At 40.1% G+C, this 72,089-nt stretch overlaps 1 protein-coding gene across 2 annotated transcripts; it reads right to left on the bottom strand.

The window, feature by feature from the left end:
- Window positions 1–504: 504 nt before the first annotated feature.
- On the bottom strand, window positions 505–35,445 carry SEL1L (SEL1L adaptor subunit of ERAD E3 ubiquitin ligase). 2 transcript variants are annotated; one of them, XM_050897124.1, is made up of 21 exons: window positions 35,370–35,445; window positions 27,421–27,458; window positions 26,841–27,063; window positions 23,088–23,255; window positions 22,345–22,450; window positions 20,422–20,584; window positions 17,488–17,541; window positions 17,348–17,407; window positions 16,652–16,733; window positions 16,174–16,328; window positions 15,358–15,414; window positions 14,276–14,344; window positions 13,155–13,232; window positions 12,395–12,457; window positions 11,514–11,601; window positions 11,108–11,256; window positions 10,392–10,557; window positions 8,667–8,738; window positions 7,347–7,519; window positions 3,592–3,720; window positions 505–2,156 (listed from the first exon to the last, which is right to left on the bottom strand). In XM_050897124.1, the coding sequence occupies exons 1-21, from the start codon at window positions 35,443–35,445 to the stop codon at window positions 1,953–1,955; spliced, it is 2,373 nt and encodes a 790-aa protein (XP_050753081.1). In that variant the 3' UTR covers window positions 505–1,952. The 2 variants fall into 2 exon arrangements, with proteins under 2 accessions (XP_050753081.1, XP_050753080.1); XM_050897123.1 differs by having other exon boundaries at window positions 8,667–8,741.
- Between the last annotated feature and the right edge of the window lie 36,644 nt (window positions 35,446–72,089).

Genomic DNA, 72,089 nt, shown 5'->3' on the forward strand with positions numbered 1-72,089 from the left:
TACATTTTAGACACTACATTTAAGTTCAATACTGTTCCATCTGCTAATGATGATTAAGACTGAAAAAGACATTCCTCTATCACATGCTGCAACCCTCCAAACTAAAATGAAAGATTTGTCTTCACATAACCAGCATAAGCATTTTGAAGTACTGAGAAGTTCTACCTATATTTTAATACTAGTCATCCATGACGTTTCAGTTTACAAAAGAGTGGATTGCTTATCTTCTTTCCCAAACTACTGATATATTGTGCAACGGTCTCCTTACCAATGTACTAAGTATGAAACCATACCAAAATCTCAATTCTAAATAAAGTATATTGATATGTTGCTGCCAATCCACTGGAAAAAGATTTGCATGAAAGAAAGCCCTTAACCCTTTAAACACAACAGATTTTGTCAGAAAGCAGCTAAATCCTCCTCATTTGTATTTCATTCAGCTTAAGACAGTATATTCAGCATTTCTTGCCTCTAAGCTACTCCCCCACTACTTCCCACCCCAACCCCTGAAATTATAGTTCAATGAAAGTCATTACTATGTAGATTCCTGTTGCAGTCTAAAAACATCAGTCCACAGGTTGCATTCTTTACACTCATTAAAAGCCCTTTGCACTGACCTGGTGGTATCAAGAAGCCATAAACCATTAGTCTTCTTTCTCTTTGGATTTTCTTGTTACAAGGGATCCTCAAGATGGCACAGCCAGAGACGTTGTTTTGACTTTCTCATGTATGCCAGATACAAGAGAGGTTGGCGACAGCCAGAGCACTGCTGTAATCTAACATACGATTTTTATCAGTCAGCCAAACTTTGGAGTAGCATCACTGGCATAAGCCCACGCCCTTTTGCAGAGAGTATGCATCTTTGGGGTCCCTTTTTGTAGATGCATGAAACAGATGCATGCATGAGATACCACACACATTTCCTTCTTGCAGTGCAGATCACTTACAGGATTGTTGAAAATTAAATAGAGAACTTTGACCTCTAAAAACAACAAAGTAAGCTAACTCGCTGAGATTTCTGGCTCTGTCCTTTCTTCAGCGTCCACAATAATACTGGTGCTTTCTGCAATCTAGACTCAACCTCTTTGTAAGAGCAAGTTTAAATAATTTAGGAACACTACCAATTTGTTTTTATGTCATGAAATATTGCAAACTACACAGGCTCCAAAAAAGTTTTAGAAGGATGCAAGATCTGGGCTCTGTGTGGATAGTTTTCAACTGATGAGTTTTACAGACCCAATCTGTCCCAACCCGCCTCCTGGGCTACATACTGTCTGCTGAGAACTGTCTAGTCTAAGGGGAATGGAGGAAAATACTCTAAACAAAAAAGCACAAATGGAGAGTGGCATGTTTGCTGGCTTAGTTTTACAGAGTTTATAAATAATCCACGTTAAATCATCCAAGACAGCATAAAAGACCGAAGTGTGAGAAATACTAAGAAATAATGAAATAAAGATTGTAGAAATACTTGGGATGCAGATCATAATGTAAGTTCATACAGCACTAGTCTTGTAGAGTTTGAATATAGTTCAGCTTCTTGGACTTAAATTGGCCGTAAAATTGTTATTGTTATTACTTTTATATAGGGCAACTGCTATCAAGCAGGCAAAAACCTTCCAATGCTAGCCTTCTGCTCTCTCTAGGAGATGAAAAGGACTCTGAATAAAGAGGAACTAGATACAGCAGGCAACATTTTTGTAGTAGCACTCTTGTGTTTCCATGAAAAAAGCCATAGTGTTATTCCATTGGCACTGAAATAACATTCAAATCAGTTTCAGAAGAATTTTCTTATCCCTGAAAAAAAGGCATCATTCTAAGCAGCTTTCAGACTTTTTTTTTTTAAAACCTCTTTGCGCCTCTTTTGGGGGAGGGATCGATGATCCAAAGTCCTAAATCACAATGAAAATTGTTCCTTTAGGAAAAATCCAGTTCTTGGACTGAGGCTCTTGTTGCTATTGCGGTGGTTGATGCTCTGGTGGTGGTTCTTGTTGAGGCACAGCTGGCCGCAGTCCTGCTGGTCTGGGAATTGCCTGATGCTGCCTTTGTCTGTAAGCTATAATTGTTCCCAGAAGCAAGGCGATGATGGTCATAAGGTAAAGGTCCCACTCAGGCCCCAGCAGCTGGTCCATATCAATATGTGAGAATATCTCCCTGATCTAAGAAACAAGAAGTCCACATAATCATGTCAAAAGGCAAGAATGGGAAGTTACTTTGATTTTAAATTTGCCTTGTAACATTTTTCATGTACAAGTACCAGTTTTAAAACTTCAGTAGCTCTTTTCCTCTCTGAAAAAATAGTATCACATCAGCGACATTCTTAATTTCCAGGAACTAAATGCCAGTAAGACTAAGAGCCATGCTGTATAGGTTGAGCTATTCTATTTTCTGTTCTAGAGATGAAGGTTCTTGATACGTAGCTTTGTGGCTTTCACATACAGAGCATTAAAGTACACAATTTAAATCAGAATGAGGTATGTAACCATAGTAGTTGTCTTAAAGAAAGAGGAGCAAGTACCACATACACAGAGGCAGTGAACTGATCAGTCCAGCCAAATTGGAAGCCATCAGCAGACTACCATGAATGACAGAACATTAAGCCCCAGGATACTTATGTGGTACAATGCTGATATTTGTGCAGATAAGGTACAGGGAAGTTAAAGCTACTTACTGTTAGTTTTGAATGAACTGCCTTATCAGACTTCCATTTGCATAAGCATTAGCCAACACACACTTTAGGCTTCACTACTGTATCTGATGGTACTACAGAGTCATTGTCAATTTAAGTCTGCATCAGCAGACTTAAAACTTGGAATATCCGTGTTCTGCATACTAGCTTCTGTGAGTGCTATATGGGTATTTGCTCAATTGATTTAGAGTATTTTGACTGTCCACTCCTGAAAGTCCCCAGTCTCAAGACTATTAAATTTTGTCAAACTTAGCTGGATTGCCTGAACTTGTGTTTGCTCTAAGTGGTAATAACTTCCGTACCATTTGAATTTATTAAGTAATCCAAAAGGCACTAAGATCTCAGAATACTGAGAAATATTTCAGACACTATGTGGAAAGACTTCAGCTAAATTCCAGGCAAATATTTTTTTCAGTGCCATCACTCAGCAGAAACTGCACAATAGCTAAACTATCTAATACAAACAATATTTTTTTCCCATAGAAATCAAACATAACTCAGGTGGGATTGTTACAGCTGAATATAAAATAGCATGAGAATTAGGGACACAAAAAAGTATTTCTTTTTTCCTGAACAGCGATTATGTCATTGTAATCATCTACTTAACTTTGATAGCAGATGGTCATGGATAAGAACAGTCAAACAGATTACGGAAACTCTCTTCAAGGGAAGAACAGCACAGAGGAGCTCTGGCTGTGCACATTTCAGTTTCACACAATTGTACGAATAAGAAATATGAATCACAGCTTCAGTAACTTTCTTAATACGCAACAACACAAAACACATCTATCCTAAGTTTTCAGGAGGCTCAAGTAAGACTTTACTTAAGTAAGATTACAACTCAAGCTTCTTTTAAAAATGGAAACCGCATTTGTTGTTTTTCCTTTTAATTCTGCATTACTTACATTGATTTCTCGTACATACTGCAAGGAATAAATCACTCCAAGCTTGCAAAGTGCTAGGAAGACTGGAACCTGAGCATCTGGGCTTGCTTCAGCTGCCATGTCATAGAATCGTTTTGCAAGATGAATATCCTAAAGTTAAGAAAATACAAAGCTCAATTTTGAAGAACTTGAAAAATTAACCATAAAATGTAGAGCTTTTCCTATAAGCTATTGTATACTGTCATTTGAATACAAGGTTTTTGGTCAAGTTAAACGAAAACTATTTAGTAAAACTTCCCCTTTTTTTCTGAGGGATGTTCACCTGTGAATAGACAAGTAAAGGGAAGCTTCGATCTGAGGATGAAGCTATCCTAACTGATGCTAGAACTGAAGCTCACAAACAGATTAGCATTAATGTATTCAACCCATGCACAGTAAACTAAGGCACATATTTAGGTAACTCTAGTACACTCTAACATCTCCAACACCACACCAAACATGAAAGACTAAGAAACCAAGTCATGGAGGAGTACACAGCAGCAACTCCTCCCAGTTACACTACAGTATGCCTGCTGCATAGTGCAGCTTCTAACCATTTCTGCACATACTCCCAAATTAGATTCTACTCCTTATCCAAAACAGACATAACTTGCATTAGTGACGGCAGCCTGGCAAAAGCACGAGCACAAACAGCCAGCAACTTTAGGAAGAGCTTAAATTAGTGTTCTCTTCTGTGGTAGTTGGAACAAGAAGGCGACTGTAGCAAGAGCAGAGGATACGTGTACCTGAATAGTTTAACTTACCTTGTTTGTTTGGGCTTTTTGTTGGCTCCACTTTAGATACATACTGTGCAATGTTAGGATACTTGGATACAAACTGCCTATGTTCACTCAGTGATGTGAAGGATAGGCCTGTGCAAGACTTACCTCTGGAAGTGTTCCAAGTTGGACACTTAAAATAAGAGAAATCTCCAGGACTTCATGCCACATGTTCATTTTATAATTTTATCCCGATTGTGAAATACCATAAAGATTTTCTGCTCATTGATACAGCAAAGCTTAGTTCCATAACACAAGCGGAAATAACAGTATGAAAATGAACATGTTATGTGAATGAGATGTACTAGTTCACATTTTAGTATTTTAATTCAATAGAACTCCTTGAGCCTGGAAAGTCTGTCTTGTATATAACTATTTAAAAGAGTTTCCTTGCCTCCTTTGTACTGTGCTAGTATCAGTGTAGAAGCAGATCCTAAGTTATGGCTTATTTTCATTTCTAATTAGCAAGCACTTCATTCTGCTTATACATTCTTCACTCTCACTTGACAGACAAGTGAGAACTGTAGGAATTTGAGCTTTAACACACAAATAGCACTGAAATACCATGCCAAATCTTAAGAGAAGACCATGAAAAAATTAATTTGAGAAAAATTAAGTCGTTCTTATTTTGAGCAGTATATGGACACAGTCTTCATTCTGACTTGCAGGCTCAGGAATTGGACAGCATTAAATCTATGAAAAGTGTGTAAGAGTGTACACGTGTGAGATTTCTGAAGGGGCTTAATATTTGGCATTAACCTAGTATGAGTCTGAAAACGATCTATGTACAGGAGTATAGCATAGAATCCTATATGTAAGAAAGACTATTTATTCAATAAGTAAACAGAGAATAACACAAAAGCTGTTCGGGGGGGCGGGGGGGGGGTAAAACAGTAAGAAATACCGTATTTTTTCAGGATTATCCAGAACGAACAGTGACCTGAACTGAAGTTGTGCAGGCCACCTTATTGGATCATTCTCCCTAACTCTAGAGTGCTTGCAATCTTAATGATGTGGACATAGGTGAGGAGAGAGTAAGAGTACACATCCCTTTCTTCAACAGACTAAATCCCCCAATTTGTTGGATACTATAGTGCTAAAATCTTTATACGTCCCTTCCACAGGCCTCTAGTGGAAGAACAGACTTCAGTGGTAGACATCACCTGCTACATCAGGAAGCATGATTTTAACTGTCAGTCATTTTCAGAGGTGCTCAAAATTCAGCTGTTTCCATTCTGGGAAAGGAAAGCCAAATATTCTTTTGCTTCATTCAAAACTCACTCTTAGCCTTTTTCAGAATATCCTAGCCCAGCACCATTTTAGTCTTATCTAGTCAGTCCTAAATCTCCATCCTCTCATCTTACAGTTGTAAAGTTTTAGGACACAGCAAGCAAAGACATTACATATCCAGAATTCCTAAGACTGGTTTTCTACATGGAATTTCCTTGCTTGGACATTCTCAGTGCTTCTTTCCCATATCTATATTAACTGTCTCCATTTCCCTTGCAGTTCAACTCTTCCTTCCATAGTGGATTTGTATGAGACGAAAGTATTATTCATCTGCATAAAGCAAGGCTGCACATGCTCATCGTGAGCCCCTGTGTACTCATTTCAGCCATCTATGTGTGGCCACCTCTGCTTCAGGTTGGAGAATACTCTGTGCAAATGATAGCATTAGGACTCATTTTCTCAAATTCTTGGCAGTTATGCTGAATGTGACATAATAACAAACTTTTTATTACTTGCTTCAAATTGGGTTGTTTTCAAGGCAGAAGCAAAAGAAATTTTAAAGAGTCCATGTCTGAAAGGATTTTTTTTTTTTTTTTTTAAATAAAACCTCCCAACTTTAGCACTGTTGCTTTTAGCTGCAGGCTCATTTTCAGAAGTTAACTAGTTTTGAGGACTCAGTTAAAAAGAGAAAACAGTCCTAAAATAAAATTTGAAAATAAGCTTTAGAAATAATGCTGTTTGTGTACTGTATTGTCACTTCTACAGCTAGGTCAGTAAGCAATTTTCAAATGTTGATTGCTTGCTGCTGCCAAAATAACAATATTGACCTAAGACTTGCCATTCACTGTTCTGACCTTTTGCCAAGAATTTAGGTGAAAAGAAGCAAAAACTGGTCTTTTAATAGACCAACAGAATAATTAAAAGGTGCATACCTAGACAAAAACCAAACATTGAAGCTCACTGAAAATAAGGAAAATGAAACCATTTCTTACAGTTTCAGGTAACCCAGAAGATATTGCTAAATTCATACATTAATTGCATGAATTAATCATACATTAAGGTAAGGTAGGCTGCTCAAAATTAGGATGCAATTACTAATTACATTATTTTGACCCATACAAGAACATGTTGCTCTGGATTCCATAAGTTTTAGTTAACTCATGAACTGCAATACACCATAGGCTTCCTCAGAGAACCAGATATACTGCCTTCTTTTAGGCAATGTAGTTTGTAAAGCAAATTGTGGCCTAGCCTAATTTGAAAAACCACAGCTAATATTCACATTGTCGTTGGTGCTTATGGTTTGTTATTTGAAGATTCACAGAACTTATTTTCAAAATGTCATGATATAGAAAACAAATTAACCAGTGTTTCAGAGGATGAGAACAATCCCGTGCTAAAATACTCTGAACTTGGAATTGACTTGCATTCATTTCATTACACCTCAAAGTCTTGAAAGTCTTGAAAGCATTACTCAAGCATATGGCACTCTTTTTGCCAATCTTCACAATTTTGGGCAAATAGTTTTTTCCCTGTCTATGCCTGATTTCTTCACATAGGTAAGCGTGAAGTGGATACACTTATCCATTTGCTATTGGAGAGTGTATTGGGAGACATGCTAATTCCTGCTAAGTGGTTATATAGTGTCCAAAGCCCAGTAGTGGTTATGGACTTAATCTAATATTAGTAACTGTAATGAAGCGGACTATCAGCCTACAGCTTACTCACCTGCTTGATGCCCAATCCCTTCTCATGCATGTAGCCCAGATTAAACATTGCTTGGGCACTGTGCTGTTGCTCTGACGCCAGTCGATAGTGAATAAATGCAGTTTCATAATCAACATCAGTACCAAACCCATAAAAATGGTAGTCTCCAAGTTTAATTCTTGCAACAGTATATCCTATAAATCAAGAAACAACAAAAAAAGATAAAATAGCTAGGCAAAGAAAACCTTTTAGTTTCATATGGAGACACAATAAGGGCTTTAGTATTACTTTCCACAGCTTGCACAAATTGTTTCCCTTTTTCCCTCTCTCACATAAACAGCTTTTGTTTGTTGGGTTTTTTTTAAATTAAGTTTAGCTAAAACGCAACTGATCTCTATTTTCAGGAAAGTCCTTTTCCCAGTAATCCTACCAACATTCTTGTTGCCATTTAGTGGCATCGGTTGAAAAGCTAGATCATGTTGTTCATAGTCACTTATTACAGAAAAACTTTTCATTTGTTATATGGTCATTAAGGGCTTCAGCTTTGCTTTTAAAACAGAGACAATGAAAACTTGAAAAATAAAGTCTCTCATCATCATTTGGTAATTGAATACTTAACCATTCCATCCTCTCAATTTCTAACTTTCTACTACAAGTCAAGTAGGTCTGAAGATTTTCAGACAAAACTCTTAGGTTCCATTTGCATGATGCACTTGCTCTTAAGTATAAAGCTAGTAGGCAGACATTAATGTAGATGCACCTGTATGAAAGTTAGAGACCTCACACTGAGATATTTAACGATTAAGTTTAGTTTTGCTTATTTTAGGATAGGCTCACAAGCACCAGAGTTTAAACTTGGGTTGGCTGGACATCAAGACTGCATTCTTCATCACTGAGCTCTACTTGCTTTGAATAGGAAATTGCATTTCTTATAAATGATGACAAGTACCAAAATCCTAAAGGGTACTTTGTATCTATTTTTCCAAGTGGATTTATTTTTAGAAAAGTCAGTGTAAACATTCCTAATGCTGTTTAACACTGCTCCATAATTCCATATGGAATGGCAAAAGCAACACACTGTACATTTGTGTTTTAGTCCTTTTAATCTTCAGGACCTCAGAATGGCTCAGAACTGCAAGCATATTGCAATGGCATTATAGCTAGCAATGGCATTATAGCTAACACTGGAACGAAGAACAGCAACTACCCTATGTGGAATATAACTAATGTTGAACAGAAGGAGGTAAGCTTTCTCTCCTTCCCTCTTTCATAAAAAACATGAAATCAAACATTAATGGCCCTATTAAAAATAAACTAATTGGAATTGAGGTACGAACATACCTTGAGAAGCTGCTCTATTCCAATGAAGCAAAGCTCGAGGATAGGTTTCATTTTCTCCTACTATGCTAGCTTCTTCTAGAGAAGAAAGTAATTCAGTTAAATAGGAGCATGGTATATACACACAAGATCACAAAAAACCCCCATGCTTATATTCAGTCTGCTGAAATGAATTAAAAACTTGAAGTAATCTGTGCTATAGCACAAACAAGATTCAACCCATCTGAAACTTAGAAAAAACCCTTTCATTTATATGGTCTTTCCATGTATCTGCCCACATAAGAGCTAGGAACAAACTGTACCATTTCACCCTGAAATATTGCTTACCAAGTGTCTCTCCCATTCCTGCTCTATGAGATTCTGAAGCATACTTGAAGAATGGCAGAAGATGCAAGTCTTCAGAGCACACAATTCAGGCTCTGACAAAGATGCACTCAAATACAAGTACTCAATACTATTTTAGCTTGACCATCTCAAAAACAAGACTAGTCAAGTAAAACAAAGGATTAAACTCCTTAACCAGCCAGAGACTGCATATTTTACACAGCAGTGCTACAGCTACTTCAGAACAGAAGTTATTTTACTTGTCCATGTCATAAATTGAGGGTTGCTGAAGTACCAGAGTTCAGACAGTTCAAAGGATTTATAACTTTTTTTACTTCTAGTGTAAGTATAGTTTCAACTACACTACCTCACAGTTGACATACAGATTTTCTGTATAAAGCGTATAAAATAATTTTAAATTCATCTCCAGTCGAGATGCAGATATATCTGAGTAATGACAATCAGAATTTTAACCCAGGGAAAGATGCTATTTCTTTGCAATAATGCACTCCCAGCCAAGACAGTCTTGTCTTGCTACATTGCTGTAGCTTATCTAAAGATGAGTCACTAAGGCAGCTTTGAAAAACATTAAGTGGAAATTAAGATGTTAGATTAGCCTATCAGCCACCAAAAGCTGATTTTTATATTAAGATACAAAGCCCTAAAGCTGGTAATGAGAGACCTAGATTTCTGAATTTGAGATCCATAAAGTTTAAAATACTGGGTTTTGCAGTTTCTAGAAAGATTCGTCACTTGTACTTCCATTGTTTCCCTATGACCTCAAACTCTAAGAAATCTAAGTTCTAGCCACCCAGTTGCAATAAGAAACCTTGGACAAGTTTTTTCAAATCTAACAGAACCAACTGCCCAGCTCTTCATCCCTGCTTCAAGAGTAGTGCAAGTAAAGTTACAAAAAAAATTGGGGGGGGGGGGGGGGGGGAGGGCGCGCGGGGCAGAAAAAAGTACTGAGAAAAGGCATTACAAGATAAAGAACAAAGGAAACAGAAGTTTGGATGCATAGTAAAGGCCAAAAGTAAAACTAATGCAATTCCTACTTTATAGATTTAAAAATAAAGTGTTAAGGCTGTGTTTAGGAAGTCTAGGAAAGAGCATATTCAGCACTGTGCAAGTTTCGAAAGCATTCTCTCCCTATCCCATTTTTAAATCCCATAAGTCAGAATTTAAGTGTATGCTAACTTTTAGGCCAGAAAGCTATCCTTAGAGGTGAAAATTAAAACTGACTGCTTTCCAGTGTGAAGAGCAGGAAAGAGGACAAGAGTCTCACTGAAGTTCTAACTGAACAAAAGCTACGTAATTATATCTTCAAGCACTCTAGTGTTCTACTAAATGGGCTACTGCAGGCCAACTCCAAAAAAAACTTTCCGTACAAATTCAGGTCCTTACTCTGATCAAGTATGAAAGCAGCATTGCTTTGTGCAACTTCGTAGCCTTGTTCTGCCAGAAGAAGATATTGAACCACAGCAGAATTTGAATCACCATCTTTATAGCTGTTGTAGGCAGTCATCAATCTTTCAGACCAACGCCCCCGTTCGCATACATTCTTAAACAACTGCAGAGGAAAAAAAAGGGGGAGAAGACTGGTTGTCAGGAACTTCAGAAGTTTAGGTCTTGCAAGAGGTAAACCTTTAACATTCAAATGCCTGTTCAAAATATTTACATTTCACAGGAAAAACTTGATAGACGAACTCACTGCTTTAGACAGGCTTACTTTAAGGTACAGGTTACTAAGTAATACATGCCAAGATTCAGATGCTTACTCAGAATTATTCTTAATATCAGCTTTTTTGTTACACTTAAACCCATGTCTAAATGAAGAATTCACTACTTAAAATACCGATGTTTGCTTTGTGTTACATTCTTTTGATTTTCTTCAAAGTTAATAAAGCAAATACAAACGTGCCATAGCAACATAAAAAATAAAGATTTTTGTCATAAGATATAAAGGAGTTTGATAATATATCACTTTTTCTTTTGATAGCCTTGGCTCTGCAGTCACCAGTGGATTTTAGCTAAGACAAATTTCCTATATAAGCTGATGTGGTTATATCCAACCTTTTGCAAGTCAGTATTATTTGACCTTTATAAATGGATGACCTTACCTCAACAGCAGTATGACAGGATCGCATCACTCCGGTGCCAGTAGCATGCATCTGAGCCAGATTATAAAAAGCCAGAATGTGGCCACCCTGGGAGGCCAGGTTAAAATATTTCAAAGCTTGTTTATAGTCTCTCTTGACTCCAATGCCATCTAAGAAAGAATAAGTCATTGCTATTCATTCCTCTTGAAAAGCAGAGTTGTATGAAATACAGTATGTACTTACTCTTTAAAATTATTAAAGAAAAATGCTGTGAAAGTGTTAGGAAAAACCAGAATAAAATATAAATTCAATGCAGTAAGACCACTCTACATGCACTATATATATACACTTCTAATGCCACCTAGCGAACAGTTACTGAAAGGGCAGATGCTTAGACCAGGCAAATCATCATTTTGATGTCACTTACTGTAATACATGGAACCTAGCTGAAGCTGTCCATCAACCCATCCCTGTTCTGCAGCCTTCTGGAAATACTTCAGTGCTAGCTCATAGTTCTGCAGGAAGATTTGGTCCAGTCATTAGAGCCTTGCAATACACCACAGTTTAAGTAAAGAAAGAAAATATGCGTGCACGCATGTGTAAGTGTAAGGACAGATCTATATTACAGAAAAATTACAGCGAGATGTTCTAGTGCGAAAATATTCACCTGGTCAAAATTTGGAAACAAAACATGAAATAGCCTACAATGATACTAGCATGTCTTAAGTCTGTAGCTATCTCAAAGCTGGCATCCTCATATAGCATTCCTATGAATAGTTATGCTTAACAGAACAGATGTCCTATTCTGCTTCTAGAACAATTATTTAACTTATTTCCTCAACTGTGGGCTAATTCAACTTTTGAATACCTGTTTGCATAGCTAAATATAAAACATTTGACAAGAAACCTTCTTGTGGGAAAAGCAACACAGCAAATGAACTAATTAAAAGTTTCAAAGTGTTCCTCCACTCTCACAAGAGACATAAAATAGGGACAGTTAGGATTTGTTTTATTTCACAAGAAAATTAGAGCCAAGTTCAAAACTCCTGCTAAAAATTCACACTGCTATGCATTTCTAATAGCTTGAGCAACATTTTCAAACTTATTAGAAGGAACTCAGCATGTTTCATAGCTGCTAACTCCATTGTGAAATATTTTTATATATCAGATTTCCTCATGGAGTTTTCAGTGTAACAGAAATCTTCACAATTAAGTCTTCTACAGTACTTCCCTCCAGAGAAAAAGTCTGTTGACAACAACAAGTTACACGATCACCTATGGTTAGAAAATGAACTGTCAAAAGCTTACCACTGGAACACCTCTTCCGTAGAGGTAAGCCATTCCTAATCCACTCTGTCCAACTGGATTACCCTGAAAACACAGGAGAACACTTCTGCAAAGAAAGGCAAAACCTACAGCTACGTCTTTCAAATTTGGTATGTCTTTAACATCACTAAAACAAATAGTGCTTAAGATAGATTTGCTTTGTTACTTTGCTCCTAGTAAGTAATAGTTATTTAGGGAGAAAATAGCATCTTTGGTAACTTTTATTCAGTAACTACACAGGTGATTAACAGGAAAAAGAAAAGCTTTCAACACTAGTCACTGTGCACTTTCAAAATGTCATACGAGATGTAGAACCCACACCCATAGAAAGGTGGGGCATTAATAGCTTATTCATCTTTAGTTTTTCCAAGTTTGAGATGTTCTGGATGCTACAGAAACTCCCAAAACAACTACAGGAACTCTGAGAATCTGTCTTAATTTAAGGACAGATTGGTGGCTGTCCTGTGGGCTGCATTACTGACCACTGTCCCTGCAAAAGCATGCAGTACGGTAAGAGTTAGAGTCCTTGTGCTGAACACAGCTTCATGAAGCACCATGACCAGAACTGAAGGCAGTTTCTGACATCTTAGACAAGCAGGGTTTAATTATGGGCTAATCTGGGACAGAAGTTGGGAGTAGGTGTATGCACATGGAAGCGCACAAAAAGAAGCATTTGCAGCATTTCTGAGCTAATCAACTTCCTAGTGCATATGCTGTATCTCTAGCTTACAGATAATCATACCATATCAGCAGCTTTCTTGAAATACTGAAGAGCTGTTTCATTGCTCTGAGGTACAACATCACTTCCCTCTGAGTACATCTGAAGGAGAAAGGCATTATTGAAGAACAGCTGAAGAAGCCAGTTTAGCACGGAGATCATGAAGCATCTTCACTTTGCATATGAGAGGGAGTCTATTGTACTATTAGACTACTCTGACTATTGCATTACTGACTAACCATTAAAGAACTTGCCCAGAAGCAGAAAACACATCTCTGTGCTGTAAAATTCAGATTCAGAGGGTTTAACTTTCTACTGGAGAATGAACTGCCCATAAAATTAAAAAGTTTTCATGAAAGTACCCTTCATTTCTGAGTTCTACCAGTGTGCAGTGAAGAACACATAATCGGGTAAAAATCTTGTGAGACCTGTGGAAGTCACACTATATTGGTAGTTAAAATACTTCTTGAAAACAAAGCAAAAATTGGTTACTAAACCCTGTTCATTTCAGCATTTATTAGATACAAAACACTCAAGCAGTAAGGAAAGCAGGAACCTGCAATTTCTCCTGTCAGGTGCCTTGACCAGCACATTATGCTATTTTTTCATGCTCTAAGGACATGAATTTTGCATCCTCTACTGCAGTGACAGCCTAAAAAAGATGAGCTAGAGCTGCTGCTTATTGCAGCCTAAGCTTAGAGGGTACTCAGATGGAGTAATAAGGATTTAGCTCCTCACAGGGTGAAGGTAGCCTGCAACCCAGATCTCAGGCAAGTGACCTAAATACGTTCCTAAGCAGTAACACATTAACATCACCAATAGCAGCTTGTCAATCATGTTTTAGATTAAAAAAAGGACTTAAATCTGAGAAAACTGATACAACGTCCCACCTTGCAGACAGACTCTGGCTTTGGTTCAGAGTACATGCAGACCTACTGGTAACTCTGACTTGGATGCCTCAGTTCTCTACACAGAATAAGAATACAGATGTCTTTCCCCTTTCCTTCCTGAACTTGGTATTTCCCACTAGGCAAAATTTTGAGAAGCCTAGCTTTTCCCCACACACTGTATGGAAGAGCATAGTGGCCTACTCAGAGTTTTGAACTCCACCACAGAAAAAGGACATTTAGGTATTTAACTATTACCTTTCCTAGAAAGGCCATGGCATGTGAATTGCCAGCATTAGCTGCTTGATTGAAGTACTCAAATGCTCGCTGTAGGGAAGAAAACGAGTATTTTAGCCACCATGACTATGATTTGCGTACCTTTTCTTACAAATGGAACATAGGCAAGTAGGTTGTTTGCCAAGTTACCATATTCTTCTGGGGATAAGAGTTATCAATCCCACCTAATTTAATATATGTAACAGGATTCCCCACTTACAATCAGAATATTGAACAGCAATCCCTCTCAAGAGGGTATTCCAAAAAGCGGGGGGGAATACAAGTGCTACTATGCACAAGCTGCACAGGTAAATCTTACTTCCTTATTGTACCTCCAAACCCTGTTTAGAAAAGGAGAGATCTGCCAGTTCCTATTCCAGTTTTACACAGAGCTTGGTTATACTTATTCTGACCACTTGATATCATCTCTGAACCCTTCTAGAGCAGTCATTTTAAGGTATTTTAAATGTGATGACCATTAAATAATTTCTGGTTGGTAGCCTAGTCTGAAATAATCCTCAGGACTGCACATCCTCAGCTCTCCATTTTTTCTATACATACTTTAAGAAGAGGTTGGCTATTTTAACTTCTATAAGCAGTAGCTAGGTTGGCTTACATCAGCAGAAGTTCTATTTTCTGTGCACACTTAATATCCTTAGTATTGAAAGTTGCACTGTTCTGTCTACAGAAGCAAAATATTCTTGCAAGCCACAAACTAGACTATCATTGCTAATGCATGCACAGTGCGTCATGAAGATTCTACTACATATACAAAAGCTTAGCCAGTTTCAAGTACTACTTGATGAAAACCTGGTCTTTGTTTTTGACTTCCTCATTTCTAAGATGATTAGTCTTAAACTAGTTGTGCAAGAAAATCAGCTCCATGTACTAGTCACATAAAGATTAAGTCTTATTGAATGCACTAAGTTTTACTGAACAAGACTCCTGACATCGTTAAATACCTTAAGGTGATATTTAAACACTTTTGCTTCACTGTGGTCTCAGCTATACTTTCTCCCCGTCTGCCAAGTGTAATATGCATCAGAGATATACAGAAAGGGTACCTGATGATTTTGCTCTACTCCTCTTCCTCCATGCAAGTGCAACTGTCCAAGGCCAACCTAAAAATAAGTTTTACATTGCAAATAAGTCACTTTTCCCTAGGGACTTTCTTTTTCTAGTAATACAGATACTAGTGAGCTAATTACACGCACAAAGACAGACCATATCGGAGTTAAAGATGCCACAAAGTCTGAAGGCACAGATTTGCTTCAATAACTACAGTACAGTCCTATTTTTTCACATTAGCCTAAGCGGAAATTTATCCTAGATAAGTGACATGACTGTCCTAGATACAAAATAATAATGGTTCATTTGAATTCTGCCTACCCAATTCTTAAGTCATATATGACCAAGTTGAATTGTGACAATTTGCCTATATTAGAGTCCTCCCCTCCTGCATTGTGTGTAGAAGAGGTCCAGCCTGCAGCAGGCAGAAGTCATATAAGAGCAGAAGCAGCAAGAAATTGAGGTCCCCTGTCAAGGACAGTTCTTTTGATCAAGGCTTCCTCCACAACATCTAAAGCTATCCTGAAACTAGTCTGGCTGGTTTCTAGTGAAAGCCAAGATCCTCTTTCCTAAGATACTAAAGTTGTAATGTTTTGGACTTATTTTCCACAAAAATTTGCATTTTCTGTCCAGGTTCTACCTTAAGCACACTAAAATATAAGCCTCTTCTCATAAAAACTAATCAGGAAATAGCAACCAGGTTGATTTAGGAGTAGAAGAAAACTAAAGCTCCAACGTCTTTCCGTATTTCATAAAGCTGTTCTTGTAATTCTTGAAAACCTCTGCATGCCATCAGGTGAACGTAATCTTACCTGTGCTTGTACATCTCCCTTCTCTGCTAAAAACTGGTAATACTGAATCAAGTCTTCTTCTAGCATCCCACTTGCCATTCCTGGATTTTCTACTTCATCTGCTAAGCGAATTCGCTGAACCACTGTGCCACCAGTCAAAGAAATGTCACTAGCAACTGGAAAACAGGTAAGATAAATTTTCAGACAGTTTTGTTCAATACAAGTATTACACTGCAACTTAGTAAAAACAGATCTCTACAGAGCTTCAAACTGTTACTCAGAGAGTATGAATTACTTTGACACTCTCTAAGGATTAAAGACATTTCAATAGACAGAGATAAAAATAGTGTATCATGATTCAGAGCCAAACAGATAACTTGTTTAATAGCAGGAATTCTCTATTTTTATACTATTAGTGTTGACAGTACTTCTAGTATCTTCTAGGTGATAGAGAAATACATAGAAAGTCAAGAACATTAGCCTAGTAGAAAGTTTTTACCGTGATTAGCTACAAGTCGGTAGTGAGTGAGAGCAGATTCACAACTTTGAAGGACTCCTATCCCAGCCCAGTACCGGTAACCCTAGAAAGGAAAATATAAAAATATGGGACTATCGGTTATTTGACAACATACTGCTTGCCAGGTTACAAACTTTTTTCACATTACTTGAGCAAGATTTGACAAGACAATAGGCAAAAGAAGGGCCACAAGTCCATTGTGTCTGCATTAAAAGCCACTGATTGATACCATTAAAGGTTAAGCGTAGCCAATATACTTCAGATATTACTCAGGAAAAAGCAAATAAGCAGAATGATACCTATGGGTGAAAACCTAAATCCTTTCATTTACACATGTTGCACTTTTTGTCTTAAATCTCAATACTGATTAAAACAGCATCTTCTGTAAAGATCTCTGGCTTTAACAGTTCTCATTAGCCTATAAAAATTAGAAGTCTCACACTTCTGCTTTAAGTCAAGAGATGTAAACATCGTCCATCTAAATTCATAGTGGTATACAGCTTAAAATGAGCAGACTTTTCCTTAAGGAATAATGGGGAAGATACTATTGCCCACCCAATACACTCATGATGATCTAATATTTGGACAGTGTATTCACATGAATGCAAATCTTACATTAAAAATTTAAGAGTACAAAAAAGTTTTTGCATGTGTAAAGTTATTAACTATCTTACTTACCAAGATCATGTGGGCGATCAGATTTCCTCCTAAAGCTCCAAAAGTGTAATACACCAGGGCCTTAAAACAAAATCATTGATTATTTAACATCTGTCTCCAAGATAAAATACAAGAGCACACACTGAGGATTTCTAAGTTACCTTAGCTTGACTAGAATTGACTCCTAGACCAGATGCATATAGAAATCCAAGAGCCTAGAAATAAAATAAAGTTTGTCAGCACATCCTTTGAAAAATCCAGGATCAGTTTTCCTGGAACACATACGTATAAAAGAAGTCAAACAACAATTCAAAGCTGCAAAGAATACGCCAAGCTCTGCCTTCACTTTGGTACCTCCTCTATCTAGGCCCTTCCCTGCCCCTTTAAAGTATGAACTTTCTAAATTATTCAGTTGCCTAGGACACTAACATAAATACATCTCACCAGAATTCAGTCTAGTGTATCGAACGGAAGGAAGAAACTACTATTTCCCTGAATGCCAAGTGTAGATCCAAAGGTCCTGAACAGTAAAAGTATCCCAGTTTAAAGACCCTCAAGTGAAGATCAGCAATATCTGTCAGGTTATTCATGTATCCTATTTGTCTCATACACCAGTGCAAACATACATGAACCATGACCTTCTCTAGACAAGTCTTACTGTTTGATTTACTGTTTAACAGATCCTATGAATTTACTATTTTGCATCTGTTCTGCCATGGGTTAGTTGCATTTATGACTATAAACAGAATGCACAGAGCTGTTTGGCTGAGGTTTTTTTTTTTTTTTTCCAAAAGTTATTTTTATTCTTAAAATTTACATAATTACTGCTTTATCTATAACACCTGTTACAGCTGTGTGCCTCAGAGGAGAAACTAGTAGCATAGAATATAACAGTATATATATGAAAGGTGCTATATTTCAGTGTTCTAAAACTATTCTAGGCAATTCTGAAAGCACACCAAAAAAAAAAAATCACCTCATGCAGATAGTATTGAATTCTAGACCAATAAAAGTCAAGGTCTTCATTGAGATATAAAGTCTCTAGAGAAAACATGTTCCTGCTTTCTATGGTAAATCAGCACTCCAACATTAAACAGGGTACAGCAGGAGACTTAGTAGCCAAAGAGCTAGAAGAAACTGGATAATTCCTAAAGAAGCTGACACTTCCAAAACAAAACAGAGAACTAAACAGTAAGTATATGCAGATATTGAGACAGTAAAATTGATAACACCCACATTTTATGACATTACATGTGAACAATTACATACGAACAATTCTATAATGTTCAAAGGCACACGGACAAAGTGAGTCCCATTCCACTAAACAGCTTTCAAGATTCCATTCCATTAAACAGCTTTCAACCTTCCTAGGAGTCTATAACTTCCTAGATTATAAACTTGTGTGTGTATATATCTACCTATCTCAAGGATAAACCTGCAGATGAAGAGCCACAACATCCCACACAAACCACAAGAAAAAAGTAGCACAGAGTTTCAGAGATTTGCTGGCTGGAGTCACCTGCATCTACACGTTTTTTGACTTATCCATCCAATTTAGTCATACAACAGATAAGAAATTAAATGAAGATTAATGACCACCACCATACTATATTACTGGTAGTTTAATGCTGTTTTTTTAAACTCAAAGAGAAGACCTGTTTCCATGTGTTCACCTTGAGGGTGCAGGTGCCATTTGTTACTGCACCCTCAGTAATGCTAGCAGCATGCAGAAGGCAGGTAAAGCAGAAGCATTTGGGGGACAATCTTTGAACCAAAGCAAGGCACTGGTGAAATTTAAAAAGGTAAAGGCAATGAGTAGTCAGGATTAGGAAATGCTTAGGCAAGCATTAATAAAAACACATTTCCTGAATCAGAGCCTGAACCAATCGTTTTACATCTGTTGTGGAAGGTGGCAAATCTGCGTTATACGAGCATGAGGACCACACTCGAACAAGACGTAAACAGCACGTGGCAATAATGGGATAAGATTGTGAGGCTATAATAGCACAGGAAAGTATATAAATTATAGAGGCTGTTAATATGTTTTGGAGGGCTTTAAGGACTTTGTTTAGCTGCTTAAAAGTAGTCATTCATGATAAAGCAGAAGTCATAGCTTGCTTAATGCTTTTGCTTAACGTTGACCTATTCTCTGATTGGTGGAATAAGACAGCCAGCTTGAGCCAGGAAAAGGAGACATAGTAACAATTAGCCTAAAAAACAGGTAAGAGAAAGAACCTGCCTAGAAAGGACAAAAAGGACCCAAAGAGAGAGAAGACGACCCAAAGAGAGAGAAGACGACCCAAAGAGAGAGAAGACGACCCAAAGAGAGAGAAGACGACCCAAAGAGAGAGAAGACGACCCAAAGAGAGAGAAGACGACCCAAAGAGAGAGAAGACGACCCAAAGAGAGAGAAGACGACCCAAAGAGAGAGAAGACGACCCAAAGAGAGAGAAGACGACCCAAAGAGAGAGAAGACGACCCAAAGAGAGAGAAGACGACCACCCCAGACCCGAATAATACTATTGGACCAGACTATGGTGTGAGGGGTGGGAACTTAGATTGTAAGGGTATCATTGCCCAGGGATTTTAGTGTTTGGGGTCCCCCTCTGGAGGCACCCAGCTCGAGCTGTCTAAATTTGTGTACCATAGACAGAATAAATTATGCTTTTTATTTTGAAGGCCTTGATTAGAGATTGTGCTTCAGAGAACCTAAGGTCAAGCCTGAGGGAAGAAGCAGCGCCCGAGGGTGAGTATGTGAGGAGTCGAAAGGGGCACCTGTTGGCTCACTGAAGTCGCCCACTGTGAAGGGACTCTGGTCCTAGCAGTTAAAAGTCTCAGGTGGTGTGTGTGCAACTGCTTGATTGGTGTGTGAATGCTCAGGCAGCACCTTCTCCCTTAACACATCAAATTTTCAAACACCTTAAAAAACCAGCACTCTCTGCTGTCTTTTTTAACTAGGCAACAGATACCACTTACTGTTATCATTCTATTCTGTATGCAAGAACAATCCATAAAACCACCTTAGAATAAGTACAAATCAATAAAACAATTTATAAACCTATAAAAACTTCTGTAGAGTCTAAGGATGTACATACCATTTGTCCTTTAGGAGAACCTTCTTCTGTTAGTTTTTCAAATAGTTCTTTTGATGACTGGATGTTCTGCTTCAGGTAATCTCCAAACAACAAAGCATAAGACACTTTCTCCATTGCCTTGGTATGATTCATGTCAGCTGCTTTCAGAAGATACTGATATGCTCTTAAAAGAAAACAATTTCTTAGTCACCTTGAGGCAAAGAAGCAGATTCCATTCATAAACCTGAAGATTCTGGGGAGATGTTTTGTTCCTCTGTTTTAGCCTCTATTTTCTACAAGTGCAGCTACCTACGGTCATTTGTTCCAGCTCTGAATCATTAATCTATGCAACAACTCATATGATTTAGCTAATAGACAAACTGGGTTTTAATGTTCACTCTACTCCATATGCAAAGCAGTATGCGTTTCCTCCCCTGTGAGATATACAAAAAGTTTAAGGTCAAATGATCACGTTTTTGTAGCAACAATTTTAAGTCCTGTACTAGGTATCTAGCAGGACCACTACTCTGACAGCTTCACAGATCACGACAGAAAAAAGAAGCCTGAAAGACTATGGAGTCTCTTTGATTTGTTGAGTACAAAATCATTCTAATGAAAATACTAACTGTTGGGTCCAAGACAACTGCATACATTATCAGTTTTGTGATGAAATGTGCTAACAATGAGAAAGTTCTCTGGAAACTCCCCTTTCTACTTCAGCCTCAGAACTTACAATAGTCCTCCAAAGTAATTTCACAGCAGCTGGTTTCACAGCAATTTAAAAAACTGTAACCTTAAACGTCATAACAGTACTGTCAAGCATGCTTCAGCTTGATTTCTCATGGACCTTTGATAGCATTTCAAGATTTTTCTTTACCTCTCCTCCTTTCTATTCTCAGACTTGTTTTCTTTCTTTAGGACAGGCTGAGGCACACTTGGTTCCTCACATAATTTCATCTTCTAAGAAAGTGTAAGGTGTCCAAAAGAACTAAGATCTAATACTGTTTTACAATTCCTACACTATTTTATACAAAAGAATACTAGTCAGAGTCTAACAGATACTGTCTCCCTTTGTCTTTGCCAAGGTGTGATGGACAACCTCTAGCTGTGCTTCAGTTTCCCTGATACATAAAGTAGAAATACACTCCCTTATCTCCAGGAACAAGTTTAACATGGTAACAGTGCTCACATAATAATCAGCAGCCTGAAGTCACCACTTACTGATGAAGTTGTCAACATGAGTACCAGGGACTTCTAAATTAACATAGCTATTCTTAATTATAGTGGTAAGCTGACAACTATTTCATCAGTAATTGGATATATACAGAGTAGAAAGTAAACAGACCAGAATGAACAGAACACTCATTTCATTCTTTTTTTTGGTTTCATCTACAAGCATTACCCTCTTCTCTCATACAATGTTAATTATTAGAGTTTTAACGATTTGCTGAAATTAAGTTTAATACTATTTTTATAGTGACTGAAAACATCAGAAGGCAGGAACAAAAACAGAGCAGGACAAGAAATGCTGATTTTTCCCACTTAATCTTTGAAGCAGAATGAGAACCAGACTGTAAGAAACATTTGAAAAAGGCCAATTATATTGTATCATGTTCTCAGTTTTTTTCTGGGCAGTTGTGACATATGAACTGTGGCTAGAGAACTGCAGCACCATCTTGCATTAAGTCAATGTTTTGATGACATCCACTCTTCAGAAATTAATCTTACAAAATTTTTAGTGGATTCAGAGGAAACCAGGCATAAATTTGTTTTTCTAAATACCCTGAAATTACTATTTATTTTCAGTACTATCACTTCATAGTTTGATGCTACGTTCAATGAAGTGCAAAGTCCCAGGGCAACTCATTTAAGTTATTTTTCAGTTAAGCCAGAGTGACCAGCAATGTCATCCTTCTCTTGTAGGGGTGGAGGAGGCAGACTTACTCTTTCTTCTGAGCCTTTTTACTGCTTTCATTGAGGATTTTCATTCCAGTCTGATAAACATCCTCAGCTTCTTGCATCTGCCTTCTCTTATTAGACTGCTCTTCAGCTAAAAAAAAAAAAAAAAGAGAGAGAGAAAAAAAGAGTACATTAAGAGCTCCAATTACACAGCTCAAGACTATTCTCTCAAAATTCCTGTTCGTTCTAAAGGGAAAATACAGCCAGAAATATGTTTCTGAAGACCAATAAACATCCCACATGATTACAAAAAGCTGTCTAAAGGAGGTGTTGGATATCTTGGTAGACAGTTTCTTCCCATGTGATGTCTCTCATGTACGAGTTTGCCCTTAAAATATTCTTTTCATTGCTTCAAAGCAAGCTGTGCAAGGAAGAAAGGTTCCTCCTTCAGGAGGACATTTCCTAGAGAAGGGTTGCCTTTGTGCAACAAGTCAGCGAGTATAATGGGAAACACTGTCAAACCCCTATACTCCTACAGCCTCAGAAACTAAGAGTTTTAGATGCCTCAACTGCAAGATTTCCCAAATAGCCTTGGGAAGTGGCATTTGCATTATAATCTTTTCATCATGAAAACTCTGCATTTATAATTACTTGTATATGACAGTATAAAGTGGCCATTAATATATGACAGGGACTTCTACACCCTGAAATAAAGGGCATTAAGAGGACTGAAAACACCAGCTTAAGAAAGCATTCCTTGGACAAGAACAAGACATCAGGTTACTTACTTTCACAGAAGCCCCACTTTTGATCTTTCTTGTAATCATAGGTTGTTGCACACCAAAGCCTGCCATCTTCCCTCCCATCTGCAGTGCACTCTGCATACTCCTTCTCCATAAACAAAAAGGGGAAGTGGCAAGGTTCACCATCTGCAGTGCCTCCAATGGCTGTCAAAGCTGAAAATACATACCCAGGCATTAGACTGCTTTCCTTTATTCCACAAATTAAAGTCAACAACTACATATAGGAAAGCACTCCTATGTTGGTTTTAATTTCTATGAACTGCATTTAATCAAGTTTTCAGTAAAATTTCTAATTTACAAAAGCCTGAAAAAGCAATTATTTTTCTAAATAGCACTTGAAATAAATTATTTTTAATTAGGAAATGAAACAGAAGGTATGTGGTTTCTTATATTCCTTAGTTCTAAGCAAAGAAAATATTTTTTTATTAGACTGGAAAAGGCAAATCTCAGTTACATTTTTATTGCCTACCAAAATAAACAGCCCTTCCTTTCACTTTCTCTTCTCTGCACTCTCTTCCTCATGCAAAAGACTACCTTTGAAGTGCATTCCAATGCATGTATTCATTTTAGCCCCAGGGTTAGACGTAATCATGACAGAACCACTCACATCACCAAATGTGATACTGAAAGTACTTGAATATCAGCAGGGAGTACACTTAGAACATACAACTGTAAGAAAGAGACTTAAATGAAATCACTATGAGTCTAGTCATTTTCTACTGCTGCATATACTTATATTGAAAACTTTATTTCATTTTGCCAATATATTTAAGTTGCATTCAAAATTACTTTGAACAGCGTGATTTATCATTTCTCATGCACTAGAACTTCAAAGGTTACTGATTCCAATACTGCAATATTTTTATATGAAATCAATCTTCTATGAAGACTAAGAATTATTTTTGGGTTTTGAAAATGAAATTATTTCAATTAGTCTTTTATAAAGGTTTTTCTCTTTCACTAAGCTAAATCCAGCAGTTGGGTTCAGGTTCATTTGAAGACACTTGCAAAGTCATGCAATTGAGAATGTCAATTACACAGTGTTTTTTCAGGTTAAATTTGTAATTCTTGTGGTTATAGAGAAAGCTAGTTCTTTTTTCTAGGGTCTATAATTGTAAGGCCTAGAGACCATACTAATTTAAAAATTTCGTGTTGATTTTTTGAAGCATAAGGAAGTCTCCAGGATTAGTTAGCCTGTTCAAATTGCTCTTCATAATTTGATTCCTTGGCAGATGTTCCACCACACCATGCCAAGTTAATTGTCCCATAACACACAAGGAAAAATATTATTTTCAGAAATTGCATTCACAAATAATGTGTCCAGATGCAATTAGCCTGGAATAATTTTAGACATCTGTTAACCACAGAGTAATGCACAAACTCATGCTAAGGGTACATATAACTACAACTGATGGGACCTCTTATCACTGTCATTTGAACAAACTCTGGGTCCAGGATATTAACACTACTTGAGAACTTGAAGTTTTACTTGTATTGTTTAGTACTTTGTCTCCTGTATTGAAAGCAATTGGACACGAACCATTTACACAGTGCTCTGCATGAGAGTTAGCTGTACACTAAAGTTATGAAATTACTCTGCCCCAGTCCTCCCCCTTGCCTTTTTTTAATTCTAAATTCAACCATAATGCTGCTTTCCCCCCCAGATAGTAACAAATACTAACCCCTAAAGCAACACAGCAATGCGATTACAGAATAAAATGCTCACCACAGTTATTTTATCATGTACTTAAAGAATGATAAATACAAATAGAGGCAAATAATTTAATCAGAAGATAAATTACTTTTTGTCAAACTGAGTGCGCAAGTAGCAATTTACCTGTTTTACTATGTCTGAATAAAGTATATGGTATTTTATTGTTATATTTTGTCCTTATTTACTTATACCTCATCTCATACTTTATGCTGTAGGAAAGACAAATATAGATTACTTCTAAGTATTGGTTGCATTACTGTAAGAACCCTCCAAATAGGAAAACAAAGGCAGCAGGAATTGCCAGCTCTGTATAAACTCCTGGGCAGTTTTCAGCAAAAACTGTTAGTATGGAACTTGATTGTTACAAAAACATACAACACAAAAGACAAATAACTAAAAAATACCATTTTCTTTACACACAAGACCTCCTCACTAATCAGAAGAGAGCAGGACAACTTCTTTCTTAGAAGGTTAAAAGCCTTAGTAGGACTAATTCTACGTTACTGAAGATGAATTTTTTTTCTGTTCAATATCCTGCAAAATACACGTGGCAACTTGAAGAATATTATTTTTTTCCATGCAATCTCACAACCATACACAGGAGCCAAACTGTATTTAGAAAAGCTTTAATCTCCCTTAATGCAGTCCTGTCACCAGCAGCTCATTCAAGAAATGTAACATCTGTACCTGAGGTAGATTCCTGTCCGGCTCAGTTAAAAAGTTTGCCAGTAAAGCTGTCCTTTAGCAGTTTTTTTTCCTGCCAGAATACAAGTACTTTTCCTTCAGAATTGCTTTTTAGATAAAACCAGTAGTCCTTCCATCCACATCACTTATTTACTTCATAAGAGGTTCCAAAAACTGTGCAAGACTTAAATTTATGGGTTTTGAAAGTCACTTGCAGTACTTTGACAGGTGTAGTTAAAAGCCTTGGTTGCCAGGGAGCAAGCCATCTGGTTACATCTTTCTGATGTGAGATTAAAAGTACCTTAAAGTTTACTTTTGAAATAGACTGCACTGACTAAATACGGTGCTTAGCTCACTGTTTTGAGGCAGCAAGCTATTTAGTGGATTTTATATACCTTTTTCCTGTACATCACACCTATCAACAGCAATACTTAATCCTATTACTGAGTTTTTACAAACTGTATACTAGTTCTGCATTAATAAGGAAGGCTTATTAGAAAACACTGAAAGTTAGTATATAATGGAGCTCATTTCGTAACTCCTGCTTTCTTTTGACATTTGAATCTGAGCTGAGAAGATAGACAAATACTAATATTACCATGTAACTATATTTTTTCAGTAAAGTTGAAGATTTACTTTTTATGGACAAGCGAAAAGGAAAACTCTTTGCTGCACAGGCTAGGGTATTCAACTGTGCCATCTAGTTATCATCCACTACTAACTGCAAGTCAAAAATATCATATTAAATTTATATTTTTATTAGTAGTAAAAAATACTAAAATTTCCCGGGAATTTAGGTACAAGGACGTAAGGTTTTACCTATATTTAAAAACTTACTGAAGTTTACATGCAACTTAGATGTTGCCCTAAGGCTCCCAATGCCGTCCTAGGAAGCTTGTCTATGCATCACAATTTGTTCCTTCTCTGTCAACTGACACTCCAGGCAAACAGCCAGCAAGCTGAAACACTGATGTAATTTCTCCTTCTATGGTTGGTATACATACACAAAGCATAGTATGTGTACTTGAGTCCTATTTGAAGGAATCAGGACTTTCTCCATTTGATAGTTAAAGCTTTCCAACAAGATGGAAACAAGAAGAATTATGGAAAACCCTTTCAAATGCATCTAAAAATAACCACTCAGATTTCAATCACAATATATTTGAAAACTTTTTGATGTTACTTTCTAATGGAAAAGGCAGCAATTACCATTCCATTCCAGAAAGGTTAAGACACTAGTTATTTCATATGTTCAAAATTATTATTTGTGTTCATCCACATGCCAAAGTTACTCAGATGCATCTTTCTTGCCACTTGTTCAAAAGCCTGTGAGCAGTTACCTGGATTCTGTATTTCTGCTTCTTCCAAGTCCTTATTTAATAGATTTGACATTTCTAGAGAGTTCAACTCTTCCAGCGAATTCTCTTTTTCCTCCTCTTGACTGTGAATGTTCTCTTCATCCTCTGATTGAGAGTCCGATTTCCCTGATTCAAGGAAGATCTGACCTGCTACCACTCGAGTTCCTGTGGAATGGTCCTTTACCTGGTCCTCTGCAGATAAAGTCTGAAGGAAAGCAGCCATGTAATTTAGAAGATTAAAAACTGAACAGCAGCAGCTGGCAAAAAACCCATTACTTTTCAAAGATACGATTAATTAACATACTAAGTTTAAACAGTAGCATCAAAAGTTTGAGCTACCTCTATCAGCTCTCATTGACTCTATCCCTTTCAGTTCTTTGGAAAAAAAAACCAACTTCAAAGATACAACACAACATTAATTCTTCTGATGCACAGAAGAAATTAATGAGACAGCAAGAGCTACGGAACAGTTTAAAACAGGAATCAAATCACAGTTCTGAATTTCAGACCTTTGCTCTCACTCCACAAGAAAAACAGAATGACTAGAAACTTATTTCCTCACCTTCGACTCCAGTGATTCATCTTGATTTCCCTCTTCATCTAGAAGAGATGTTGTAAGTCAGTAAAAAGCTTTTCCATTAGTAATTTTCTCAAAAATAAAAATAAGTTTAGCTATAATATTGTACCATGGTTCCGAAATTGTCTAGTGTACTAAGTTGACTAACGCACTTCAGAAAGACCTTGTTAGTGTTGTCACGAAGAATCAAATGTTTCACAGATGACCCTCTTTAAATTATGCCAATACAACTGTGTGTCCAGTACTGGAAAAAAGTGTGGAATTTTTTTTCAAAACCCAAATCAATCCTCTAGATTACTACACAGCCTGAATTGTTTCAGTGCAACTAAACTACTGTCCTGGTTTTGGCTGGGATAGAGTTAATTTTCTTCTTAGTAGCTGATATAGTGCTGTGTTTTGGATTTAGTGTGAGAATAATGTTGATAACACTCTGATGTTTTACTTGTTGCTAAGTAGCACTTATCTTAAGCCAAAGATTTTTCAGTTTCCCATGCTCTGCCAGCAAGCAGGGGTACAAGAAGCTGGGAGGGAGCATAGCCGGGGCAGCTGACCCAAACTAGCCAAAGGGATCTTCCATACCACAGAACATCATGCTCAGTATATAAATGGGGGGCAGTTGGCCAGGAGGGGCGGATCGCTGCTCAGGCATCAGTCGGCAGGTGGTGAGCAACTGCATTGTGCATCACTTGTCTTTTCTTGGGTTTTATTTCTCTCTTTTTTTTGTTATATTCCTTTTCATTACAATTATTATTATTTTTATTATTCTTAGTAGTGTATTTTATTTTACTTATTAAACTGTTCTTATCTCAACCCACGATTTTTACTTTTTTTTTTCTGATCCTCCTCCCCATCCCACTGGGAGGGGGGAGCAGTGAGCAGCTGCATGGTGCTTAGTTGCTGGCTGGGGTTAAACCACAACTACTTAAAAAGGTATGCATCTAGTGAAAAGGGCTTATGGAACCTAAGGTTTTTAAGTCACCAAATCAGCTTTAGTATAAACAGCTTCAGTAGCAACCAGAAAGTTACATTAATACCACCCCACTTATAATTAAACATTGTTCTTTATAGAATGCCAATTCATTTTGCCTGACCAGCATATTCAAACTTTTACAGAGAGGTCTCTTTTCAGAACTGTGAGAAGTTAGTTTGTCTTTAAGATACTGTTCAAGAGCTGCAAGCCTTGTTTAACTGTCATCTTTCTTATCTGAATGGGCTATGATATGATATTTGATTAGAAAGATTGGAAAGAGAAGAAATGGTAAAGAAGAAAGGCTGTCAGGCAGAGACCTAAAGGAATAGAGGTGAAAAGGAGGGAAAAGATAATCAGAAAAGCTTTTTACCATTGTTTTGCAGAATTGTGTCTCTTATTGTCTTTGTTCCTGTAACTTAAATGGGCTACTCACTGTGCTTCGAACAACTTGGTTTGTACTATCATCTCAACTGAAAGGCTCTAAAATTATCACAGCCCAAATGTGACTGTTCCCAGTCATCAGTATCTGATACCACCTCATTTAGGTAAACAAACCCCCCACACATTTGAAAGAAGGTGCTACAGGTCTCCCTCTCTCCAGTACACAACTCACACTGAAATAAAAGCTCAAAATAAACAGATGACTAAGCAAAGCTGCCACTAACTCCTACTGCAGTTAGAACCCCCCCTTCTGAGACTCTGGGGTGTGTAATGCCCTATAGCAGTGGTAAGGTGTTGACAGGCTGGAGACCTGCACTGTGACTAGAAAAGGTACCTAAATGGATAGAAGTTAGTGCCCTGTACATGAGATACACTATTTAGTATGTTATTGTTAGCTATTAAAGACTACCTGCACAAATACTGAATGCCAACAAAACTCTCCAAAAGTTTCTAGAACTCCGCTGACTTTCTGCAAGCATTTGGCAGCAAACAAAACTTGCATACTTTTCATCCTCATGCAAGTAAACTGTCTTACCAGAGATAAATCATCTCTGAGTGACAAACTACAAACATGACACTTTACCAGTTCATGTTTTGAAGACTATTACTATAACAGAGCAACTGTTATGCAATAAAAGGGCTAATCTTGAAAGCCAGATTCCAGAAAGCGACTTCCACATTGTTACTTCAAGTATAACCTTTGATTAGAACAAGTAAGAAAGAAGATGAGGATCAACTTTAAGCTGTAACAGTATAATAAAAAAAATAAGAAAAAATGCTAGAACTTTTAAGTGAAGCTGCAAACCTAAGGTGATGAAGTTTGACAGTGCAACTGAGACAAATAGATAAGTCTGTTGAGCATACTGAAGAGGATGTAAAGCTCAAAGTTTGACTGCCAGCAGACACAGGATTAAAAAAATCTAGAACAGTCAATGTGGGTAAGCAGTTGTACTCTACAGGTCCAAAAATGAAAGCGTGTAGAGCCCTTCAGAAAAACCAGTGGAGACAGCAAAGAGCGCTCCAGATGAAACAGACACTGCCAGCAGCAACCAAGACAGCATAAGAACAAACACCAATTTGGAAAAAACGCCAAAAGAGGCATAAGGAAAAAACAAGGCTAGCTGCATTTTTGGCAGAGACCACAGTGCTTATCAGCTTGAGGAATCTAACAGATAAGGCTCATTGTGATAAGTCATAAGAAGTTCTACCATTGAACTTCAATACTTCACTGTACAACAGCTGTTTTTTAAATACAGTAAAAGTACGTATGCATTTAGGATACTTGCTGGTCCTTTCTATTTTGAAACTATGAGACAAATTTGAATTTACCATGTTTCCCACAAATTACATTCTACTATCCTAAATAATTTTGATCTAAAACCAAATGCCACCCCTACAAGTTGAAACTCCAGAGCTCGTCAAGAGATTCAGACATGCTTCTGGAGCGGGGGAAAACTAAGACAGGGTCAACCTACCCAGTAGGTTGTATGCTGCTATTAATATATACAAAGCACTTATACAGTACCTGTTACTGCAGCAACAAACATCACGTTATTTTTAACAGCTATACCAGCTAGGGTGTTTGGTTTTGTCGGCTCAAAATCAGCCTATATGCCTGACAGCAATAGACCATTCTAGCTTTTTGGTAAAGGCTTTACTAACTGATTTCAATTTGTGGAAGGTTGACTTTACAACAAAAGACCACACAAGGTCAAATATAAATAGGGTATACTATCTATGCACACCTATCAAAGAACAATTTTATTGTAACTTCATATGGAAAGCAAAAGGTTTACTAAACTGAAACGCAAGGGATATCTGAGCAACATAAGGTAGAGCTCATTAAATGTTTGCTCTTCTTCCTTGAAAGTAAATAAACCTATTTCATTTCTATTGCATCATTTAAATCTCTGAAGGAATCAGCTTTGTTATTAAGAATTGTACTTGAATAATTGTTTTAAAAACAGTGGTTCCAAAACAGCACTAAAGCAACAACAAAATATTAGTTTAACTGTTCTTAGCTCTGGGACTTCCTTCTAAGTTAGGCAGATGAGGTTGCAGTGATGACCGATAATGTGACTAGAGAAGGGATCACTTACAGCCTTGTTATTTCACAGAACTGCTGACTAATATGCACCCGCTACTCATAGAAGTGTGCCTACTTCTAAGAAACAGTTAAGAAAACTATTCTGAAAGTGTTAATGAAAGATCTATGGAAGGTCACAGTTTGACCTAAGAACAGCTTATTAGTCAAAACTCAACTACTGAACAAAGTCACAGATGTTATGTTTGTGCACCCGCTTCAGAGATTAAAGCTGATCGTTTAGTTTGTTTTTCCACAGTTAAATTAAAAAAAGTAACTGACTTTTTTTTTTTTAAATTTGGGTCTGTTACCAAGGCTGCCTAATTCTACAAACCTCTTCTGAAAAGGCCAATTGGAAATTAATCCTACCATTTGTTAAACAAATTAGGGAGATGCAATGATATATTAAAAGGAAGGAGTAGGCAAAAATACTTGTGGCTGAAACAGGCAGCTGACAACGTTGTACAGAATGCTTCACTCACAAACAGTGCTGAGCTGTAGACACTGCTGGGTGCTCTCACGCCTAGCTAGGACTCTAGAGCACTTCATAGAGCTAAACACTTGTTTCAACCATCCACCACTTCATATATAATTAAAATCAGCTTTAAAATGCATTCATTTTTCCTCAATTAGAAAGACCAGTGTTCAATCAGTCTATTTAAATATAGCAAAAGTACTCTGGCAGCCTATGCTAGATAAAAAGATCCTACCATATGCTGGATAAAGATCCTACCATTTTGTGAGAATTACCATTTTCAAGAGAGCACTATGGAGAGACGGGTAGAAACAAGAGCTATGCAGTGTGATTCAGCAAGAAGAATGTCATTAGCTTGAGGGAGCCCAGCAGTTCCAAAGTTTTGCTGTATTAGAAGAACAAATCAACTGACAGCCTATAATGCTAAAGGGCTGCTACTACCAGACAAGAAATATTATTAGTTTCAACATTAGAATGCTCACTCACCTTCGGGAAATAGCCAAAATTCAGTAAGTGCAAGCAGCTGGCAATCTCCCAAAGCTCTGATGAATGCCCTAACTCATCACCGTAGTCAGTTTCCTTCCAGTTTTTGCCAAGCTCTTCAAGCTTCAAACACTATCACAACAAAGCAACTAGTAAGAGTTTGCATGCTCTAGAGCAGTCATCTCCAAAGTGGGGTGTGTACATCTCAAGGGGTGTGCTAGCCAACCCACTGGGGGTGCAGGAAGAAAATACTTTTTGTGCTATTAATAAATAAAACTTTTCTTAATACAGTGTTTATTTCACCTTTATCTCATTCTTTTTTCACTTCTGTTTCTGTGCGTGTTTTCTGATGTACATAATATGTTAGCACAGTAGTACATAGCATGTATTTTTGTATAAGTTAAACATTGAAGATGCATGCTCAAAAATTTTTTTACTGAGAGGGGTGCATGAACAAAAAAGGTCTGGCAACAACTTCTTTAGAGCATCCATCAGAGATTTTCTGTGGTATTTTTAGTTCTTTCAATGTTCTTTTTGTGCAAGTGACTAGTTAGACTTTGAAAGAGAATGCAAACCCTGTTTATCCTATTCTTGCAGGAAAAAAGGAAATCTTAAGAAAAAAAATTACCTCAGATTGCTTCTCATCAATTTTTCAGCTGTTAAATTCAGCACAGAAAGAGACTCCATAGCATAGGTGCTATTCCTATTACACGAACCTTTAAAACATGCAGGGAGTTAAGCAAAATCCTTAAGTGGCATCTATTCAGCAAGACTAGTTTCAAAGTATCCCTAGCAGCACGTAACTTGTTCCCAGCTACAATCTGTGCAGCGTATTCATTTTAGTGCAACTAAAAGATTAAGATACAGGTCAACCCTCACCCTGAATACAAATCTTTTTTCCAGTCTCCTTGCAATTGCTGGCTAACTATTTACAAAACTTACTCTCCAGCAGTTCCTCTGTAGGAATTGAGATTCCCTATCAGGCAACAAGTTTAGGGAATGTTTTTCAGTTAGGTAAGTAAAATCAGAAGGGTCAGGGAAAGGCATTGAGCTCTGTCTTTCAAGAGAATAAGTACAGAAGTTTCCTACAAGTATATGACTGTGCTCATTTGTCCTACCGGTTAATGAGACAGTATGAAAACCTCTGCCTATCACTGAAGTTAGCCATGGAAGGTACAGGATAGTCAGAGGAAGAATCACTTCCTCTTGTCAGGCAGAATTAGAGAATTTCTACCTCTTAGTCTGCGAACACGGGGAAAAACCCCAAGAATCAAATAATATCAGCAATCAGAAAAAAATAAGAGAAGATTTTTTTCAATGTTCTTAATGAATGATCAAGAGAAACAGCAGAAGGCCATCGCTGCTGTGATAAGCAGAAGCTAGCCAGCTTTGGCTGGAACACACACAGTTACCATTTTTTTAGCTGCTTTTGCCAATTCCCCATGGACTCCTAAATATTCTTTCCCCAGCCCCCAATGTTCAACTCCTTCACAATCTGTATTAATATTATATCTTTAAAAAAATAACGTCCATTTCTTTAGGCCTGAGTTTTCTTGCATTCACCTCAAGCTTTCAATAAATTGATTTAAGCAAAGTTTATGACTACAGAGTTAGGGTTTAAAGCTATAGTTAAAAGACTCACTACTAAAAAAAACCCTCATTAAAAACATCTTCTGAAGTCAGGAAATGTAATACTTGAACAATTTTTACTCATCCTTCTTAAAACCGCTCCCTTCAATGTACTCACATTCCAGATGACTGTTTCCAGACCAGACATTAGGAATGAACAAGTATTCAAGGAAGCGTTTAACACACAGTCTCTAGGCTTGTATCAGACTCTACTAGAGAAAGTGGTACTGTTACTGTAGGAAATCAAAACATCGATGAAGTGGACAACTTATTTTTGTTCAGAATGATTCTTGACAAAAATTGGAGCAAGAAAGGTCTTCCTGCTATAATCTGCTGCCAAAAGCTGGACTCCGAACACCCTCTCCTAATTAATTCTGGATATTAATGAACAGTTTTACCTCACAGTAGCAATTTAAGTTTGGCAACAGCTCCTAACCCTTCATGTACTGTACTATGTGCTTTCTTGGGCCTACTAATTATACTAGTCCAACTGACTCTAAACATATGGTTTTTAAAGGCTGAATTAAGCTATCAGAACTTCATATTCACAAACACAACTTTGTGACAGTGGAAAAGCAGTCAAGACAGAAGAGTTGCATGCTAGCACAGCCATAGATGCGCACTTGACCAGCCCTTAATTTTGTCACCTCACTTCCACATACACAACAGATGGTTCATCTGACATCAACAGTCTCATCTCACCTTAGCTTTTTTCTCTACATACACTATCAGCGAGAACACACCATTCAAAGTCTGGGTGCATCTCTCTGGCTTCACAGAGCTTTTATGTATCTTTTCTACACCTTGGGAAGTGCCCTGCTGGCTTATAACATCACATAAAAAGCTCATATAACTGTGCTCAATATCTAGTCTGAACTCCAGTAACATAACTTTAAATTTCAACTTCCTACTGCATACATGAAAACGAACCCCAAACCGCAGAACTTACCTCTAGAGAAAACATTAAATTACTTTCCTGAAATATCATTGACAGCCTAAATGCACATCCCCAGTAGCACTGGATAAGGCTGTCTATTAAAAGAGTGCTTTCCCGCTTTAGAAACACTATATAAATAAATGCATTGCACATTCCCCCTACCGCCTCTGGTGGAAAGAAGGGTGTGGGAGGTAGAAACCCCAGGAAAGGAAGTAGATGACAACACATGAGAAGCACACAAAACCCAAGCTGCATAGCAACAAAAGAAGCAAAAAAAAAAAGTATTATAGCGACATAATGCAGGCCCCAGAAATGCTCTGTATATAATTGCATGAGAAAACTGTTCTGATAACACTAACATCAGCGTTATCAGCTCCTCAGCAAGAAAGTGTGCACTAGTGAGGAAAAAAATGTCTCATTTCAGTTTTGAGCAGAGCACGCATTACAAAGTAGGCTCCTAACGAGCTGTTTAAAGGCAGGTGCCAGACTAAACAACGTGTTCACCCCCATGAGGCCCATCGAACAGCCCCCCGTGAGGCAAAGCCAGCAGGCACAGGGTGAGCAACGGGCCCGCCGCCCCTCGGCGAGCCCAGCTCCGCCACCCCCGCTACTCGCGGCCACGCCGCTGACAGGAGCCCAGCTCCCTTCCCCTCCCCTCCGCCGCCTCAGCGCCCCAGCGAGGACGGGGCTGCCCCACGCACCCCAAAGCCCCAGCAAGGATACAGGGTCCCCTCCCTCGTTGCCGCCGCCTCCGCGCCCCGGTGCGGGCGCCAGGACCCCCACAGACACCTCGGCGCCCGCACCCCACGGCGGCAGCAGCCCGCACCCCCCTCCCCCGCAGCAGGCCGATGGGGGGCGAGGCCGCCGCCGAGCTCAGGCCCAGCGGGGCGCGGAGAGGTGGAGCCCCGGTACTAACCGACTGCCGCGGCCAGTCCTCCGGCCCACAGCGCCGCGAGGCACAGCACCAGCCCGAGGCGCGCCCGCCGCCCCATCCCGCCGGGCTCCTGAGGGGCCGCCGCCGCCGCCGAGGGGCCCCGAGTCCGGCTTCCTCGCCCCGCCCACCGCCCCGCCGCCACCAATCCGCTGGCCGCGCTGACGACCAACTACCGACTGCTGGCAGCAGCACACGCAACCCCCGGGGAACGGCTTGCTCTACATGGCCCGCTCCGATTGGCTCGGGGAAGGAATGGCTCGTCGGTCACGCCCTCTTGTTGGCCAATGGCATCGCAAAAGGAAAGCACGTGCCTCAGAGAGTGCCGGCGACGCGAGCGCGCTCGTCCGAAATGACGGCTTCCATTGGCCCATGCGCCCGTTCCTACAACGCCCACAGTGCCTTGCGAAGGCTACGGCGCAGCCGGTGACCGAGCGACCGCTCGGACCCACGGCGGGGCAGGGACTACGTCACCCACAACTCCCCGCGCCAAACTGCGCAGGGAGCGGCGGGCGGCGGTGCCGGGAGGCGCCACGGCCGGCAGCCGCCCCGGGCCGCCCGCAGCTCCGCGCTTGGCCCCTTCCGATCTGAAGCCCAGAGGCCGGCTGGGGAGCGGGGCGGCGGCTCCCTGCCGCGGGGCCCGTCCCGCAGGCGCCGGCGAGGGGCGGGCGGCCTTTCGGTGGCCGTTCCTAGTGGTCGGAAACGCGAGGGCGGGGCAGCGGTGAGGGGAGGGGGGCTGGCGGGGGCGTCCGTGGGCGGTGAGGGCCGGGTCAAGTGGGCGTCCGTGGGCGGCGGGTAGCGTCGAGTCCTAAAGTGCGGCTTTACCGTGCCATGGGGGGTGTCGTGGGGAGCCGGGCGGGGGTAGCAGAGAGACGGGGAGGGAAAAACACTGGCCTTGAGAGCTAGGCCGACGCCCGCTGACCATGTGCTAGCAAACCTTCCCCTCCTCTGGCGGGGTCTTTCCTTTCGGCCCACTAGGCTGGGTACAGGTTTTGTGACACAGAGTGGGGCTAAAGTTGGAGCCGTAGCTCCAGCTTCTCTTCCAGGGCACCTGGAAAGGGAAGTTGAGGGCTTAGCTTAGTTTACTAAGTTCTTGTTTTTCTTAAGACATTTTTATCCTCTGTTGTTATATTTCTATGTCAGCCTTTCCCACCCCACCCCCCCCAGTGGGAAACTGTAGGGTGTATGACTTTAGTTCACAACAGGGAGCCCTATTTCAGGCAACAGAATTCCAGGCAATTGAACACACTTTCTTGATTAGGTGTATGGGAAGCAGCAGTAAATTAAGCATCTGCTTAAACCAGCACAGCTGAAGCATGTGAAACACAAAGGGTGTGATGAATTGAACTTCATCTTCAGAAAGGTGTCAGCTCTGGGAAGGGGTTGAGGGCTGTGGGACGCAACTCTGGTTCTCATAGGAATCACATCTTTCTGTAGGTCAATTAAAAAGCAACAACAAACAAGAAAGGGGAACCAGCGTCCCAACCTGTAATGGACTGAAACACGTAAATGTTGCTATGTCACAGCACCATGCTATTACACAATGCTGTGCTGAATTATAAAGTGGATTTGTCACACACTGTCTAAATAGCGTTAAGTCATCTCATCCTTAGAGTACTACAGTTGTGGTCTCTGCAGGGCGAGAGTAGCCACCAGTGGCTGTGTTTCTCCCGTGGGAGACAACGGCAGAATCCGTGGAACGCGCAGTCCCACCCGGGGCAGGCTGAGGGGTTTTCTGCCAGCTGGGACTGGGCCTGCAGGCAGGGGAATGCCTGTACTGCTTCAGCTAGGAGGCGTCTGAATAGCGTGTGGGTGCCTTGGATCTAACAAGTAGTTCTGATTCTAACTAGGAGAATACTTAAGTACCAGTTAATTTTTTTCTAGCTACACTACAGCTATAACAGCGTCCATCAACTTAGGCAAAACCAAGCTGCACTGGGGTGTGGGAGCACTATTGTTTCAGTACAGGCCTGAAGGGCTTTCACCAGAGCGCTTCCCTGTGCTTGGATCAGGCCTAAGTTTAACCTCTCTCGTGCTAAGTAAAACAGCGTTAAAGCTCGCCTGTTTGTGAACGTCGCTCCGCGGAGCGGAGCAGCTCGCCGGGGCCGGGCCGCCTGCCCCGCGGCGGGGATGCGCTGCAGTCCCCCGCGGGGGGGGCGAGAGGAGGGGGAACCCGAGAGGGGCGGGGCCTCTTAATATCACTCGATATGTGATAATCTAGTGCCCAGTCACAGGGAATGAGGGAGAGAGAAGCAGTGATGGAGAGAGGAAGGAACATTCTGTGTTAGAACACAAGTTGTTGGCATGGCTTTTGTGAGAACTGCAGTCAAGAGGAACAAGAAGGATGTAGCTCTAAGAGCTGTCAGCCAGTCTAGACCAGTAGCAAATTGTAGAGGTTAATTAGCCAACATCGTGAACTACCAGCATTTACATAAACAGCAATGCAGATAGCCCAGTCCTGTTTCTCCTCTCCAGCTGGTAGGGGTTGAAGCTCATCAGTGAAAACGTCAGGCCTTGCTCTCTAGCTTCCCAAATACATCCACATTCACAGATCTCTCTATTATCAGTGTGGGCTCTAATATCCATGTGTAGACCCTTGGCCCTTACCCACTGTGGAGGGCCTCCCCTGCTTACCAGGTAGTCTGGCTTGATGTTCAGTAGCAAAACAGATGCACACACTCATGCACTGTTCTCACATGCACCCCTTGCTCATGCATCCCTCAAATATTAGATCACCAGGTGGTGATCTAATGTCCATGAATGGACCCTGTGTCCCTTACCTGGTTACTGACTCAGACCTGGAGTCTTTCCAGATACAGGTCTTCTACTTCCTGGCTAGTCCATATTAAGGTTTGCTAGGAAAGTATGTGTATGTGTACACATGCATGCACACAGATGTACGCACTATTAAATTCCCTAGGGAAACAGAAACAGCCTAGTCTCTCCAACTGCTGAACTGTTGGCACTTAGACCTATGGGCCCTGTGAGCTGCAGTCCCTGCTCCAGTTGTTGGCACCCCAGCAGCACACCCCCCACTCCCAGTGGTGCAGGATTCCCTTCGCAGTTGCTGACACCCAGATCTCTGTTGTATTCTGGTCTCTCTGTTGTTGGCACCTGGATCTATAGGCCTGGTGACCCATGGTCTGTTCTCCAGCTGCTGGCAATTGGACATTGTAGCACTCACATAGGATAGAGTGAGATTACAAAGGCAAAGTCAGTAACAGGATTTAATAAGAAGGTAGGATACAGTGTTGATCAGGTGTAGGGCTCAGACAAGTGCCCCAAGTTTGTTCCTCTGGTATCCATCTTTATCCCTCACTTTCCTTGCCTTTGTCACTTCCCATAAACATCCCATAATTTTTACATAACCCCACAAATTCTTTCTATTATTCCATGTTTTTGGTACACTCCCACAAACCCCCTCAAATATCCCATCATGCTCAAGAAAATCTTGACTTCCCCCTTATTCTATTCTATTCTATTCTATTCTATTCTATTCTATTCACCACCACCCCCACCCCCCACCCCGACTATGCCTGAGTAGTTCCTTTTAACAGCCCATCAATCAAAGACTGAAGAGTTCTGGTCTTTGTCTACCTCATTACCGGCTCATTAACATTTGTGTGTCTGTTTGCTTTGTTGCTTTATCGCTTTCTTTGTTACTTGTTATTTCTATCACACTGAATAGTCCTTAACCAGATAGCTTAATGAACCAGATGCTCTTACATTCTACCTACTCTTACAGTGGCATAGAGAAAAACACTCTTGTTTGTTTAAGGTCCTGGAATCATGTTGCTTTTTGTATTGGTTCTGGTTTTACCTCTGCTATTGAGTTACTGCTATCACTTGCTTTTTTTACTGCTCATTTTCTCAAGGGAAGAGCTCCAGTTATCTTCAGTGAGATTTCCTGTAGCGTTTAATGAAACCTGAGAATTACATGCTTACCAGAGTTGTAATGTTACAGTCCTAGGGGCATGAGTTACTTGCTTGTATAGATTTCTTATGTCTCTGAATTGTGCTAAGAGCTTTGTCTGTCTGCCTAGTGTGGAAACCTTCCAGCAAGGACACTTAGTGTGCTTGCACTAAAAATAATGTTATCCAGTTGGCTGTGTGCTCAAGGTCTTGTCTTTAGATGACAATGAATAGCAAACACAAATGAGTTTGCAGTGTGTTACAGCATACCAAACACCAGCCTACTCTAGAGATAAAGTGTAGTGACATCAGGCCGATCCGTGTACAAGTCTGGTGAAAACATAGTATTTATAAACATTTTAATTATTGAAGTAATGCTGCGTAAAATCAATAGAATTCTATTCTAGCCCCTATATTTCAGAAGCTGGATAAAATGAGGAAAATAGTTTTATTTAGAAGAAACATAGTCTAACAGTTAAGGGTCTATAATTGGAAATTGCAAGAGAGAGTCTGTTCCCTTTCTGTACTGCTGCTCATACATGTGAATTTAGCTATATTAGAGTGTCTTTGACATGATTTCGTGAGAGGTGTCTCATGAGTTGCAGTGCAGATGCAGAAGGAAATTAAAACTAATGCTGTCTGCAACGTAAAAATTTCATATACCTTGCGCTTTACTTGCGCTTACGGATGTAGTGGTGTCAGTTATATTAATAGCAATTTCCAGAGTAACCTGGATTACTTTAAAGTAAGAAAAGCTCAAAGAGACTGAAAGCCTTCAAGGTAAAATAGGACAAGATAACTAGTACAGCATGGAGATGGGTTCAGGGGTAAGTGGGACCTGGATGTGATGTTTTCCTTTCTAGCTTGTGAGTCCTGTTCTTGAAACTTTCTGTGCTGACTGCAGGCCCGAGACCAAAGCAAGAGCTCTGGTCAGTGATCAGGTGAGCAGGCAAAGATGCACGCAGGATATTCATTATGGGAGCAGGGTTGGGTATTAACTGGGAAACATCCCCAGAGCTGTAATTCTGGGGGGGAACATAAAGACAGACGAAGAAGAGTGCATCTCTGAGAAGGTTGTATTTTGCTATATTGACTGTCCCCTAGCCTTCTGTGAACTCTTGGGTATCTAATTTGCGTTTACATTGTGGCAACGCTGTTACTTCTGGGGCTTTTTCAAAGTTAGCTCATAAGTATGGTTATTTACTATTCATAATGCTTTGCTTAGAAACTTTGAGTCATTCAGCTGGAAAAAACAGAAAACAATCACGAGGTTTAAACTATCAATCATAAATAAACAATCTTAGCACTCATGCAGGGTGTAATTTATTCAGAAAAATGATTCAACAAACACTTGCAAATAATGAACATGCTTGGGGGAGTAATTTTTTTCTGAGGTTATTCAGGAACAGGGAATGGTAAGAACTGATCAGCTGTATATATTTAGAAACACGTATGTAGAAATAACTTACATCTAAAAGAACCTAAGACTTGATAGAGTAGGAGGTCAATATTCAGGATAGATGTCAGCCCACCCAAGATTGTTTGAAGCGCATCATCAGAGAACTAACTGGAGCTGTAAAAAATCGGACTAGGAGGAGGTTGGGCTGAGGTGTATGAGTTGGGCTCTGCTCCTCAGGAATGGAATAGCAGCACAAGTTTTGCCAAGGGATATTCGGAAGAGTTTTGAGGAGGACTTCCCCATTGCAGGATTAGGCTGTTGTCATGCCTTGATTCTGTAGCTGCTGTGAGTGAGGTGGTGTAACTAGTTGTGTGCCCATGGGGCAGAATGGGCCACTGGAGTTTGAAGAAGGCAAGATGAAAGTCATTGGTTGCTAGCTAGATGTGCAGCTCTATTTCATTGCTTCCAGCGAACCCTGCACTGGTCTTACCTTGCCACCAAATGATATTGCCACATTGATTCACACAAAGTTTTTCCTGCCATCAGTTTCATTTTCTTTCTCTCTCATGTCAGGCCCCTGATGCACTAACAAGCTGGCCTGCTTACAGTATTCAGACATGATTCTGGTGGTAAAAGTATGTGGTAGGGAACAGGGGAGTAAAATCAGGCAGACTGTTGTGCTTTTTTATCTTTGTTTTGGCTGTGAAAATCAGTGTTCAGTTTGCTAAAAGCCATTAAACAGGCATTTCTGTGATCAAACATCTGAGACTTGAAGGAAAGCTGGACTATTGTCTTGGGGGGAAATGGTTTAGTGATCAGATGTCTACTGAGAGAATAATGGAAAAGTATCAAACCTATTTTATTCTAAATATATTTGCTTTGGTGAAAAGGCTATTTTCTCCTGTTTATGGCTCCTGTTTATGGTTTAACTGTAGTTACAAGTGTAAGCTGCAATGTGAGAGGGGTTTGCATGCAGTGTGTGAGTGAACTGTGGTTGAGTTTATACTGAATTTGATGTTCATGAATTCATATAATCTAATACAGGGCTAAGTGACTTCATTTTCACTGCATGCTGCTCATATGCTTGCGAGACAATTTTACATACTTTTTTAACCAAAAAGATCTCATGGAAGAGAAATAGAAGGCTCAAGGACAAAAGAAAAATCAGTAATTGAACAGGGAGACGAATAAAGGAAACAGCAAGGAAAATGAGAGCAATAATAAAAGTGTTTGGGAAGAGACTGTGGTTGAGGAATGATCACAGAAGCTGGAACAATGTGGGGGGAGATGGCTGTAAAAAGCTCTTATAGGAGAGACTGCCCAGCTGTTTCCACGTGCAGATTTGTGGTGTTGGTGGGGAAGATAGAGAGGATTTACAGAAGCTTTAGCTTTCCACTGCTTGGCATGAGCAAGTGTGCCACAAACTCCTGCGTTGCATGGCTTGGCTGTAGTCCTACAAGAATCTTTGAATTATCTTTGATAGTTCTCTGAATATGTCAGTTTTGTGTTCAGCAACGCTAAGGCAGATTGAACATTCAGAATTCCTAGGAAAAGAATAGAACATAAAAGGGAACATATGTCCAAATCTTTACACAGTTCTGATCACCGTATCTTAAAAAGGATATAATAGGACTTAATAGAAGGTACACAGGCACTGAGGATGTTCAGAAAGATGGACTGGCTTCAGTGTGAGAGAAAACTAAATGGACGGGAACTTTTTGTCTTGGGAAAGAGGCAGCTGAAAAAAATGGTTAAAGGTTTATGAAATCGCAAGTAGTATGGAGAAGATAGGTAGAGAATGATTACTCACCATTTCGAACACAGGAGTTCAGCAGGTACCCAAAAGAATGATGAGCAGGTTTAAAACTAGAGGAGGGAGTCCTTTTTCACCCAGTGTGGAATGAAGGTTAATGGAACCTTTTTTTCCCAATGAGTTTTTGTGATGATGCGTGAAGAAGGTTGTAAAGAGCAGGTCTGTTGTTGGTGATTAAACTTGATGACCTGGATCTGGTCTTCACCATAAATAATACACACTTCTCTGGTTGTATAAAGCTGGAAATGACCAAGAGAAGCTCTATTTCTGATACGTTGTTCCTTAGGCATTTTGTGCAAGCCATCGCTGAGGCCAGGATATTGACCTCAGTGAACAGCTGACCTTGCACAATATGGTTCTCAGTATATTCATATATTCTCAGTGTGTTAGTCCATTCCAGATGATTCTCCACAGGTCAAAATTCTAATGCTGTAGAGCCATGTGCACATAAAGTTGGTCAAATAGGTCAAAATAAATAGTGACACACGAGATCCAAGGTGTGAGTGTCAAATTGGGAAGTAAAGCCTGCCCATGATTTCTGTCCTTAGCTTAAAGTTTTTTAATCGCCATTAGTTTTTTCAAGGGATGCAAGAGGTAGCAGTAAATCAGAGGCTGAAAACAGGTTAGCTAGTTCAACTGAGAGCCTGCAGCAGAGATGCACAGTCTTTTTATAACTCTGTTATAAAAAGACAAGGGAAGAGAGGCTTGCCATAATTTCAGCTGGCTACAAAGTGAACTTTCTGTAGTTGATTGAGTAGAACTTCTCCAACTCAAAGCCTTTAGGATGACATGGAAATTAATCATAGCAGTGGAAGCCGGGAAATAGGTATATTAAATGAAAGAATTTGGGCTCTCATAACTATTTTATATATTTGTTCCTATCGTACAGTTTCCTTGGATACTCTTAAGTGTGATTTAAGTAAAAATTAAGTTTGTTGTTGGCTACAGGGATGACTTCCCCACTAAAATGCATTAATATTTTGGGGTATTTTCACACACCACTATTTCTATGCTGTCCTTAAAAGCAAGAGATAAAACCACTAAATGTCTTAGTTGAACACTAGGTGAGGTTGGGGTCTGGGGGTTGGGGGGGCTAAAAGTAGTCACAGGTAGGGTATAAACTGTCTGAAAGAGAATTTAAGTACCATAAACCTGAGGATGATGAAGGCCTTCAGTAATCCCTGTTTGTTTAGTCAGACAGTGCTATAATGACTGTATTTCGTAGTAAATATTGGTCTTAATGACTTTGAATTGGTAAATTTCTTGAGGTTGATAGCGGTGTGCCCATGCAGCACTTCAGTAACTCTACAAATGGTAGCTGGGATCAGCATTATAACTACCTCCTGAACAATAAAAGCTGAAAGAGTAACTCAGTAGTAGAATATAGTAGTGGGTGCTAATCCATGCTGTGGGCCATGCCACAGGTGCAAAGCTTCTATTTCAGATTATTGCAGTAGATAATGTTTTCATAACATATGGATCCAAGCATAACCAAAGCTGGGTATGTATGCTTTTGGTTTTGTATTCATTGGAGTATAGACACACTTAAGCGTTGTTGGTTTGGTTTTGTTTTTTTTTTTGGGGGGGGGAAGTGTGTCAGATCCTGTATGGAATGCTCTGACTGGCTTTTGGTGAGACAAGCTGCAAAAAATGCATGACCATAGCTTAAAAGTAATGATACCTTTAAAACATAATTGTGGTATCATCTCTACTTGCTTTTTGGCCCTGTGGAATGATTTGTAATGTTTTCAAGCTTTATTCTACGGCTGCTGTGGTTAGAAACTTCAAAAAAATTAAAATAAATTCAGGATGCTAATGTCAAAGGCTTCCAGCAGCTGGAGATTTATGATACACAATTAATATAATCAGATTCTAATATTTAGGAATGAGCTGGAATCCTGAATCTGAACTTCTGGTGAAAAAGAGAAAGGAAAGTTTGAGCCAAATTTTCTGGCTCATGTTTCTGACACTATTTATATTTTTTTGCTGGTGAAGGCAATAAAAGTTGCCAGATTACTAATACCGGGGAATAATGATGTCCTGCATATTTTTATAGAAGATGTATATGACCTTAACTGGCAAAGCATATTAAATTGGAGGAAGTGGAATTAATTTTCCTCCTTTATCAGTAACAGTTCTTGCAACTGCCAATTGCCTGATTAAGTTTAGAGGGATCTCCTGTGCTCATGATATCCCCTGCATTCTGCAGGGATTTTTTTCTTATTGTACTATATTCTAATCTAGGTCTTCCTACATCTTGGTGTAAAAAAAGTCTTATTAGGCACAGAGCAGATCATTCTAAGGTATGTGTTAGCTCAGTAAGGCTAAGTGCCCTGTCTGCCACCCCACATAATCCGGAGAATTTACAAATTCATGCCTCAGCAAAGAAATCCTGTATCTCTGGATAAAGTAGGGAAATGTTAATTTCATTTTCATTTAGTGGACTTCCATTGGTGTCTGAATAAGGTAAATAATACACAGATGCTTTTGCCTACTGGAGAATCACAACTGTATCCCCTGCCAAGCAAATGAGTGACAACATTAATGTGTACACGTTGCTGGTCCATTTTAATTTCTGTAACAATCGTGTTACTTTTGACCGAGACACAGAATTGCGCCAGTGAATCAGGCTCATTTTGTATATTCATCACGTTCTAAGGAGACAAATTAAAGTCAACTGAGATCTGGAAGACACATAACTGTACCGTTATAACACTGTGTTTGGCTTCATAAGTGAGGTCGTTCTAATATGGTTACACAGCTTTTAGCTTATAAGTGGCTTATATTTCTGTTTTTCAAAAACAGATGCTATGTCTGTAAGAGACAGTGGGGAAATAAACTGGAATTAATTTTGCTTGTTGCTGCTACCTCATGAAATTTTGGGCCTTGTTAAAGGACATACAGATGTCACAAATAACGTTAGAGTTATGGTGCTCAGGTAGAGGTATCGCCAGTTAGAGATGATTTAAGACGGGTTATTCATCTCTTACTCCAGGAGTTTGAGCTTGCCTACAGATTCAGCAGGGCAGGTGTCCATCAGTTCAGCCATGGATAGAGAGATGATTCTCACAGTGCGAAGGAGTACTAACTGCACTTCAGATTTTTTTTCTCCGGTGTGTTTGTGAGTTTTAAACGTTTGGTGTATCAGTCTTCTCTGACTTGATAACGTTCCCTCAGGGCAGTTGCATTGGTGATAAGCTTACTTCTGTCATGATCTTGGTTTTTGTCTGCTAAGCTGCTCTGTAAGCCACAGTGCATAAACAGTTTTGATAGAGCTCAGTGTTCCTGTTACAGACTTCAGTACACTCAGCTATAAACTGAGTAGATTAGAGATCCAACTATCCATTTGTTGTGCAGGAGGAGCATTATAGTTTAGGTTTAAGAGCAATTTTCTCTTCAGCAGAAAGCTGTCTTTACTGCTGCTTCTGCCATACGTGTCACTTTAAGATTAGTAATTGGGATCTTTCCTCAGCAGTGCCTGTTCTAAACATTGAAGTAAAATCTTAACAATTTAAGGAAACCCGCTTGGGGTGTAAATTGGATTTGTCCTGAATTATAGGGGGGGTCCTCTCTACTGAAGTCCTGACTTAAGTTTCCTGTTAGGTACTAACCTAAAATACCCGGTTCCAGATACCTCAAAGCTTATGAAGGCTGTGAAAGCTGGACACCGCAAATACGGTTTGAAGGTGCTTTCTGTTGTATTTATCTGTGGCAGAGATGTCCCACACTCCCGCCCCGCTCCCGGCGCCCCTGCCTGTGGCGGGTGAAGTCGTTTGCCCGCCTCGGAGCAGGCCCGAGCGGCCGTCACCCGCTAGGTGGCGCTGCCGCCTTAGCGTTCAGCCGCCTGGCCGTGCCCGGGGAGCGGGAGCGCGGCCTACCTGCCAGCCTGCCTTGGGCGACGGTTTTGCAAGCGTTCACGTGGTTAATGGCGTCAGGAAGCTGCTGGACAGAGAGGAAGGGTTCTGCAGTTAACCTCACCCGAAATTCTGAAAATCTAGCGTTTTGTGAGGGGTTTCCGTTGTGGATTATACTTATCCCGTGGATCTCGCTTTGAGTGTCTTAAAACATCGTGAACGCTGCTGCTGTTTAAAGATTGCGGAGTACTGTAAGCTTCAGCGAGGGCACTGCTACTTGGTATCCCAAAAAATAACAGGCAAAGCTTTTCTGGTTCAGAGTCCACTTTTTGAGAAGTCTTGCCTTAATCTCTCAAGACTTTCATTGCTTGACTGTGCAATGGCATTAGAAATGCATCCCTCCTTTACTGAACAAGAACTTGCTCGTGGAGCGATATTCAGATATTTTAATAATAAAGCTATTTAAATGTCTAGGTAAACACCACAAAGAAAGCAAATGCAGGGCAAAATTGACTTCAGTACAGTAAATAACACATAGCAGCATTGTGCGTAATCTGCCTCACCAAGTTGTGGAATAATAGCTGGTTTCTTCATAATGAAGACAAGTGTCATTCAGAGACTTAGACATTTCAATCTCTAAACATGTTTGAAGTGTCTTTATCTCACTTCTGGGACTGCGAAGTATTTGTATCAAAGACATGAGGAACAGTTTATGCTTTTGTGGTTCTATACTTTTTCTTTACTTTGACTTTTACTTTGGTTTTTTTTTAAATCCAGATGGGACCGACTTCCTTTGGTAACTTCGTTTTTACTTTTGAATTCTGAGCAACTTATGTCTCAAAACAATTTTATTTTGAAAAAGCATGCTTTTCTGACTTGGGACTGAAAAACAGATGAATGTGTAATTTTTATATAACACGCTCCAGACTAACTGTTGCTAAGGCTTGCCGTCTAATTTAAAACTGGTCTTTCAAGATTGCTGGAGATGTAGCTGAAGCGTGATGTTACGAGTTCATCCAATTTCAGTTTTGTAATGATTAGTGTTCGTTTTTATCTCAAATTTTATCTCTTTGTTCCTAGCTGTTTGTTGACTGCTGAAGTGAACCAGCATATTGTGAGGGCAGAAATAGATCAGCATCTAACGTATACTGTACCTGCTGAAGAAAATGTGCTAGTTTTTTTTCTTTAAAAGAAGCTATCTACACTGAAAGGCCTGTATGTGCTGCTCTTTTGCACATGGAAAACATAGGATGGAGCTTCAAATTAAGTGAACTGTATGAACACTTGTTGGGTATTTTTTTCCATACAGCTCTAGAATATGTTCAGTTCAGCTGCTGCAAAGCACTGATTCTACACCTAGCACCACCTGCTGCAGCAGTGTCTGCTTTCAGCTTGCATGTCATACTTGGAGTGGAATTTTGGATTACTGAGATTTTTCTGACAGGTGTTTTAGTGGAAAGATTGAGGAGGGGAAGAATGCCCTATATAATTTAGGTGATCAGTTCCCCCTTTCATGAGGAAGGATTCCTTCAGAGTTTCTTGCACCAGTAAGTGGATGGATGAGCAATGAAACATTCAATTGATTAGCATGTGTAACTATACAATTCTTTACTATTTCAGCATGCAAAAATGTTGGATTCTAAATTGTACAAACAGAAAGGGAGAAAATAAGACAACAAAATGTTACAGTTTTATAGAGACTTACTTTATGTATAATGTACATCACGCAGATACCTGTGGACAGTTGTATATGTGGACATTTTATGTTATTTTTTTATTCTTTCTCTAAAGAGAAAGAGAAGGTTAGCAAAAGATACTGCAACATTAAAGAGAATAAATAAAATCTAATCTCAAGATAGCACTGTTATTTTATATGTATTTTCTAAGGTATTTTATTGTGTGGGACAATAAGGTAGAGATACTGGTTGATATCTTCTCTTTATATGAAATGTCTCAGGAGGAGGAGCAGTTCAAAGATAAGAGTTTCTTTGGGCATGAATATTACAATAACACATTTTAAAAAAAGCAAAATGGGATTGGAAACAGCCCTAAATATTTAGGGCTGTACAATTAAATGGCTGCAACTGCTGCTTTACAAACATGTTCTACGCTTTTCTGGATCTAATGGACTAGAGCCATTTGAGTTTGTTTTCTCTACCATGCTGGGAGTTTGTGACTGAAAAATAGGGTAGTTTGCTGATTCCCTGCTCTAAACTCAAATTTCCCCAAAGTTTGTGGAGAAACAACTCGGCTTCAGGATTTTAGTTAGTATGAAGTTAATGAGCTGAGCCTTGACTTCATGCTTGAACTGAGAGTAGCTTTTGTTCTATGGTCTGACTAGCTAACCTGTATGCGTAACAACTATATTCCAAGGCCCAGTATTGTGAGTTAATGGGTCAGCTCTTTAGATCAGAAGCCTCTCGCCTTCCTTTTAGTCTGAGTTGCAGACCAAGAAGCTATTAGCTTCATAATCAGACACTGGTCAAACTACGGAACAGATACTCATTTCTTCTGAAAGTCTTCCTGATGAGTAGAATACCATTACTACTTACAAGTAGCTTAAAGCAAGGGCAGAGCTGCATGCGTAGCAGGAGCACTGTGTTAAGTGGTAGACAATTAGAGTGTCATAAACCTAGTACTCCTACCTAATTTATATAATTCACAGGAAATGGCAAAATTACCTGTTTGTTTCATTCTTCTCTTGTGGGTGTATATATAGAGATATATAAAACCCTAACAGATATTTAGTCCAAGATTAGCAATGGTGGTAGTTAGAATAAGGTATTTGGCCACACAGGTTTCTATGATATCCATGGTCTAGTCATACAGACCACAATTTCCAAAAGTGGGCTCCTATAATTCTTAGCCTAGCCAATGGATAGGTTCCTGAAAAATTGTCTTGACATTCAAAGATCCTGAGTACCTTCAGTTCTCAATGTGAATATAGTCGTCTGACTATAGGACACCTGATTTGAAAATGTCAGTTATGTCAATCTCCCCATCTGTAAAACAGAAATATTAATTAGCTTAAGATGAATACATTTGAAAGAGACTTGTGATCCTTGAGTAATCTCATGGAAGTGTAATTATTATAAACCCTCTCATGCATTAAAAATCTCTTTATAGCTTTAGAAAAGTAGGTGTTGCTGTCAAACAACTTTTTTCCCTCATGCTGATGTGTTTATTTGTACTTTTGGCTAAGAAAAAAAGAAATAACAGACATCTGACTTTGTAAAATAGAATATTATTTATATGAATTACAAGTAACAGACTCATTTCTGTTAGGGCTGCTAAAAATCTTAGTTTGAGATGAAATTAGTGAGACAGATTTTCCAGGATAGAAAGCATCAAGTTAGAAAGCACTGTGATGATTAGCATTGTGCCAATGAAAGCATGTGCCTTGGAGGTTTAGTAATGGGATATAGTACCTTTTAATTAGAGGTCACTGGTTTGAATCCAGCTCAGGATAATTTAGTCATTTGGTATAATTTGGTTTAGAGGCCTATGTGAAATGAGTCTTAGGTCAGTGTAACTGTATTTTTAATTATCTGCAACCACAGTTTTGTTGTTTTCCTTAAATGTGTATATATTACCAACAATAATTTTCTTAACTTCTCTAAACAGACAATAAAATGTTAATATGAAAAAAATCTTTCTAGCTGATAGCAAGGTAGAGGAGGACTGAACATTTAATGGAAATTGGTAGCCTTCTCATTCAGATAGCTGGTATCATTAATACAGGATTAATGCAGGGGGTTTCATCCTGCAAGAACTTAATTATTTTGATCTTCTGAAGCAAACGTTGAACTCTATGAACTCTTATGCCATGTGGATAGTCTTCTGGAAATCCATTGCATCACTTGTTCGTAAAAACAAAGTGTGGTGAATGCTTTACTGTGTCAGATGTTATGAAAAGAAGCCCATTATGAGGAAAATCTTTGTTAGATCAGAAGCAAGTACAGAGTATGGTGCTCTCTGGGTTTGTTTTTATGTTTGTTTTTGTTTTTTTTTTTTCTGTTCAGGGGATCCATGGTGTCTGATGACTGATAAATTTCTAATTCTGAGATAGCCCAATCTTTCTTGAACTCTTCCAGATGTCTTCTTTTAATCTTCTACTACTTGATGGACCTTTTATCTCATCTGTTCTCCAATGCCAAATTACAGCAAACCTTTCTTTTCCATTTCAGAATCTAGGATTTGAACAATGTTTAGACCTTGTTTTCTACTTTGTATCTTCAGTTTTATGTGTCTTACAAAAAGCAGAGAAGTACAGCATTATGAAGCAGTCTGATTTGCGCAGAATACCCAGTTTTATTAAGGAACATTGTATCTAACACTGGTTTTTACTATATGCAGAGTTGTATTATCCCAGAGAATCACAATCTTGATGGAAAAGGGATGTATTTCCACTGGGACTTGTTCTAGGAAAAAAACCCCCAAATTCTAGTGCACTTGGTGATTTGCATGATTTTTTGAATCAAGTCAGAAATGTGGCTTGCATGTTACTGGTTTTGAATATATACATCTAGCACTCTAGTGACTTATGTATGCGCTGTGCCCTGTACTGGGTCTGAATTTAAGGATGCTTACTGGAATCATGACTTGGTGTAAAACTTCTGGATTCAGGTAGCGCTGATCTAGAAATACGATTAAACGGAATCTGGTTTTTGTGTTACTTCTCCAGTCGAGATGAGAACATTTAGAAGCTTTCCATTATTATTTTCAGGTCAGCTTTGTGTGGTTATTTGAGTCACTCCCTACTAGCAGTTTTTCCATCAGATCATATCATATGACAGATACATTACTTTTTTGTAATATAAAATATAATAGTACATAATAGATTCTTTTAACATGAACTGAAAGTTAAGGAGGACATATTAACTGTCAACATGTTTGCATGTATGAGTGCTTTGTGACACAATTGCAAAATGTAATTGCGCAAACAGATTTCCTTTCCCTTTCTGCATTTTTCCTGCATCTACAATATGGGACACTGGTCCCCTCCTCCCTGCCAAAATAAGCAATCATCCCCATTTTCTACAGAATAGGATGCAGAAAGTAATTTTTTTTTTTTTTTCCCCAGTTGTCACATGAGAAAATTACAAGCACAGAAATGTCAGATGGAGCAGTTTTCAAGAATCTCTTTGTAGTTTTTTCAATATTCTGCGGAATTGCAACATTCATCTTATTAAAGAGAATGTCCAAAGCCCTTTGTATCACCTATGCATTGCTTCTCCTTTTACTTCTCAATCTAACAGAAAAGTGCCTTAAGCCATGCCAACAGCAGTAGTATGAACTTGCTTATTTGAATTAATGAAGGCTAAGGTATATCTACTGCCTGGTATAGAGCTACCAAACTAGCTAGCTCTGGTACCGTGGTTATTCTAGTGCAGCAGCATGGAGCCTAATGTGGGTAAGTTTCAGCTACTTCCTGACAGATTAAGCTAGTCTTTGCTGAGCTCCAAGTGCATCTGGTAGTTTACAACAAATATCAGTGTTAAAGCCAACATGAATTATTTTGTGCAACACTTTGAAAACACATAACTGCCTACTCTCTTCAGTAACCACTGTAGTGAAAAATGCTAGGTTCTAGCTGATCTGCAGGCTTGGAACAAGAGTCTTAGCAAATTTATTTTCAGTTTCTCTCAGTTTTCTATCGTTTCACATGATCCTCCTCTCCGTACTTAGGCAAGTGTGCCTTTGGGAAAGAAACAAGTCTACATTGTAAACTTGCTTCCAGAAATTTAGCAGCCTGCTTCTGGAAAAGGCAATTGTGTTGATTCAGTGTGAGTCTTTGAGGTTGCAGGGGAAAATGCCAAGCTCTTTCGTGACCCATTGCCTTCATTAAGAATTGATGAACCTGACCTCACGTGGCTGGGAAAAAAAAAAAAATCTTAATATTTCTCCATTTCTTTTCCATCAGTTTCCTAAAATCCCAGGGCATAACCCCCAATGGTTTTATTTTTTGAAACATAACGTAAGTACTTCAACAGCTGCAGCTTAATATGAATAAACAGAGTATGCATGTGAACTACTGTGAATGTACATCAAATTACCTGCCTCATACATGATGTCACCATGCCATAATCCTGGGAGCTGTATGAGGTCTTAAATCAAATTGCATTTAGAAAAGTAGCTATATGATTCTCTTGCACTTGCACCTGCCTTCTGAAAAGATTAAATCTCAGATTTAGAGAAGAAATGTTTTATGTGTATTCTGGTTAAGCTTTTATGAGATGCTATCTCAGCAAACAAGAAATTGAATTTCAAAGGATAGAGGAAAGGGACAAAGCAGATGTCATGGTTTAACCCCAGTCAGCAACCAAGCACCACGCATCCGCTTCCCCCTCCCCCCTCCTAGTGGGGTGGGGAGGAGGAGGGAAAAAAACCCTAAAACTCATGGGTTGAGATAAGAACAGTTTAATAACTAAAGTAAAATAAAATACACTACTAAGAATAATAAAAATAATAATAATAATAATTGTAATGAAAATGAATATAACAAAAAAAAGGAAATAACACCCAAGAAAAGACAAGTGATGCACAATGCACTTGCTCACCACCCGCTGACCGATGCCCCAGCAGTGATCCGCACCTCCTGGCCAACTCCCTCCTGTTTATATACTGGGCATGACGTTCTATGGTATGGAATACCCCTTTGGCTAGTTTGGGTCAGCTGTCCTGGCCATGCTTTCTCCCAGCTTCTTGCACACCTGCTTGCTGGCAGACCATGGGAAACTGAAAATCCTTGACTTAGTATAAACACTACTTAGCAACAACTCAAACATCAGTATGTTATCAACAGTATTCTCACACTAAATCCAAAACACAGCACTGTACCAGCTACTAAGAAGAAAATTAAATCTATCCCAGCCAAAACCAGGACAGCAGATATGACAAAAAGGACTAATTTGGCCCGTCTTGTCTCTCAGACTGTCTACTAAATTCCTTTTCTCCCTGTGTGCTTTAAAGGAAAGCTGGAGAAATGCATAAAAAGTTGACTAACCTTACAGTAAAATCCTGTGGTGACATTTTCTTCACATCAGTTGTGAAGATGAGCAGGATATTTTATGCTAAGGTTTGGGGAGAAATGACCCCAGGCCTGTAGATGCCAAGACAGAACTTTCAGAAGTTTATAGTTCTGCATGAAGGAGTTTGGCTTATGCAGCTAAGCAGAAGCAGTAGAAACACCACCAGCTGACTTGCCTGAGCAGTTACAGTGCTATCATTGTGAACTCTGAATACTTCAGCCAGCACTTGAACTGATGTGGACTAGAAGGAAATACTTGTCTGGATAATTACAAACAGCAAACATCTATAAAAACGGCATGGTCTTCGTGGACAGTTTGAATACTGAAAGAGCTACATTTGGAGACTAAATTGTTTATTGTGAATTGCTCTCCCAGCTCCTCTAGTAAGTGATCTCATATATCAGTGTTCAGTGCTTTCTCAAATAAAACAAAACTGTCTGGCACTGTGCCACTGCCTCACTTCCATTCACATGCTATTAAATTTACCACCAGCATGCATCTTTCTCTTCTTGGAAAATATATGGATGGGTAGTACTTGACATTCTTTCTCTTTCCCTTTCCTTCTCTTAGTTTGAGTCAAGCTACCCACACACCACAGTGATCATACAATTTTTTTAGTATAATTGAAAAATGTCAGTTGCAGCCTTTCTTTGAAGAGTTGCATCAAGAAAATTACTTTTTCTACCCTCTTTTTTTTTTTTTTTCTTTAGTAATCCCAGTCATGGCAGGAGTTTATTTTGTTCTTGGTTTTTGTCTGATAAGGAAGTTTCACAGGCTAATCATGAGACTGTGGGTAGGAATGTTTAAAGTAGCTTCTAATTTCTGAAAATATAAGTGTGACATTGCTGAGGTCTCCTGAAGCAATCACTCTGCACTAACATTGTGAAACCATGGGGTTATCGTGGTTTTGCGAAGATGAACAGTTGAACAGTCAGAAGACAAGGGCTGTTCAAAGATTGTGATCATAGACCCAACAGACCCATAGTGCTCATCAGCTGGAGGGGAGTAAGGATTTATGTAGGTAGTAATGACTAGATGGATGCTTACACTCCTAAATTTGAACAGGTGATTACAAACCTGCATCAGTTATTCAAGTAATCTGCTCAGTCTTGTCATCAGCAGATATCCGAGTGGTTTGGGCAGATAGGGCTCATACTAGGTTGAAGTAGGTCAGTGTGTCTGTTATGTGTAATAATCTTGTCTATGTATTGGCTTGAATGGAAAACATAAAGCGTGATTTATTTCAGTGGGACTTTGGCATATAGTTGGGGAAGAATGTGTTTGTAAGTGCTTTGCTGAATCAGGGCCAATGGAAAATATTTCTAAGGATTAAGCAGCAATTGAAGACAATAAAATAGTTCTGTTAATTTGAATCTTCTCATATATGCTTACTATACTTTTATATTTTGTGTTGCATCTAAATGGTAACACAGTAGTGAAAGTCTGAGAAATTAAGTGGTTGACTTCTCAGAGGAGGATACAGGAAAATTCATTAAGGTTACTGTGGAGTGTAATTTGTCTGGAGAATTATACACTTTTCCCTTACTCTGTTCAGAATTTGTGATCTATGGAGTGCTGAATCCCAAATGGATGGTGAAATGTATTAGACTAGGGAATAGCCTCCCAAAGAAGGGAGGAGGAGCTTTGTCCACTGGGGTATTTACAACTACATAGTGAAAGCGGTGGAGAACTAAGCTTATTATTGTTCTTAAAGCATGGATTATTCTGTAATCCAGACACAAGGAAGTAATGCTGAACGTGGCACAAGGGGTTCGCAGAAGGGGGTGGGGGGAAATAATCCAGGTTTTCTTTAATTTGATTGAAAAGATGCTGTTTATTTTGTTGAGATAATTAAAAAAGCCTTCCCATTCTTCTTTTAGGGCAAGGGGAGCAGACGCTGCTCACTGAAGACTGGACTTTGTTGAGGCCATCTGATTTCCTTTTTTGTCAGGGTGTTTGACCACATTGAGAAGGAAATCAATAAATGAGATCTCTTGTGTGAGGTGTTTGCATGATTATCAGAAACACTACCTGGGAGAAGCGTGGCATGTTCATACCACCAGCTAGGGAATGGGAATGCTCTACCACTGGTTGGGGGAAGAAAATGCTCGAAGTGAAATACTAGCTTCCAAATTTGAGGCATTTGAAGGGCAGTTCTTCTGGGTTCTCTTGGGTCTTATTCTGTAAAGTATTTTCATGAGGGATCAAAAAGTGTGCTAGTCTTTCCCTTCTAATTTGTAAGTGAGAATGTGAAAGTTTTAGGGTGATACAGATGTTGAGCTCAAGATCAGAACTAAACTGGATCATGATACTTGGTGAAAGTGTCCAGCCTTTACAACAAGAAATAAATTAAAAAATAGAAATTAAGTCATTTTTGTGTGTTGTTCTGCCTTTGAGCTCACTGACTAGAGGGCAATCACCTTTGATGCTTTGACTTTCCAATTTTTGTCATGTGGTTTGGTATAGGGCATTGATATTGTGCAACAGCATTTTCTTATCCCATCCAGCCATTACTCCACTGTCTGATCTGTCCTCTACAAAGGCAAAAAGGAATAATTTCTAGCAGGATTATTTTGTCCGTCTTCTTGATGGATGTGTCCAAACACTGGAAGCCCTATAGGGAAGGAATTGTCAAATGCATAAATATGAAGTGGGAATTAGCTGGCCAGAAAACAATTCAGGTAAAGGAGTTTGTAAACAGCCTACAGGATTAAATTTTGTTCACCATTCAAATAACTTGATGAGTCCTTACAATGCCAAGATGCAAGATTAATTTACAGTGGATTTCCAGATAGCTACTTGCTCTCTTGCTTTTCTGTAAGCTGTGTGGGCCTTCCTCTTTACCTGTTGGCATGCCAGGCCTGCACAAATGTATTACCTGGTGTATTCATCCCTGGCTGCTTGGAGTAATGCCACACAGGAAAGAGTGCTTGCCTTCGAAGATTGACTGTATTTCCTGTCTCTGACTCTTTGGTCCAAAAAAACAAAGCAGCATAACTACTTTAGGAAGATTTATGACTTCTTGTGGCACCTAGTAGTCACTTTGCAGTCAATCTATCTGCTAGGTGCAGACTTAATTTGAGAGAGTAGTAAAGTGTTATTTTGTAGTTCCTGGATGTGAAAAGCTGCACAAGTTCTATAAAGGTGCATAGTGGGATTTCAGTTAAGGTGAATAACTCTCTCTCAACCAGATACAAAGAATTGTCTGATAAAAAGCAGTTAACCAGCCCCCAAAAAGACTTTTTATGGCAGAATGTATTGAAGACATCTGCTAAGCGGGACACTGCCAGCCCCCGGGCCATATGCTTCATGTCCCTGGCATATGCACAACTAAGCACAACAGCACCGAACATATTGGGAGAGGTATGGATGCCTCTCCTCCCACTCCTCAGAGAAACAGAGTGGAACAAACTTTTGCTGCATAAAAAGCTGTAGTAGGAATTCACCAATCCTAGGCAAGGATCTAATCAAGAGAGAGAGTCGGAACACCTCTGTGTCTGTCCAGCTCTGCTGGTCACTGATGTCCTTTTTAATGAACTACAGCTCAGAATCTACCTTTGGTTTCTGTTTGTGTTGGAAAGGGTTAGGGTTGCAGAGTTTTGTGTCTCTTAACTCCCTGTATGCCACTTCAAAACCAGAAAGCGGAGAGTGTGTGTCAGGGAGGCTGGTATCTGAGGTGAAGTATTTTCTGATTCTCTTAAAAGTGGTTTCTTTTAGCTGTGTTTCTTACAGGCAACAGTTCTATTTTTACATTGTAAAACAACGGAGCAACTTCTAGGTTTATGTATTTGCCTGTATCTTATAAAAATAATAAAAGGTAATTCCCAACATTCAAAGCGTGAGGCAAGTGAAAAACATTGAAGTAGTAGTTCTTTAAATTTTGCTTGCACTTTCATTTGATTTTTTCCAATGAAGTGTGATTTCTTCGTGCACATTGTTGCTTAGACAATCTTATTGTATCTTTTTTTTTCCTGTGCTTTCAGGATAAAGCTGACATGAGTACATTTTTGTCTAACTTAATTTATACTTTGTCCCTGCGTTAAAGCAAGCCATGGGGGGAAAAAGTGAATGCCAAAAGCTATTAGGATTAAAAGTAGTAAGATGGCGTTTTTAAGGTATATTAGGAACAATACCTCTCCAGTTGATTGATGTAAATTGGGTCAATTGAGTTATCTGTTGCTAAACTGAAAGTAAAATTATAAATAGTGATGCAGAACAGATAGAAATATTCAGCAGCTGTTTCTGCTCTGTTTTTTAACTCTCCTGTGATATTATGGATAGTATAAATTTATTCATTATAGTCAAAAAGTGGAATGTGGGGAGCACCAGCTAAAAGTAAGTATTTTATGACCAGCAGTTCTGGAATCCTAATAAATAAATAAATAAATAAATCTAGCATTTGAATTCTCTGAGCCATTAGTTCAATAGTAAAGAGTGTTGGAGAACGGGGAAGCTCTGTAACAGTATAGGAGTGCCATCATAATACCAATATTTAAAAGTATTGTAAGGGACTGTCCAACACCCAAGAGAATAGCTACTTTCGCATAAGTCTTGGCAACAGAGCAGAACAGTTTGGGCGCCATCAACAAAAGGTTAGAGACGAAGAGCGTATTATTGTCAGTCAAGATGGTTTTATGGAAATGTGTCCTGTCAAACAAAACTGTCATCACTTGACAAGATCACAGATCTGGCTGATAAAGAGAGCAGAATGAATATAGTGTGCTTGAATTTCTCAAAGGCATTTGTCTTATCACTGTAACATCTTGATTGGGGGGGAAACCAGTGAAACTTGGCTCTAAGAGGTTATATATTAGATGGATTAAAATCTGGCTTCGTGGCAGATATAAAATGTTACTGTTGGGGAAGAAAACAGAGTGTCTGTTTCTGACAAGGTCCCTCAGGAATCTGTTTGCTTTTATATTATTCAGCATTTTAGCAGTGTTCTGAAATGTTATTTAAATTACTTACTAGCAAATAATATCATGATTATACTATTGCATTATTACAGAGTAATCTGAATTATCTAAATCGTCACAGTTGAACATTTTCTACAGATAAATACAACATAGTACGTGTAGGAGTAGAAAATATTGGCTATACCTAAACAAACTTTGCAAGAAACTCCTGAAAAGGAATAAGTTAGAGCAGGAATTATTAAAGTGAGTAACTATCTTGATACTGGTTTTTACTAAAGTGATGTGCAAAAAGTTTCTGCTATGAACACTGGGAGTCTGAAAAGGGGAATAGCAGGTAAACATACAGATGTAGTCTTGCCTCTGCATGCAATGCTGGTAAGATTACTACATTCCTATGTCCAGCTTTGTGCTTTCTACTCCAAGACAGACATGGCAACATTGGAGAAACTTCAGAGAAGGGCATAAAAATGATCCTTAGCTAGAAATGAATTTGAATACATTGATGTACTCCACCTCTCGAGAGTCTGAAAGTTGACTTAATATATACAGATAACTCTAGATGAAAACAAGATGCCCTAGTAGGGGGAATTTTCAGTCGTCTTTGCAATAACACAATGAAATAGGCAAGTTTACTCTAAAAAAGATGCAATATTTAAGTGAAGATAGTTTAAGACAGTTCACTAGAGAATGTGGTGGACTTGCCCTCACTTCTGAAGTTTTAACATTTTAACGTTATCTTGCTAAAGAGCATACTTAAATATAATTCCTAGAAAGCTGTGTTAAAATGGAAAGAAATCAAGCTAAATGAACCCTGCAGGCGTTAAAACCTGTGAAGACCTGGGGAAGCATGCTGGTTTGATTGAGTTTGTGGTCAAGACTTTGTCTAGTGGCAACATCCTAAATATCTCGAAGGAGGAGCGCAAGGCAAAACATAAATCTGCGTTTTGGAGGGAGAAAGATGAAACTGAAGTAACGAGGAGGGAGGTATTAGTGAGCTAGGAGGAAAAAAAAACCCTAAACTGATCAAACTGGCTGGAGAAAAGGCTAAGAAGAAAAGAGATGTTAGAGAATGAACCACTCCAAACAGATGCCCCAGTCTTAGCATGTACATATTTCATGCCTGTTACTTACACCTTACTTATTAGTTACACCCAGCACTTTTCATTATGGGGAAGAATAAAATGCTTCATGTGGGAGCAAGACCTCACTTTGATTGTCACGTATGACCTATTGGTCATTTCAATAACTTCCCTTTTAATTTGGTGCACATGGGCCAAAGGAAATCCTTTTTTTGCAGCAGATCGTAATTCAGGGCTCACTGTTTTAATCCTCTCCGTTCCTGGACTACAGAACATATCTTTTGGAGATTTATGAATTTCTGAATCCTGTTTTTACAGTAGGACTCTGTATCTGAGAGCTAGCTTGATGCAAAGACTTTCCACTGTAGTCAGAACAATAGCTGTATTTCTCCTCAATTCTTTCTTCTACTACTGAAATGAGAAGGCTGTAAGGTGTAAAAGATTGAGCAAAAGTTTTGCAGTCCAAGACAACCCCCTGGATACCACCCATAGCTCTTTTTTTTTTTTTTTTTTAAGATTCTCTGTAAGCTCTGTTGGCCACAACTTTAAAAAAAAAAAGAAAGTTAAAATAAAAATTTGTTTGTGTCTTGGGAACTTCACCAGCTAATTAAAACTATGGTTAGCCAGCAGAGCAAATCACACCAGTGACTACAAGAAAGCTTGACATGGAAGTGTGTTTGCTGGCATATGCACGCTTGTGTGTGCGTGCACACAATTTTTAAAAGACGTGAAAGAAGATGTTCTGTATATCAATGGGGGGGAAAGGTGCAACCACGCACTCCTTGAAGAAAAGTTTGTCAATTTGTATGTTTCATTTACCCTCGAGTAGCTATTCCTTCCACTTACTTTTTTTCTTACAAGTCTTTGTAACAGTGAAGTTGAAAACCAAGGTAAAAATCGCATTCATATGCATGAAAAGCTTTTGAAGCGGAGATTTTTTTTCAAAGTTAAACCATGAAGACGGTAATAGAAAAAGAAGAAAGCACTTTACTGAGCTCCCCTTGTCTACTAAGATTCTTTGTGCATTTGTAACCAGCTACACGCTGATGCCAGCTGTTCTGGAGGGAATTGAAGTGTGCCAGACTTTCCCTCTAATTTGAACACGTGGAACATCTTCATGTTTCAGCGAAGGCATGTCTGATAGGCAAAACAGTGCTTCTCAGGGAAAGGACTAAAGGAGGAGATGACTGGTATGCCTCAATCCTTCACCTAAAATATTTTCTGATGGGTGGAGAATTGGGAGTAGGATTGTTGGTACCGATAGACCAGGTCAGCTGTGGTTTTGTCTAGATGCAGCTTGGAGATTCCACCATCTTTCTGGATTATCTCTTCCAATGCTACACTACCCTTCTGGTGAAGAAGCTTTTCCTCATGTTCACTGTGAACTTCCCAAGTGTAGGAGACCAACTGAAAAAAACCAAACTTGTAGCCCCCTGGAACAAAGAGCTAGTTGTTCCGAAGGATAACGGCAGGAGACAAAACTTGATAAGGGTGCAGGAGAGGATGTTAGATCCCCTGAGCCTGTCCAAAGAATGTCTCAAACATTCGCAATTTACGATCCTTGAAGAGGAGCTAAAGACTGATAAGAGGGAGTAGCCTGTCAAAGGCTGGATGAATTGCCCAAGAAGCTGTGAGGCCAGCAGTAATTGCCCAAGAAGCAGTGAAGCCAGCAGTAACTAGGGGAAAGGTAAATGTGGCAGGGGGAGATCGTGACCACTGACTCAATTTGAGACCAAAAAGTCTTGCCCCCCCCCATGCCTGCAAGAAGCATGCGTGCTAATTTACATAGGAAGTGAGGCTAATTAAAATAAGAGGCAGTCTACATTGAAGGATAAGAATATAAGGAGAAGGCCAGTGCCAAAAAAGGGGGAACTAAGAGGAAAAGAAGATGCCCACAGACCAGAGACACCCCCCCGTTGGCTGGACCAACACTGGAACCCGGACTGGTGATCTCTTCCCTCCCCCCCGCCTTTCCTCTTCTTGAAATATGTTGTAAGCCTAACCAAGAAATCCAGTCAGATTTTTGCCAAGTGCCTTATTCGGTCCGAAAGTTTTAAAGTTTGGAAGTAAAATTGCCTTGGTTAAACCTCCTGAGAACTTTGTTGTTTCTCCCGCGCACCACCCAGAGCATATCAAACTACCTTTCCCTAAACCCGCCGAGCGGGACGGGACACCAAGCTACTAAAAGTTGTGGCTTTTGTTCCTTGCTCAGTTTCTGAACTTAATAAAATGTGCTACTTGCTGTCTTCTGCAGCAGAGGAACAAAAATTTCCTTCCCGTGCACTGGCAGGACTTCACCTTCTAAGATGACTCTTTATGAGCATTAATGGGCAGTTAAAGTCTCTGTGGTCCATTCCTTTTGCTGGCAAGTCTTCTGGGAATGACAGCAATGTGGCCACTTTTCAGTGTTAAACAATTCTATAATATCTATAGGCATCAATTTGACAGGAGATTACTATTAAAAGAAATGGCTGTAATACTCTTGCCATAATCAGAGCCATTGTGCCTCCACTGTTAATTTAGCTCACTTTGTGTTAAGACATTCACTGAACTGGTTAAGATAACTTCAGACACTTAATCCCTGTAGTGTTATTAAATAGTTGCATACTAGTGTGTTCAGATGACTTGTAAGCCTCATGTAATCAAAGGCCAGTTGAACCATCAAAGCAGGTTAAAAGGAAAAGACAATTCTGTCTTGCTGGCTTTAGCTATTTTATATTAAAGTAAATGAAGCATGTTTTAATCATGGTGGGGTGGTACTAGATTATCAGCTCTGGGACTGGTGCCCTTTGTTTTGGCCACAATATAAAATGAGTCAAGTATGTTTCTGATGTGCTTTTCCCAGGGTTTTTTTTTTTGGGGGGGGGGGGGGGGGTTGTGTGTTTAGACCTAAAATCCAGTTACATCCAAGATGACAGGAGTTGCAAAGAGGTAGCTTGTTGTAGTATTTCTAAGCCTAGATGTTAAAGACTAGTGTTTCTGGTCTGGGGAGAACATAAGGCTGATTTAAAAAGGAACACAGGATTTTACTTATGATACTTTCTGAGTGTAAGCACTTGATCTCCATTTGAGAAATACCACACGCTTGGTGGAGTTCAGTGACGAGCGTGAACGATGGCTGATGGAAAAGCTGAGCAGGAGTAAAAATGTTTGTATGTGACACATCACAGGAGGTCCATGTGTTAGGTTGGGGTAGGGCTAACAGTATTCCAGCTTGCTTTGTACAATGGAAGCCGTGACTTATTGTGCTTATTAATGAAAAGGGAAGAATGTGAAGTGCTCAGCCTCCTTCTTCGCTGTCACTAAGTAATAAGCACAGTTGCTGTAGGACAGATGTAAACCGAGCTAGCATTTATCTTGGGTTGCACACTTTTGTCAAATCAGACTAATTTCCTTCAGAAATCTGTCGTGTTGCTACAGTTTTGTTCATCATACTGCATCTTTGTCTTAATTTTAATACTGTGCTAAGACAAATCAGGCTAATATTACATTATCAGTCAAATGTATCGGCTGTGAGTATGTCAGCCCATGCTTGCATGTATGTAATGCGGAACAGAACTAATGGATTGTGCCAGCCTCTCCCAATAAATCCATTTCCAGGGCAAGTAGTGCCTGTGCATTTCGCATACCTTCTAAACAGCTGCTACTCCCATACAGTACTTGGGCTTTTCCCTTTTAGCCACTGATGAACTGCCTCCCCAGTTTGTTTCAGTGCGGTGCTGGCAGGGGGAAGGGGATGAAGTGCCGCCTTCTTTTTCCATTTGACGTGCAAGAAATCTTGACCATTTCAGTTTGTTGAATATTCCATGGCACTTTTCCAGGGAGTGTTTTGTAGCCCAGGTGTTTTCTCCAAATGTCTTCTGAAACTTCCCTTGTGATTTCGAATTAATATAGCTTTTTTTGTCATACTGAAATGTAATTTAATACTGTCTTTTGCAGTTGTGCTCAGAGGTGGCTGAATTTCAGTATGAAGTGAACCGCACTCTGGTGCTTATATAACTTATAAAACATGCTGAGATCTCTAGGGAAAGAGAATCATTAAAAATAGGGACTATTGCTGCTATTACTGTTGTTACTAAAAGTAATAATTACCTTTTCCTTTCTGGAAATTCTATATAGCATTTTTCCTATAGGAGCTCTCCCTGTCTTGAGGCTTTTCTAGTGGCCTTTAAACTTTAATCTGCAGCCTTAGAAAACCTTTTAGGTACAGGCTGAGACAGATTTTATTACTAAAGCAAGCCCTCCTGCTGATGGAGCTGTGTATTTAATTCTTGGCAGAGCTGGGGAAGCACTTGGCTTGGTTTGCTTGCTGTTCATCTTTTTCATGTAGCCTTATGGGAGATCTTGATAATTCTCAATTGCAGCTCAAAGGAAAGAGGAGCAGAGTGTATTTCAAGAAATTATTCTATTATTTGGTTTAAAAAACTTGGTTTGATATGCTTTTTTAGACATGTAAACATGATACAGTTCCTTTTAGCAGCGGGACTAAAAAGGTGATAATGTAGTTGGGCATTCAGTGAGGTCAGTGAGATGCATGTCTACACCATTATAAATGCATTTTGTAAGAAATCACTTCACTTTGTTAGCATTTGGCTTGTGAAGGGAGGCTGTCAGAATGAAGCAAACGTTATACCAACAACTGTAGCACCAACTTATCTTTGGTTTTTTTGCATTTATGTGTTACAGTTTTTAATTACTTTTTGAATATACCCTTACTGGGAGACTGGCTGCCTGTTTGTAACAGGAGTGAATGCGACAGCAAACTAGTTTCACTGTGCTGCTTTGACAGTTTGAAACTAGCAAAGCTCCACTGATGTAAGTGGATTTATGTTAACTTATATCTGCCAAGGATTTGCTCACTACTTCTGTTTCTTTCAGTTCGATGTGTCCTCCTGTGCCCTATGCATTATAGTCTTGCAAACGATTATTTAAATCATTGCAGTCTGTGTCAAACACTGGACATCTAAAAGCGGACATTTATCTTAGGCTAGTTTCCCCAGGTTCCCTAGTGGCAGAAATGGTTCTTTCAGGAGGCAGCTAAGAACAATGTCGTTTAAGCTGTAGCTATAAATTGTCTTATGAATGCTTGTATTGCTATCTCTGGATGGTATGAAGTGATTAACCTTCTAATTTAGGCACTCAAAATCAGATGATATGAAACCTGCTTGCTTTTGGCATCTCTCACCATACCCTGCAGTATCTGAATACATGTTGGATGTTAACAATCCCATGTGCTGCAGCCCAGAGACTGTATGTCGTTATGACAGAAACGTGCTGTTATTAAGCAACAATGATTCAGGAGTGTCCCTGTAAGATGGCTCGTATCAGGGATGTCACCGAGAGACTACCAAGCCTTGTACAGTCCACTGACTATTATCCACTGCTGTTGTTTCATGTGGGCACCAGTGATACAGCCACGAGCAGTCTGAGGAGTATCAAGAAGGTCTACAGAGCCCTGGGAGCAGCAGTAAGGGGCTCTGGAGCGCAGGTAGTTTTTTCATCAGTCCTCCCGGTCAAAGGTAAAGGGTTTGAAAGGGTGTGGTGGTTTAGGCCCAGCCAGTAACAAAGCACCACGCAGCCGCTCACTCATTTCTCACCCCCTGGCAGAATGGGAAGGAGAAATTACAACAAAAGGCTCGTGAGTTGAGACAAGGGACAGGGAGGGATCACTCACCAATTATGGTCACAGGCAAAACAGACTCGACTTGGGGAAAAAAGAAATCAATTTAATTTGCTACCAATCAAATCAGAGTAGGATAATGAGAAATAGAACCAAATCTTAAAACTCCCCACCCCTCCCTTCTTCCCAGGCTCAGCTTTGCTCCCGATTCCTCTACCTCCTCCCCCAAGGGGCGCAGGGGGACGGGAATGGGGGTTTGGGTCAGTTCATCACACACTGTTTCTGCCGCTCCTTCCTCCTTGGGGGTGGACTCCTCACACTCTTCCCCTGCTCCAGTGTGGGGTCCCTCCCACAGGGGTCAGCCCTCCACGAGCTTCTCCAGCACAAGTCCTTTCCACGGGCTGCAGTCCTCTACGAACTGCTCCAGCATGGGCTTTCCCACGGAGTCACAGCCTTCTCCGGGCCCAGCCACCTGCTCCGGCGTGGGGTCCTCCATGGGCTGCAGGGGAATCTCTGCTCCACCGTTAACCTCCATGGGCTGCAGGGGGGACAGCCTGCCGTCTCACCACGGGCTGCAGGGGAATCTCTGCTCCGGGGTACCTCCTCCCTCTCCTTCTTCACTGACCTCGGGATCTGCATGGCTGTTTCTCTCACATCCCACTCCTCTCTCCCAGCCGAAACCAGGACACTGCTGCAGGTTTCTCAGCAGTCTTTTCCTCCTTATTAAATATGCTGCCACAGAGGGGCTACCACCGTCGCTGAAGGGCTCGACCTTGGCTGCAGGCAGGTCCGACTTAGAGCCAGGGAAGCTTCTAGCAGCTTCTCACAGGAGCCACCCCTGTAGCCCCTCCCCTGCCACACAAACCCAACACAAAGGGCCAGTCGAATCTGGTGAATCAACAAATGGTTACAGGACTGGTGCCACAGCCAGGGATTCGGCCACTTAGACCATGGGACTCGCTTTGAGAAACCTGGTCTACTGGGGGTTGACAGGGTCCAACTGTCAGGGAAGGGGAAGAGCATTGTAAGTCATAGGTTTGTCAAGCTGGTGAAGAGGGCTTTAAATTAAGTTTCCAGGGGACGAGAACCTCAATCCATCCCACTCATACCAGTCTGATGCCAGTGCCAGCAATAGATGCCCAGAGCCTGGAGAAGGATCACAGGTCAGCAGGACAGCACTTGAAGAGCAGCACAAAGGAATTCCAGCCAGTAAGTCAGCTTCATCGGGGGCCCATCTTAAATGCCTCTATGCAAACACACGTAGCATGGGGAATAATGATAATAATAATAAAATAACAGTAATAATACTAATACTAATAGAATTAGAATATACAAACCAGGTGATACACAATGCAATTGCTCACCACTCGCCGACCGATGCCCAGTTAGTTCCTGAGCAGCGATCCGCCCCTCCCGGCCAACTTCCCCCAGTTTATATACTGGGCATGACATCATATGGTATGGCATATTCCTTTGGCCAGTTTGGGTCAGCTGTCCTGGCTGTGTCCCCTCCCAACTTCTTGTGCCCCTCCAGCCGTCTTGCTGGCTGGGCATGAGAAGCTGAAAAATCCTTAACTTAGGGTAAGCACTACTTAGCAACAACTAAAAGCATCAGTGTGTTATCAACATTATTCTCCTACTAAATCCAAAACACAGCACTATACCAGCTACTAGGAAGAAAATTAACTCTATCCCAGCTGAAACCAGGACAGGCAGTGAGGAGGGCGCGCAGCAAGCTCACTACCCTGGACTTCAGGAGCGCAGACTTTGGCCTCTTCAGGGATCTGCTTGGTAGAGTACCATGGGATACAGCCCTGGAGGGAAGAGGGGCCCAAGAAAGCTGGTGAATATTGAAGGATCACCGCCTCCAAGCTCAGGAGCGATGCATCCCAACAAAGAGGAAGTCAGGCAAAAATGCCAGGAGGCCTGCATGGATGAACAATGATGCTCCTGGACAAACTCAAACACAAAAAGGAAGTCTACAGAGGGTGGAAGCAAGGACAGGTAGCCTGGGAGGAATACAGAGAAACTGTCCGAGCAGCCAGGGATCAGGTTAGGAAAGCCAAAGCCCTGACAGAATGAAATCTGGCCAGGGATGTCAAGGGCAACAAGAAAAGCTTCTGTAGGTATGTCGGTGACAAAAGGAAGACTAGGGAAAATGTGAGCCCTCTCCAGAAGGAAACAGGACACCTGGGTACCCGGGATATGGAGAAGGCTGAGGTACTCCATGAGTTTTTTGTCTCAGTCTTCACTGGCAAGTGCTCCAGCCACACCGCCCAAGTCGCAGAAGGCAAAGGCAGGGACTGGGAGAATGAAGAACTGCCCACCGTAGGAGAAGATCAGGCTTGAGACCATCTAAGGAACCTGAAGGTGCACAAGTCCATGGGACCTGATGAGATGCATCTGCAGGTCTTGAGGGAACTGGCGGATGAAGTGGCTAAGGCACTATCCATCATATTTGAGAAGTCACGGCAGTCCAGTGAAGTTCCCACTGACTGGAAAAGGGGAAAGATAACCCCCATTTTTAAAAAGGGAAAAAAGGAAGACCCAGGGAGCTACAAACCAGTCAGTCTCACCTCTGTGCCCAGCAAGATCATGGAGCGGATCCTCCTGGAAACTATGCTAGAGCACATGGAAAATAAGGAGGTGATTGGTGACAGCCAACATGGCTTCACTAACGGCAAATCGTGCCTGACCAATCTGGTGGCCTTCTACAATGGGGTTACAGCGTTGGTGGATAAGGGAAGAGCAACGGACGTCATCTACCTGGACTTGTGCAAAGCATTTGACAGTGTCCCGCACGTCATCCTTGTCTCTAAATTGGAGAGACATGGATTTGATGGATGGACCACTCAGTGGATAAGGAATTGGCTGGATGTTTGCACTCAAAGAGTTGCGGTCAACAGCTCGATGTTCCAAGTGGAGAGCAGTGACAAGTGGCGTTCCTCAGGGGTCCATATTGGGACTGGTGCTGTTTAACATCTTTGTCAGCAACATGGACAGTGGGATTGAGTGCAGCCTCAGCAAGTTTGCCAATGACACCAAGCTGTGTGGTGCGGTCAACACGCTGGAGGGAAGGGATGCCATCCAGAGGGACCTTGACAGGCTTGAGAGGTGGGCCTGTGTGAACCTCATGACGTTCAACAAGGCCAAGTGCAAGGTCCTGCACCTGGGTTGGGGCAATCCCAAGCACAAATACAGGCTGGGCAATGAGTGGATTGAGAGCAGCCCTGCGGAGAAGGACTTGGGGGTGTTGGTTGACAAGAAGCTCAACATGACCCAGCAATGTGCATTTGCAGCCCAGAAAGCCAACTGTATCCTGGGCTGCATCAAAAGAAGCATGACCAGCAGGTCGACGGAGCTGATTCTGCCCCTCTACTCCGCTCTCATGACACCCCACCTGGAGTACTGCATTCAGCTCTGGGGCCCCCAGCGTAAGAAGGACACAGACCTGTTGGAGCGGGTCCAGAGGAGGGCCACAAAGATGATCAGAGGGCTGGAGCACCTCTCCTATCAAGACAGGCTGAGAGAGTTGGGGTTGTTCGGCCTGGAGAAGGGAAGGCTCCGGGGAGACCTTATAGCGGCCTTCCAGTACTTAATGGGGACCTACAGGAAAGATGGGGAGGGACCCTTTATCAGGGATTGTAGTGACAGGATGAGGTGTAACAGTTTTAAACTGAAAGAGGGTAGATTTAGATTAGATACAAGGACGAAATTCTTCACTGTGAGGGTGGTGAGGCACTGGAACAGGTTGCCCAGAGAAGCTGTGGATGCCCCCTCCCTGGAAGTGTTCAGCGCCAGGTTGGATGGGGCTTTGAGCAACCTGATCTAGTGGAAGGTGTCCCTGCCCATAGCAGGGGGGTTGGAACTAGATGATCTTTAAGGTCCCTTCCAACCCAAACCATTCTATGTCAGTGTTGCATGACAACATCGGTTGTGGTCTTCTGGCACAGTTGCTAGGCAGGATCTTGTGGTGACATGATACAGCCTCACTATCAGATGCTCTTTTGCAACAGTCTCATAACATGAGAACTGAGCTGTGCAGCCACTGGCCAATAACAGGGAAGTTTGACACCGACTGGTGAGGCTTTTTATATTGTGAGGCTTGCTCATAATGTACCACTGTATTGTTGAATCCGTATTTAATAATTTTGTGTGCGTTGTGCAACAAGACCATGATCCCAAATGACGTCTGTCTAACAAGGAGTAAGAATGAAATACAGTACCCGTTATTTATATCTTCCTTTCGTGTGAAGCACCTTTATTTCTGTAGAGAAACATTTAATAGACTCCTAAAATAGCTCTGGATTGTGAGACAACACAAGAATAAAATCCAACTACAGCAAGCTCCCTGGAAATTAATGTGGTTCCATTGTAAAAGCTCTGCTGATGCCCAGGTGAGTGGAGGAGGAACCTGGTATGTAGAAACATGGTAGATTCATGATAGGGGACAGGTTATAATGGAAAGTCCAAAAGGCTGCATGCTGCGTCAAGTAATGGGAAGAGAAGTGCTTTCTACCTCTGTATGCATTATTAAGAATAATAACCAACTGGTGGGTGGAGAACTGGAAGAAACTTTACTTAGTGACTCTCTGCCTTTAGTACTTTCTCTTTATAACAAATCTTAAACTTGAAATATTTGAAGTTAAATAAGTAGCATAAAATAGCTGGAAATTGTTTCAGCTTGGTTGTAAGTGCCCAGTTAATTTCACAGTGGAATTACAAATGGTTTGTCAGTGCTTTTTATCACTAGCATACATTCTTGTATTAAAAGTGAGAATCAGAAGACTTTACCTTGCTGTTACCTTTGGTCCCTGGCTGAAGGATTGCAGAGTATGAAGTCTGTCCAAAGGGCTATGGTGGGATGCCCTGCTCAAAGAATCACAGACATCAGAGACTGCAAATAGCTTAGGGACAGGGGACACTTAAAGCCAGAGAACCTGAAGGTTCATCCATCCATTAGTTCATTTATTGTGCTGCAGGGACAGAAGCAGCTTTCACTGCAGGAATTAATTGGTAGGTAAATGAATTCTACTCAGTTGGAAATTCTTGGAAGAACAGGTGATGTTTCCAGGAGTATTTGTCCATGCTTTAGATCCAGATCCAGATTTTGGATTGTCTGCTTCCTAAACACAAAGTTTAAGGTTACTTGGATTTAACTTGTTAAGCACAGGAGCTTGCTAAGAAATTCAGAAGCAAGCTGATTTGGTACAAGTCTGGATAGTAATACAAGGTCTGGATCTTGGTTCACACCTGGCATTTTTTCTCTGGCCAGTTTCTGTTTCCCAGGCTATGCGGTTCCCAAGCAATGGACTGTCACTGCTGGTTTTAGAGAGTAGAATGTGTAGGCAGTATTTGTTGCACTGTCACTGTTTCATTCCCATTGAGTAACGGCATCCTCCCTTCCCAAATTTCCTGAGCATTTGCAGTTAAGAGGCAAGACCCTTCCTCACTTTTTTCTGGCAGTGTGACTGGGAACACTTAAACATCCATCACACTCCACACAGTGGAATTGCAGGGTAAAGTTATCTGTTCATCCATCTGCCTACCCTTCTTTCCATGGTCTTTGGGACTTTTTTATATAAGCCATTATGGAGAAAATAACATCACCAAGAAAGTAGATTTACTGATTTTTTTTTTTTTTTTGGACCAGCAGTCTCACACAGTTGGAGACATGCCATGTTTGACTTGAGTAAACTGTGTCTGTCTGTCTGTCTGTCTGTCTCTAGATTCTGAAGTACAGCTCCATCATATTTTGGTCTTTTCTGTCCCAGTGGTGCATCTGCTTCCATTTTTGCTTCAGCTGCATTTATGATTCTTCCTGAAGTGTCTGTTGATGAGACGTCTGGCTTTGCTCAGTTACCTTTTTCACTGTCCTAGATGTAGGCATTTTAGCTAACGTTTTTAGTTCTAATTAAAGTTTGTTTCTAATTAAAGTCACAGACAAACAGCAAAAGATGCTAACAGTCACAGCATTGTTATCTCCTCATCACTGATCTGTCCCTACACCTCCCTCTTACTCAGGCAGTTCTTACTGGCCTTTTCCTCAGCTTATGCATTGTTATCCTGTTCAAGCAGATAGCCTATATGGTGTTTCTGAGGAGGTAATTGCAATTTTCTGAAAATTCCCCATTTCCCTTGCCTACTGTCATGTGAATTTTTGCCTGTCAGCCACCTCTCCTGTTAAATGAAAAGATACTCTTCTGGGAGAGTCTGTGGATTTCAGCTGCTGCAGAATCGTGTTTAAAAAAAAAAAAGAATAAAAGAAGAAAAGAAAAAAAGAAAAAACAGTTGATCTCTGAGGTACCTAGGACCAAACTCACAACTGGATTATAAATTGATATAACTTATGGGACAAATAATGATAAGGATAAATCCTGAATCCGCATGTCAGTTCTCTGACCAATTGAATAGAGAATTAGCCAAGTTAGGTGGACCCCACTGTTTGAAGTGCTTGATGGTCTGTCAAAGGAAGGATGTTATTCAAAATTTGTGACATATCCTTGGTTTTGTGTATCATTTTCTCTGTATCATCTTAAGTACTTAGCCAGAGTAGGTCATCACTTTGTCCTCCAAATAGCAAAGGAGGTGCACACCCTCTGGTCTATCACTTGTTAGTTTCCTAGAATCATTGACAAATGGTTCAGGAGAAGACCTCACAGTAGTTCAATGTGTTCTTGTACCCAAAACAGGGTCATGAAGAATGAATCAGTCCCTTCCTCTTTGAAGGCTGTGATCAAGCACTGCCCATAACCTACTTGGAGAACCACATATGGGTGGTTATTACCATGGGGGTAGATCCAGAGATACCTGGATCTCAACTTTGACATGGCCCAGAGAGGAAGAATGCCGTGATTCAGATTGGCAGCTCCACACGTGTAAACTGAATCATACCCTTTTTACAATAACAAATTAGTCATTCTGAAAGCATTGACCTCTTAAAGTCTGCTGTGCCTTCCTCTAATGTATGTGCAAAGGATGAACCTTGGTCTTCAACACGGACTGTAAGAGGTAGAGCTTTGCTATCCAGCCAGTTAGTGCCTGTTGCTGAGAATGGCAGCCCTCAGCTGCATTTCTCCCA

This window comes from Gymnogyps californianus, chromosome 5 (assembly GCF_018139145.2).
Source record: "Gymnogyps californianus isolate 813 chromosome 5, ASM1813914v2, whole genome shotgun sequence".
In the NCBI taxonomy this organism is placed as follows: Eukaryota; Metazoa; Chordata; class Aves; order Accipitriformes; family Cathartidae; genus Gymnogyps; species Gymnogyps californianus.

Coding starts and splice junctions, on each gene's coding strand:
- SEL1L (XM_050897123.1), bottom strand. CDS start 35,445: ATGGGGCGGCGGGCGCGCCTCGGGCTGGTGCTGTGCCTCGCGGCGCTG. Junction 27,459..35,369: donor AGGACTGGCCGCGGCAGTCG/GTTAGTACCGGG, acceptor CATCTCTTCTAG/ATGAAGAGGGAAATCAAGAT. Junction 2,157..3,591: donor AGTATGTACGAGAAATCAAT/GTAAGTAATGCA, acceptor CTTGTTTCTTAG/ATCAGGGAGATATTCTCACA.